The following is a 66,718-nucleotide window of genomic DNA, read 5'->3' as shown; positions in this document are numbered from 1 at the left end:
GGCCGCAGCCCGGCGCCCGGGGTCACTCGCGTTGCTGTCATCGCCGCGCTCGTCGCCCCGCGCTTCTGGGTCTCCGCGGCACTTTGGGGCCAGCCCATTATAACGCCGGCGAGAGGCGGAGCCGCGACGGGCATCCGAAAGGCGGGTGGGTGGRGAAGCAAGGTAGCAAAGGTGGGTACGCGCTAATGAGCCCTATCGGAGCCATAATTAGCCGCGGTGACAGCGCGATCTTGTTGGAAAGTTGTTTTACGAAACCTGTTTGTATTTTCTCCCGCCAGGTCCCTCCCCCGACGGGGCCCTTGGCGTGAGGCGGCAGCGCGGCGCGGCGCGGCCCGCCTCCCAGGTGTAAAACGCAGCGGGACTCGTAGGTGGCGGCGCAGAACCTGCTGCGCGCCGTGATTTATTTTAGGAGCGCCGTGTATAGCAACAAGTTGTAATGTGACAGCTCAACAACCTGCTGGAAAACAACGCACCGCTTCGCGCTCGTGAATTCCTGATGATTTATGTAGCCTGGCGGAGTCGTTTCGGCCCTGGCCCCTCTTCCCGTCTGTCGTAACCACAGACGTGTGCAGGGGCAAGGTGTTAGCGGGGAGGCAGAAGAGCCAGTGAGGACTTTGGCTTTCGTTTTCAAGAGCCTTAGTGTGAATACAGGAGCACGCTGCTCTCCYCCAGAAGACGTGTTTGTTTCTCTCTATTTCAGCTGTTGCTCTGCAAATAAAATATTTCAGTGTGTGGCTTTGCTTTAGCATCGCTTACTATCAGTGAGATAAAAAAAAAAAATCAGTTAAACTAGTCAAAAATATTCAGTGATTTACTTTCACACCTCTCTAGGAAAAAAATATATTTTATGTTGGTTGTTTTTGGCTTGAGAGTCGTCAGGATCTTTCCCACTTTCAGATCAGAAGTCCTGTCTCCCGCAGTAGTGTGCTGTGCAGAACACCACAAATAAGACAACAAGAAACCAGTAGCTTCTCCAACCTCCCCCCATTCAGTCCTATCCCTCTCACTMTTCAAAGTTTATTGCAAAACTCAGTTAGACTTCACACGGCGGCAGTGCTAGCATTTGCAAAACAAGAACAAAACAAAAACATCAGCAGAAACCTAGTGCTTATATTTTATTTCTTCTATGTACACTTTGAATTTTGGGTCCTGGAGTAAGAGCTGGATTGCACCATGTTTGCCAAAAGCAGTCTTTCTAAATCGGACAGCCTTTTAGAATGAGGACTTAAAAAGTGTAGTCACTGTAGTTAGGTCTATGCTATTTGCAGTCTGGCTATTAGGGAGTGTTGGAGAGGAATATGAAAGAAAGCAGATTTTAAAGAGCAATGCAAGAAACAAACAGCACTACTTTCTTTCTCAGTCTCTCTCTTGAATAGAAACAGATTCTCACACACACCTGCAAAATGTTTCAAAGCTTTGCCTTTTTTTTTTTTTTTTTTTTTTTTTTTTTTAAGTCTGCAACATTTTTAAGTGATGATACCGATGAATGAGAGGTTCCCTTTGGCTCTACTCTTGTTAACTTTTTAGTAATAGTTATTTTCCTGTTCTTACTAAAGCTCACGAAGGTGGGTAATGCAGAAAGGCAAAAATAAGAGGAGGGAGACCTCTCTTGGTTTCTTGTTGTTGTTGTCTCCATGTAATGTAAACTAAGATCTTTCAGTAAAGCTTCGCACTAGCTTGTAGGTGCCAATGTTTGTGTTTAAGGGTATGGGAAAAAGCTATCATTCCTTCCCAAACTTGTTATTTTCTAAGATGATGCCAATGGTGAAGGTAGTTTTTTTCCTCTTCCTGCTTTTGTTGTAAATAGCAGTGAAGTAGTGATGATTTGCTAGCTTACCTTTGATGTTTATTTTATTACCGTTCCACTATTTGTGGGGAAAATGTACACATTGTCTCTTATCTTTATTCAAAGAACTTAAAAAGTCATTCAAATGCTGTAGGTAAACAGTGAGACATAACAGAAGATGTTTTTTAAAGCCATACTTCAAGACTAGGAGTGGATGGCGCAGCTGGTTTTTCAAGATTTAAAAGGGGACTGGAGCTTGGCCTTGCAATAATACAAAATCAAAGATGGTTATTCAAGGCTGGGAGCAGGTACCTTTCTAAGAGATTGGAGCTGATCAGTCAAGGCACTRAGGCTGCCTGCAAGCCTATCAGCGTAACTTGGCTGCTCAAATCTCTAATGGATGTTGCCCAAGAAGATGTACGGAGGTGCCTACGGCTGGGGAAACTGCACAGTTTGAGCAGAGCCCAAGTCCTGGCACAGGTCAAAGCAGCATCAGGCCCATGGTCATTGCCACCCACCCAACAAACGGCAGAGCTGGGTGCACTGGGGGAACAGCACGGCTGCTGGTGTCTCTCCCCACTGAGAGTATATGTAACCTCAAGCCCTTTCCTGCCATAGTTTTGTAAAAGGCACAGTATCGCCTTCAGGTTTATAAAGATTAACACAATCATCGGAAAAACTGATTCTGTTAAGTAAACTTCACATCAAAAGCACTTTGATGTGCTGTATTATAGCAAAGCCAAACATTCCACCCCCATCATCCCAAGGAAAAAAAATGCCAAAAAAACCTGTAGTGAAGCAAATGTAAAAAAAAAAAAAAAGAAGTTTCTTTGTTCTAAAATGAAGTAACTCTTCCTTTTTAGAGCACCAGAGCAGAGCTTTTCTTTTTCCTTTTTTTTTTTTTTTTTGAGGTAAGGCCTGCTTTTTTACTACCTTTACTATTTTTCACTACAGAACCGATTCAAAGACAAAGGAAAGAAATGCCCATGGTTATTTGCAAATCATGCACTCCGTTTCTCATTTTCTCTAGCATTCTAGCCCATTGCTTCACAAATGCTAAAAGCACACCAGTACCGACTTGGAGGCAGGTCAGTGCAGTTGTCTGCAGTTTGCTCAAGATTAGAGTTCTAAAAATATTCCTTGCTAATTGCAGCAGAACACTACACACTCTGATGGTCGCGAGTTTGGTTTACATTGATCCAGTTTCATTGCCTTTATTGCCCCTTAATTAATGATTTGGCTTCACACATCAGCAAATGTTGTTCAAAAGTTTGTGGCTCCATGGTCTTGCTTTTTGCTTCTTTAAATCTTTCACCCCATTCCCCTCACACTGTCTGTTTTGACCCCTTCTCCTCTAAACTACTAACTGGATTAGAGAAGATTTGCAGATATATTKCCCAGATACAGACTCTTAGCTAGACTCTGGTGACTGAGGAAGTCCTGTAGCTGGTGGTAGGCAAGCTTATTTGTRGATCTGAGATGTCCGGCACAGCAGCTGGACAAAGTGCTTCATCATCTCTTTTCCTTCCACTGTAGCTAGCTGCAGGAGCTCGGGGACTTGCCAGGAATGATGAAACTGGACAATGAAACGCAGGAGTAACAACAGACCAGTTCAAAGAGTTCCCTTTGGATGGGCTCCTCAGCAGGAGATGTGCCTAGCATGCATAAATGAACTACAGAGTCATTTATGCAATTGCGAACRTTGGCTAACTGCGCTATATATATTTATATAGTCCTAAATTGTAGGGAAGGAGACTAGTGGAAATTAAACTGGACATCAAGAGGCAGAATTTGATCACTCAACTAGAATGCCTGTCTGTGTGAGTTTCCACACTGTGAAGTCTACGGATCTGCACTTTTCAGCAGAACAGCTGTCCCTTTTGTGTAGAGATTTTAACGTATCTTTGAATTTGTTAAGAGATGAATTTACAGCGGGGACTGCCATGTCAACTTTGTCTTATATAACATAAATTTCCTGGGAGCAGTTGCCCAGCATGAGATTTTCCCATGCCCAAAGGCTTAGCACACCCTCTGCCCTGTCCCATAAAATAAGTTAGCATATCAGCCATATTTTTCACCTATGTACTGTCTTGTGACAGAGTGGAAAATAATATTTTTTTTTCTGTGAAGAGGATGGCGTTATTGCTGCTGGAAGTGATGAGAAGTGATGAGAAGTAGCAGAGAAATAATTCCTGGTTCTCACACAGTCCTTCCCGCTCCGAGAGCTGAGAGCTCTCCCATTTTACRGGCAAACAGAAGTGAAGGTGTTTTGCTGGAATTCATCTAGCAGGTCAACAACAGTCCTGAACATAGACCTGAGCTCCTGAGGTCCTTATCCTGAGCTGTGTCCACTGATGTATCCACCATGAGGCCTAAGCAGAAGTGTTGTGACATTTATTAGCAAGGAGCCGTCAAAGCTGAAGCTGTTTCATCCTGAGTCTCAGATAATTCATAGCTAATTCCCTCTTTTAGCTAGAGCTACGTTAAGCCTCAAGGGCTCGAACAGAGCTCCGCAAGATCAACCTATGCAGAGTATATTGCAGATTTGCAGTTGGAGAAGGTACATGACATAAAAAGTAGAGGGTGAGGAGGGAGGTTAAGTCAACACAGTATTTACAACATATTTTGTTATGACTTTATTTAGTAGCAGTCCCCATAGACGTTTCTCATACCTGATTTCACACATCTCCACCAAGAGGGGAGATACAAATGGTGAGGATCTCTCTACGGAGCTATTCCTACTGAAGAAAATACACTTGCATTGGAAGGCAGCAGAGTTATTGATAAGTCTGGACGTAATCGTAAGGAGGGAGTTGCTTGCTGAGACATGGACTCCACAGCAATTAGAAGATATGTTGTGTTATGCTTGCTGTGAAGTTGTGATGCAGAAGCCATTTGGTGGCTCTCTGCCAGGAATGGTGAATATTTTTTGCTACTGGTGCCAAACAAGCTTTAAAGGAAACCATCATAGCTTGTTATTACTGGTGCCAGACCAAATATCTGTTGGCGCCTAACTTGGTATTGATGCCAGAGGCTTGCTATCACTGGCCCACGATATGAGGAAACACCGAYGGAGCTGTTGCAGTAGCCTCTTCTTGCCTTCAAGTCTGTGAGTGGATGGAGCAGAGTTAGCAACACGGCAAGAGAAGCACAACAAAATTAAAAGAGTTGAGAACTGAAGGGCTTTGGATGTGTTTTGGAAAGTCACTGAGCGTTTCTAGTCCTTCCTGAAATACATCTAAGCCAAGAAAATAAAAAACACATATTTTACATCGGCTAATAAGAAGCTAGAGATAATGAAAGATATGCTTCCTTTCAATTTAGTTACAGTACTATTTATAGCACTGTGGCTTAACAAATGAATCAGCGTGCCAATAATATTCCAGCCGAATAGCAGTAAGTCTTTACACTCTCACTTCTGCGATTTTTTTTTCTTTATTTTGTTGTTTGTTTTCAAAAAGCTATTTCTAAATGGAAAYCTGTGTTTTATATAAGTCTTGGCCAAATATGTAAATAAACAATAATTAAAAAAGAAAAGTTTGTTCTTTTTTTTTTCTTTAAAACCAAGTGAATTGCATTAAAATGGAGCTATTCAGGATCAGGTTTTACACTGGCCAGGCCTTGCTATAGTATATAGAATTCAGCAGTAATGCCCCTCTTTCATGCATATTCTATCCTTCATTTTCCRTTTTCAACAAACATCTGAATTGTGATATCTGGAGTCATTTGAATCTAATTCTCTCACAACTCCAAAAGAGCAGTGGTATATTTGAAAATCTGGTCTGTATGGCTGCTTCCTGACTCCTTGGGTAGTCTGTATAATTGCACCTATTATAATAGCTAAGGATTGGGGTGGAAGAGGATTGTAATCTCCAAACCAAGTTCCAGAAATCGTGTGTGTTTTCACCACTTTCCAGGCAACAGAGAAATACAATAAAAGCTTGAGGAGCTGGTTCTTCAGCTGCTGCAGATCCGCACAGCTCTGACAAAATCATTAGTTTTGTTGAGTTGCATGACTTGAGTATCTGATATCAAGTTCCTAGATGAGTTCTCAAGGGATTAGCTGAGTTTCAGTCTCTTGAAGGTGAAAATACACTGTTGCCTCACACAGGAGAGATTTCTTCCCTAAAGATGTCAAAGTGCTTTGTTCAGAGGGTGTTGCTGTTTTTGTTTTGCAAGTAAAGGTTGACAGAATTCAAGTGTCTTGGCCAAACTTACACGATCTAAGCAGGGAATAGGACACAGGTTTCCTAATTCCTGAACTATCACTCTACCTACTAACCCCATTGTTTCCCTGAACCTTTGCATATAGTTCAGTAGATTAATAATTAACCTCCAAGCGGGGCACTTTGAAGCAAATGTAAAATGAAACCAAACACTTGTCTTGGTTTTTAGTCATACCAGATTTGCAAGTAGGGTGTGTTTAAATGATGCAGGTAGATAAAGTCTTGTTAATTTAGATTAGAGTAAAAGTCAGTACCTTATCAAAGCAAATGACTAATTAGGAAAACTATTACCTTTTGGAAAAGAAATAGTCAAACTATCACTCAAAATTATTTTAACTAATTGAATAGTACTAATACTTGCCTTGAATTAAAAGGTCATGTAACTGCAGGGGAGAGGAGGAAGACTGAGAAATTTGCTCAGGAATTGCCAGTGTTTCTGTTTCTTGATCGTTTTGCTTTTAGAAACTTCACAATACTTGTCATCAGTGTGCAAACATGTGGAAGGGAGGAGAGTCTTGTGAGTCACCAGGGAACCAAACTCACAAAATTTAAGCAGAGAGCTGCAGTTTTTGTGTTAAATACCCTCTCTCCAGTAGGAAGCAGTCTCTTCACTTTATCAAGCTGACAGGACAGTGAAGTGTTCATGAAYGGTCTGAAAAGACCCAGTGTATCTAAGTTCTGTAATAATTATGATCATGCATTTGAGAGCAAGGGTGGAAACACTGGAGCAAATTCATGGTGTGAAAAGAAAGATTACGATCAGACTGTATTTATGTTCAGACAGATACATGCAATTGTGAGGAATCATTAAATAACTGTTAACCACACCTGCACAGAGCCTCTGGCAATGCTGGCTTATACAGAATCTCAAGAACTGCCATGTGCYTGACATCATACTTTTGCTAAGAAAGAAAAGTCCTGGGTGTTAGCCCAAGATCGGTAAGTAAAATATATTCCAGAGAGAAGAGCCAGCTGAATGTCTGCTAGTGATTTTCTGGCCTGTCACACCCAGTATCTTCTCCCTTGTAAATCTGTCAGTAGTGCTGATTTGTTTGGTTAAGACCAGGTCTTACTAAACACCTCTGAATCTACTTTTAATGTGGTGGCTATTTACCTGGAAGTCAGCTAGGGTTAGGAGGAGGGAATCCATTSGTGTGTACTTGGGTACTGCAGCACAAATATTTTCGTGACTTGTCTGGGGCTTGTGATTGCTGTTGTAATATGGAGTTGCTTGCTTGAGTTTCTTTTCACAAAAAKCAGTTCCTCTTTACAAATGATTTTTTTTTTTTTAATTTGGCATTTTGCATATAGGAAATCCATATCTGAACACTATTTTTTTACTGTAGGAAAGATGAAACAGAAGTGAGTGTGAAAGGGGAACAGGGTAAAGGGAACAGAACGAAAGGATAAGGAGACGGGAGTAGAGCTGAGTCGAAGAGACGGAGAGGTGGAGAGTTGGAGTAACTAGCTCTAACCAAGGGTGACTCCTCTCCAGTTGTAGAAAATTCTCAGAATGCTCAAAGATCTCTGATCTAGCTGATCTAGCTGGCTAAATATTTTGGACTGTTCACCTCTATAGTTTTCCTCAGGCTAGGGAGTTCTTTGGGTTTTCATTTTGCATGGTGTGTTTTGAAGCAAGTCTTTCATCTGCGTTTTCTCTTTTAGGGTATGATTTTCCTGTCTTTCATGGAGGATTTTTTTTGTTTTGTTTTTCATTGAATCACAAGTCTTTCATGGCCAATGGTGATTGAAGATTTCTCTTTAATTGAAGCTGAAGTCAACAAATGCAAAAGTGAAGTTTGAACATCAGTGTGTATTTCTTCAAAGGGCCTGCTATTTATCAGGTCTAATTGCCTTGTTTTCTTCTGCTAGTGAAAATTTCCAGATCCTGTGCAGAATAGGAAGTTCTAAATTGTGAATTGAGTAAGATATATGTATGGAGGAGTTTGAAGCCAAGTGGAACAATATTTTAAAAGTCTGCAAACTTCCATGTTCATTTCAGAGAGGGGTAAGCTCTAGCAGCTGAGAGGTCAGACTGTGGAGGCATTTACTCATCATCAAAGAGATTTTATTGATTGCTTGATTTATTCATCCCAGTACCATAATGGGTTTGAAATACAGTCTATTTTGACTTTCTCCTGTCAAGACAGAGTCAAGTCCAAGAAACTTAGCAGCWCCCAAGATACATTAAAACCTATAAGAGACATCAAAATATTGTAGGACATGCCTTCCCACGATGCTACTTTGAAATGCCCATCAATTCACTGTAAATAGACCTTGGTGACTTGGACCGTGTTTGTTCTCTAGTGAAGTAATGTGAAGTAATACACCCTCTACCTCTACTTTGGCCTTTAAATGCACTATTATTAAAGTTTGGTCCACTGAAGAAGTTAGGTGGAGTCAAGTGCAGAGACAAACTTAATAGGTGGGACTTTCACTCCAGTGGGCCCAAATTCAAACTTTCAAAACTTTGGTCCAACTCATGATTATTCACAGTTAAGAATTCACAGTTAAGACTTTAATTAAATGGTGTTGGATATGAGAGTTAAATGTGGAAASTCTCTATTCTATTATACCAGCTCATGCTGCCGAAAGAAATAGAGCCTGTTTGATTGAAGAGACAGAGGTAAGTGAATAATTCGCAACAAATAATTAATCTAAATGTTTCTAAATGATTCTTACAGAATCTGATTATGATTGAGAAAGATCCCTATTTATTAATACTATGGGACTCCCTTTCACAAGGGGAAAGTTTATTTATATAAGATTAATGGGTTGAGGTATAGACTTGCAAGTTCTTCTTGAGTCATCAGCCCCAGAAAACATGTATTTTATATTAAGGTTAACGCAGTCTTCCAAGCAAAAGCATTTATGACTGTGCTTTAACTGATGGSTATATGATGACTGATGTTCCAAAACTTACTCTGTGAACACCTACGCTGGCATTCTTTTATGCACAGGAGTAATCCTAATTAATTTGAGAAAATTACCCTTGTGTATGAATGTATTCATTAGTATTTGAAACATCATGGTTTTAGAATGGTGAATCTTGTAGATATRATCTTGATCGTAGATTTATAAGATACTCACAATGTCCCATCTGGTCTTATGGCTACCTTATAGCTACCTTAGTATTCAAAACCAGCCAGTGCCCAGTCTTTAAACCTGAGGGCTTGTGCCCAYGTCTACACTCTCTTCCTTCCGAAGAGGTGGCCTCACCTGTGCCACGTAGAGAGAGAAATCCTTTGTCCACACTAAATCCTTAACCATGSCTGTGAGTTGTATGAGAAAGTACAGTGTGACACAAGAAATCCCATGTCAGGCACCTTRTTTCTTGTTAAATCACAAGTCAACTCTTGAATCCATGTTTGCAAGTACAAGATTTAACTTACAGGAATACTTGTGTTCAGTTCGTGCTGTGAAGCTTTGATAAGATGTTATTGTTCTCATATGTCCTTTACAGGAAACAGGAGTAGAGTTTTAGGAAAGTTATACCATTAAGCAGAGTGTATTTATTTATTTATTTATTTATTTTGGAATAGAGGTGAAGGTAGAGAAACCCATAAACAAAAAGAAACTAAAACTTGTGAGCTAAAGGCACGATAAGGAGTTTGAACCTTTCTTTCTTTGACCATTAGTAAATATGTTTGCTTTACAGAAAGTGAATTCTCAGAACTGCTGGCTGAAATTGCAAATGGTTGCATATGTTGTCACAGCTGGGACTTATCATCATCTCATTGCAAAGCAGATGTCTGCAGTACATTATGTGATTTGCACCTTGCAGTGCCCAAAAAGAAGCCTAAGGTGTCACCTGGGATGTATTACAGGGCTCTAAATGTGTTTGAGGTGAATTCAAGGGTGCTTGGCTCCTCTTAGGAAGTACCTAAAATGGGCATATCCTAGTTATTTGCTTAAGATAACAGATTGTGAAAAGCAAACCTGTTTTCTTTATAATCAAGCTTAATTCTGCAGTTGAGATCCAGTTGAGCAGAGGGAGTTAAGCTGCAGTCCCGTGGAAGGTGAGAGAGAGAGAGAGAGAGAGAGAGATTCTTAGTTGAGCATTATTATTATTATTATTATTATTATTATTATTTTAAGCTAGCGTTGTGTTTCATTCCAAGCATTACTGTTATTCTCTTCTTTTGCCTGGCTGCTACTTGTTTTTTGATGTGATACATGCAGGCAGGCATGTTACATTGGACTGTTTTGCAAGATCTTTCTGTGAAATACTAGAACATGGGTGCTTGCTCCAGGAAAAGGCGTGCTAATGTCTATTTGTATATGCCTTGATGGTTGTCTTGCTTAATCAATGGCAGCAGGAATGTCTTTATTACTGCTGAAAGCTGTCTGAAAGTTGTTTCTGCTGTTACTGATCTGTTGCTTTACAGAGCTCCCTTAAGCTTGCTGTACTGCACTTGCATTCCTTGCATTGCATCGTTACCTCTTTCTGTTAACCTCCTATCTAAAACTTATTTAGGTTATGAATAGTAGGCCGTGTTATCAGATGATATAGTCCTCTTAACTTCAGTGAAGTGTTGTGTGATGAACTAGCTAAACATCTGGAGAATAATTTACACATTCCTCAAATYTCACTATCTCTGAGCATTTTGGATGAAAAGAACTGACAGCAGATGTGATAGTAACTCTATTGCTAGAGGTGTGTCGGTTTATACTGGTGAAATACTTGACTGCTGAATATAATGACATGGTAATTACTGATTATAAGTACAATGAGGATCAGACTATTTTCCACATACTTTTATTTTGCTGGAAGCATATATCTCCTGTCTCTTAAAATAAAGATGCCRAGCAAGAGTACAGCATTTCATATTTGGAAACCAAAGTAAAAAATTCAAAACAATTATTTGCAGGATTAATTCATTAGGTCTTAGTTGCCCATTAGCTATGAACAGAATTATCAAGTTTTCTTTTATATCAAATATTCATGAGTCATTTGGGCAAAAAAAAAAAAAATAAAACCTCTTATAATGTTTGCATTAAGTATGATTCTTTCTTATATAAGAAGAGTGTTATGATTTGCCTTTCTCAGTAGATAATTTATGGAATAAATTAATTCAACACCTATGTGAATGATAGAGCAAATGGCAAATACACCAATGATAACTAGATTTAAGCTTTTTTTTTGTTATATGCTTAAGGTCTTGTCTTATTATTATAAAGGAAATAAAACTTGCATTTATTTGCTTTGCTTGCTGTGGCAAGTTTTGCCACAGAAGTCAAACAAGTAATTCCCAAAAGCTCTCAAATTGAAGTTAGCTTTTGAAATTGAATGTTAGTCTGACATTTTCCTGCTCTATTCCTTTCATATTTCTTATTGAAAGGTGTATATGGTATGACACAATATGTTGTGACTCCATGGCGAAGTGTTGCAATGCACCCTGGTCAAAGTATGTAGTGTTTCAGAGCTAGRCATAATTTGTGATTGCAACAGTCACAAATAGGATGTGAGCAGTGGGAGCACATGAAATGTGCTCAGTGTTTCCATCTCATTCATAATATTGACTCAGCAGTTCCAGATGATTATTAATAGTTTCCCCAACAAGCTTGGATTGACCAAGTGTAATCACCTTCTGTATTCAAGTAGATTCACAAATTCTTTAACTTTTAAGCTGCATTCGCACAATAATCCAACTCCTTGTGAGGCTGTGTATTACATCCATCAATAAAATGAGAGAGAAACACAGCAATAAAAATATTATTTAAATTGGAAGCGAGGCAGAACTCATTATAAAGAGAATTTGYACCATATTCACTATAGGATTTGCTAATTCTCCTAAGTTCTTCCAATCTAATTTAATTTATGCAAATCATTATTTATGAACAGCTATTATCAACAATACTAATAAGCTCAGTACTATTAATAACAGAGAACTGTGCTAATTTACTGTTCAGAATTGAATTATGTAATATTTGCAAATTTGCTTGGCTTTATAGACATTGAAAAAAAAATCTCATTGGCCAATACAAAGTGCTGCTTCACAGAACAGAGTTCTGGGTTAGCAGGGAAGATGTAAACTGGAACTTGAATAKGGCTGGGTAAGGGCACTGCCTGTGTTGATTTATGAAGGGATGTGAAGTCCTGGATGGCCTAAAGAGAGTGAACAGGCAAATGAAATAGTGCCTGAAAGTTAGATCCAGATCTTCATAGAGAACTACATGAGTAAATACTATTTTGCCTTTACTAAGTTTATTTTATTTTGTTTTGTTTTRTTCTATGCAAGTCTTCAGGAAGCTGGTCCTTTTCCAGTTTAGGATCCAGGTTGTGGATTTAGAGCTGGATTGCTGGATTTTTGATACTTGATATTTATTTAAAAGCTGTAACTCCTGGATTCTCATCATAGCATAAAAATGCTCTTCATTAAGAAAGATGTAGGTTATAGGCCTGTAGCAATCCTCACTTTTCAATTTGGTAGGCTGGTTTCATTGAAATAACAATATTTTGTGATAATAAATCAACTTTTAGCCATCTCCTCCCCCCACCAACAAAAGAAATAAAGGAATAAATTCAAAATATTTAGCATTCTTTTCCTCGGTCTATGACATCAATACATTTTGATTGAGGCTTGCTTGAGATTTCTCTATTAAAATTGCATGCTTCTGGTGATTCAAAATGGTTTGGGAGRATGATATATTCTTATGTTGGTTCTACCCTCTTTTTTAGGTTRGAAAATAAAACAATTTTATGATTTATAGGCAGGATTGGTTTTGCTGCTTTAGGATTCAGGTGGGAGGGGAATGAAAACAGCTTGTATATAAACTAAAAGTAGAAGACAAGTTCACAGAAGTGGGGAAAAGAGGATCTCCTGGTTTTTAAAATACTGTCATCCTTAAAGCATTTTGAATAGATCATTTTAAGTTAGTCTGCAGTTTCCATGGGACCTTGTTCTATCTGTTTGGGCAGTTATGTACCATACACATAGGCCCTATGTAAGACATAAAAATAAGTATGAATGATAGCAATGTAGATAATACTGCTTCTTATAAATAATAATTAATGCTAATTGCTGTTGACTGTGTATGTTGTGGCTTGGATGAAACTGTCAGGAACTGGCAGACATGTTGATATGAAATCTCCACCTACAAAGATCTGCTGAAAGAGCAGTATCTGGTGTAAGGGCATCTGTCCTTGGAAGAGCAAAGAATATTATTTTTTATTAACTTTCTTTTTCACAGAGAAATCAGATTTATAGCTTTAAAGTCCTTTAAAGTCTCTCTGTGTGCACCAGTTCCAAAGGATTCCAGGCATGGAACAAATGTGAGATCAGATCGTGATCAGATTTATATACTTATGCAAGCATATAAAACATTTAATGTTAACCGAAAATAACATATGCAGCATAATGTTCTATAATATCAGGCCCACCTGCATGTGAACGTGTAGATGCCAACACGTGTTGAGGGTGGGCAGTTCCCTAAGTGGGGTGGGGAGCAGCTGAGCTAGGCTGCTGTGGCTGTCTGGAATGATGCAGGAATGCATGCTATACACACTGGTGCCTACTGACAGTCCTTGGAAAATCCATATCTGCATGTGTGTACACACACATTCATGCTGCTTTTCCACTGCCACTTCCCACACGTTTGGAGTTTCTTCACTTTCTGCACTGCCCTCAAGCCAGGCAGTCAGAACTATCATTTCTTTCTCCCCAGTCATGTTTTTCCGTGTTTCCTCCTCTACTTGTTACTTTCCATCCCCCCAGTGGAGGGGAGCAGGATTGTTTGTCTGATTTAATATTTTCTTGGAAAGAAGTGGTTTAGGCTTTCAAAAATACGGTGTTGATTTTTGCCTTCAGATAAAATGTGTATTTGCGTGGGGGATTCTCTTTCTTGAAGGAGGAGATTTTCATTGCTGGGGAGAGAATTTCAATGACAAACCAGTTTTATTTGAGTTCCATTGAGAGAAGAGACTGGGGAGTCTGTGTGAAGTGGATGTTATGTGGGATCTGGGGCTTAGTGACCAGTTGTGATTGCAAAATACATGAATTACCTAGACAGCATGATATTGCATATGGCCCTGCAAACAGAGGAAAAAGGAAGCAACTAGTTAAGTTAGTGACTTTGCTGGAATAATTATAGGGTCCCTGAATTCTTCTCTTGTCTGCATTAGCAGTGAACACCCTTGGTGAAAACTGTAGACCAGGCCATTCATTACATCAGCTCCATGACTTCATCAACAGATTTGCTTGGGGTACACCCTGGAGAAAAACTTGATATATGCATAGCTGGCACCTCAAGGTAAGATATTCTGTATTCCTGATTGTTTCCTGCCAGTGGATCAGTTTGRCATTGAGATGATTTGACATCATACATGCCTCTTTCACAAAAACATTGACTCAACATTTGGGCAACCATGTTTTGTTGTATAGAGTTTATTCCAATATTTGTTGTAGGTTGATGATCCTCTTGTGATAATCAAAAAGCATTATATATACATATATGAATATATATACAAGAGATTGTTTTATAATGGCTTTGCCAAAATAGAAGTAATAAATACTAGTCAATGTGTTAACTAATAAACAGTTAACAAAGAATATTTTCCACAATTAGTGAAAACAGCATAGGTAATGATTTCTTTGAATGTATTTGAAGACCCATCATTTTGCCTTTGCATTGATGAAGCCGAACATGGAATATCATATTTGCTTTTTATGATGCTAGAGTTCAAATCCACTAGTATAGAATTAGCATTCATCATGGAACATACCAAAGGATACCCAAATAAAGCAGGTTGACTTAAAACATACTTAGTTCACCTACTGAACTAGAACAGCATAATTGAATCAGTGGGATAGCATAGCTAGATTTTTATCTCTTTCTTAAACTGAGAAAGCTCTTAGGGAAAGTGGGAAGGGAACAGGGAGGTGACACAGATTCTGGCAGCTTAGTGGAAAGTTTATTAGTTTATTTGTGGAAATACTCATAGATCAACCTAGGACTCTTCTTTTTTTTTCCCTTCCCTCTTCCTTTTTAGCATTTTTGTTAATGATTGAGGTATAAAAAGCTGAAAACAGGTGACACAAAACTAGGAGGCATTGTCAACCTGTGGATGTGCAGTTTTTCCTGCAAGGGGATTATAAAGACAAGAATGATGGAAATAAGCTAAAGATGTAATAGTTAAATGTTTCTGTCTTTAGTGGAAATTGTTGATCCCTGCACGCTAGTACCTCATAAAGGGGGGAAAAAAATCCTAGGGAGGGGAAAGATTTAAATTTGTTCATTGAATACAGAATAACTGTGAGCTTCTAGTGCAATGTGAGAAAAGCCAAATGGAAACAGAGTGCTCATTAATGGATTAGGTTTGTAATTAGGAGGCTTCTAAAAATGAGATTTCTGTAATAACCTTCACAACTGGAGTAGGAAGAAGAGAAAATCTATTTGGAGCTTGATAACTGATGAGCAGGACTCTTGATATAGGAGCTAACAGTATCTGGAGATAGTCTAATGGCACAAGGCTAATCCAGATCTTATTTCCAGTGAAAGAGGCATGTGGTTTATTTAGCTATATGGTGCATATGCAAAGGGAAATTGCTGTAGGCATTGCTGATTAAAATTCTTAAGTCCAATAAATAAATTTAATATTGAATGATTATGGTATACCATTTTATTCTTCTTAATTTTCATTAATTTCTTCATGTATGACATTCTAGACTTAATGGAACTCATTATTTATAATTGGTCTTGTGTCAACAAGCAGCAAAGATCAGRCTGTCTACTATTAGCGACAGTTGGCTTAATTTAGTAATGGTACTTAGCAGTTATGTAGTGCATTTTCAAATCCCTGTTCAAATATTAGTTAATTAGTCATAGTGCCAATTACTCTAAATACTATCGGGCCTTCTATGGAGATGGGTAAAGAGCTGTTGTTATCCATGTTTTAGAGATGAAGAAAGTGAGAGGCAGATGAGCAAGTTCTGTTTCTGTGCATCTTTATATATAGGTATTTTAAAGAAAGCTATCCTTCAAGAGTAATGTCCACTGAGGCCATTGGAAATAATTCCAATGACTTTAAAAGGTCCCCTTAGTGCCTAATTGGATTAGCCTGCAAGAACCAGCTTCCTAATGTTATCTAGCTAGTATAGTACATGGAGATCAGTGATGAGAAGTGCATTTGCCCTGAAGTGCATTTGCCCCTGTAGTCCTATTGTTGTGAACAAACAGAAGCACTTAGAAATGAGGAGTKTGCTCAGTCACCCAGGGAGCAAGTATCAGCAGTGAGAATGGAAGTTTCTTGCKGTTGAGTGCTGTCCTTTCCAAGTAAAGTTTAGGTGCTTGAACCTATTGGTTGGTAATGAGATTTTCAGACATTCATAGGTAAGTATTACCTGCTAATTTTTTCAAAGAAGTAGCTAGGTACTCCTGTCTTCTGCTTAATGATAATGGATAGTATGGATTTCTGAGTCCTTTCAGAAACCTCAGTAACATGTAAAACTTGGCCCTATGCTTCCGTGGTATGCGAGAGCTAAAACTCAGATAAGATGCTCAAGTGATTTGTCTAAAAAGACTCTGAGAGTTAGCAACACATGTTGCATTGCTTTTAAATCTGAAATTTTGTAGAGAAAAAAAGGAGAGTGAAGAAATCTCAGCTTCATGTTTAGTGTTGAAGATTCCTCACAATCCTGTATCTGTGAAGTGACAGGAAGCTTTGCAGTTTCAATTAAAGATGACAAACCTAGTCAAAATATGGTCTGTTATGTGTTCTGCCTCAGTTGTGTTTTTTTGAGCGGTGCAACTAACCCTGCTTAGATTCCAATATATGTTGTCATGCTCAGACTTTTAATTCTTTGAGCATTTACTATGATTTGCTGAAAAACTATTTGTTTCAGCAAGTGCTGTTTGTGCTTAAACTCGGCTGGGATTTGTGACAGAAGAGCATTAAATAGGTAAAAGAGCCTATGGAAAATGGATGTATGGATGAATATGCAAAGTTTCCTTTTTCATGTTAACATTTGTTTCACCCTGTTAGTCCCCAACTTTTGAAAGGTGGACTCAGATGTAGGAAAGCAGCGCATACAACATTTCCATCATTCTTTTTGTCTTACTCAATGAAACATATGTCTTCCCAGTCAGGCTCTCTAGAGTAACTGGGATGTTGGGAAACATTCCAGGAACAAGAATATACAGAACAATTTTCCCTTCAGATCCATCCTGTGCTTTGCCTGTAAAAAACATCTGTAAACTTGTTACCTGTTTCCTTAGCAGCAGTTATGTCAAGACAGGTGTTGCAAGGTAGACACCTCCATGGGCTCTAGAACAATGATGAGAAAAGACAGAAAAGTGTTCATCCATATTCTTCAAGATGCCAGTTATTGGGTCACTGCAGTCCAACTAATTTGTTTACAGCAGAACAAAGATGTGAAATAGGCCACAGAGCCAAAGGCTGTTGAATCTAACTTTTTCTAACTATGAGCACATTACTGTTACACAGTGTCATATGTTTTAAGACATGATAATAGGTGATAAGTACTAATGCAATAACAAATGGCAGTTGTTTCAGTGAGTCTGCTTTCAGTGATACTTCTGCATATGAGAGGTAGTTTCCTCTTAAGATGTGTAAATCTTTAAGAAATGTGCTTCTGATGAACTAATGTTTCAAAAAGTGCAGTCAGAATTGGATCCAAGATCTGTGTTGCTCTTGGCACTAGTCTAGTATGGGAGCAGAACAAGGCCTGGGTCTTGTCACCAGGAATGCTGCTGGTGTTTCTGAGCAGCAATGTCTTCTGAACCTTCCTTTACTTCCAGATTTTTGCATTCAGTATAGAAATTCTTCCAGATACAGTTACATGAGAACTTAAAGGTATTTTAGAGTAGCTAGGAATGAACTACATAGAAGCTTCAATTCCTCACTCTTGGTTAGCCTGCTTTTTTGAATCCTTTCCTGCCCCACCCTTCCTCCCCTGTATGCTTTCTTCATTTGCAATATTGCTTTATTTTTTGACTTCAAAGCTTATTTTAGACTTTCCATGGTATCATGCTGTTATAATTTAGGTTTCAATCCACAGCATGCTTTATTCACTGCCCCCCCTCCCCTTTCATGTGGCTGCTCTGTGACAAAAGTTAGTCTGGATGAGATACTAGAAAACAGTTGTAGTGGAATGACTCTTAAAWTCAGAAATATGATGGACTAAGTGAGGGAAAAGCATAGTTTCAATGCAGGACCACATCACAAGAACTTCCATTTTTGTTCAGCGCCCTTTGTACCCAGTGCCTAGGCCTAAGCCCATAATTGAACTCTATGACCCAGTTTTCCAACTTGAGGATAATAAGGATTCACCTGCTTCATGCAGTGGTGAAAATTCTTTAGAATGAAAGAGTAGTAGATGGTCCGTTTTTCAATGAAGACGGGTCCTAATTTGACCCTTCTTCTGTCAAGTTTTAAGCTATTGAAATAAGAATCCTTTCTAAAATGAGATTAAAGATAGGTCCTACATTGTAGGAAAGATGTGCAAAAAGTAAGGGAATCTCCTGTTCTGGACTGTAAAAAGGTTATAATCCGTAGGCTTGATTGAAATGAAGCTTGCTAAGGGCAATCTTATATTGTTTTCTGTAATCAAGCAAATTTCTTATTAGGAAAATGMATATGAATTTATGGAAATTATTGAAGTCATCACTTATTTCTTTTCTAGTAGTCCTTCAATTCCTCTCTCTGCAGTGCCTGAAGTCATACTTAGGTTTCGCAAATGCACACATCCACAAAGAGAAATGGGATTATCATTATATGAGAGATCACTATATCCTTAAAAAACAGGAAAAATATATACATGCTCTATACAGACTATACAAACATATATATACTGTGATGCATATACACATGGAGAGGAAAAAATGACAACCTACTGTAAATTATTGCAGTTTAATAGAAATCAGTCAAATTGCTAATTTGAATTAGTCAAGCTATACTAATTTACACCAGCAGTTGAGATTTTTGGTCCTTACTGCTTTTATTTTATACTAATCTGTTTATAGTTTTCAAATATATGGAGCCAGTTGATTGCTAAATTGTTTATGGGGTGTGGTTCCAGGATTACAACAGTAATTATTTTACTGAAGCCCTTTATTTTCAAAAATGCATGTTTCAGATTTACATAATAGGACTAGACAGTGACTAAGGGGCAAATTATACCAAGATTATTGCATGCACTTACGCATGTGTTATGTTTTTATGACTCAGAATGGAGCTTGTTTGTGCTCTACCTTTTGGACAGAGGTGTCTTTTTGGGGGGATGGGGGTGGAGGGGAAACATTGTAGAGCACAAGAATTACAAAAGAGTCTCAACCTGTACAATTCTGTGCCAAGCCATGATGCTAGACGATAAAATATTACTTAAGTGTGAAGGTGGGGGACTGGGTTATGAAATGCCAAATGGTTTTCGACAACTCTGCTGCTTCAATCTGGTGTTTATCCTAGCCTGGGAACTAAGGGATTTAGTACAGATCCCATCTTAGAAACATCTCTCCTCTTTGCTGCATGTTTCCAAGTGCTGGCATGAGAGGATTCAGAATTCAAAATGGTATTGTGGGTGGTGTTTGCATGGAATTACCTGTGCTTAGTGCCTTTCCTTGCACCAAAGGATGATGTTGATAGGGATGGTGGCACAGGGCTTTTAACAAGCTTTGAAAACATGGTTTTTCTTCCTTTTCTTGTGGTGCTTTGTGGAATTGTTTGCATCCATCTGATACACAGGAAGGTTGCTAGAAGTTTTCTGTCTGCAGAAGAGGCCTACTGGGAAGTGCACTTCTGCAGAGGTGCTTGTGTTGCGRCTGGCACAGCCTGCTGCACCTCCTAGGATGGTTACTCAGGTCTTAGTCCTCCAGTTCTCTGTGGAGACTGGCACTCAGTATGCCAATTAYTAATGAGTTTGATAGATACCCATGGCGGTGTGGATGCTTTTGTGTAGGCTAGGAATTCAAATGAACCAGTTCAGTGTGGTAGGATCTAAGGTCTGGCGGTGAAAGGCTTCAGACTTATCTCCTGAGCTGTGCAGCTTCCCTCATGGCTCCTTCATGTTTATAATAATTACCTTAAAACAGGCCCGTAATCTGCTTGSTGTCATCAACTGTGCAAAATGACTTGTTATTCCAAGGCTGACTGAGACTTTGGGACCGCGAGATTTGCTTTCTTGAAACCAAAAAAGAAATCGGTGAAAATGTTGCTCCAATGCTCACCAACTCTGACCTCTTCAGTACATCTTCAAAACTAAATACACACAATGAATTATGTGCATTTTGTAAACAGAGCTAAGTAAAAAGCTTCAGCACATTTCAGGATCATCAATTTTGACAGCACCTTCTTAAAAAAAAAAAAGTCTGTGAAACAACTTACTGTAACTCTAATTTTGTAAAATGACCTCAATCTTCATAACTGCTTGTTAAAGGATTTTCTAAAAAGAGCAGTAACACCTGGAGACTCATATATCACTGTCTCTGCCTACTGGCGATCCCACCTACACACTGAAGAATGACTGCTAACATAGTATTTATGCAATAAACCGGCAGAAATGTGTAAAAAGAAAAACCTTTTGTAGGGATGGTGAAGATTAAAGAAGTATTTGAAGTTATTGGTAACTTTGCTGCTTGATAAACAGAGAGGATTATTTTGGTTTCATAACACAATTCTCTTGAAGAGAAATCGTTTTGGTATYCATTCTAACACAGAAAGCCTATCTGAGATCAAATAAGTTCTCCTGTTATGAAAATTTTCTCTCTCTCTTTTTTTTTTTCTTCCTTTCTTCCATCTTCATACTTTCAAGCTATACTGTGTTTTTCTTCAACCCTTCAATGCAAACCTATGGAGCAGGGCCATTYTGAAAATCTGAGGCTCCCTCTGGAGCCTCCTTAATGATGGCTTTCCCCTTGCCAAAGTCAGCCTGTTAGTTCCTGGAACCCTTAAACTTCTCCTCTAACTGAAAAATGGGACAAAGACTGCACCTAAGACTCAGGAGTTTAAAGGGTGCAAGTAATCGAGGTATGAAGCTTATAGAGGAAAGAGCCACGGGCAGAATTAGAACTTTGGAGGTGCATTACTAAGTATAGACTCGGGCTAAAATGCAGTGTAGTGACCTTATATTAACTTCAGTCAGTCCAGTAGCTTTAGATATGAGTGAGAATTGGTGCTGTAGAACTTCTAAAACTCTCAGTGAGGAATAGCTTGCTCTTTCCCTAAGCTTCTAGCTCTCTTGTGCATCATAATTCAGAAACGTCCTTGGTAACCAATGCTTTATCTTGGACCTTYAGGTCATCAGGCCAAAGTAATCTTGGAGAAGAGAGTCCATTAGTGGTGATGCACACATACAACAGCTACATTGGTTAGTGTATAAATAAAAGGATTATTGCTTCCGATATTGGTCAACCTACATAAAAAAGGGCTATCTCTTCAGATCTAAGAAGCTTATATCACTGGACTATCATTTTAAAACCATATATGCTAATTTGGTTGGGTCATATGTTCACGTACAGTGTACTTAACTGGATTGTATGCAGGAGATGCAATTTGTCTATAGATGGTCAGCAGGAAGTGGCTTCAGTGGAGCAAAGGGAACAGAGTCCCCCAAGATGAGCTAAGGGACACTGATCCCATAATAATGTTAGTGACTGATGGTTCAGCTACTATGTGAATGTATTGTGGTTAACAAGAACTTTTACTAAATGGTGTGATCTGTCCTTAGCATGTATCATCTTATCTACAGTTTGTTTTTAAAACAGTAAAACAAACAAAAAGCACAGAGCAACTGTGGCATACTGCTGCATGGAAGATATGTCAGATCCGCCAAACCTCTGTGACAAGACTTTGATTGGGAACTTTTTGCTCTTTAGTTGTTCCTTTAGTATTATCTGTTAGTGAATAACAAAGTCATCTGTTCAGATGACTAAGAGGAAGGGAAAAATGTCTTCAGAAAAAAGCCTTGTAGGTTGTTTTGGATCACAAGTGTGAACATGAGTTGGGAATGCTGATTTTTTTTTTTTTTTTAGCCTAGGACATAAATAGGAATAAAGCTGACAAGACGCATGAAGTAATTCAGCTTCACTCAGTGCTGATAAGGCATCAGCTGGAGCACTAGGTCTCATTTAGGGCTGTGCATTTCTGATAGGATGTTAGCTCATTGGAGAGAATCCAAAGTGAACAAGAGAATGATGAAAAGTMTGAACAAACTCATGGTAAGGAAAGATTGTAGAAATTGGGTTATCTGGCCTGAAGAATGGAGGATTTAGGGAAGAGAGAATATGCTAAGAGTCTACATGCACACATACATCTATATGTGAAAATATCTAGCCTATATCTGGGATAGGGTAATCCTAATATAAATAGTATAATCATATGAGGTTGTTTTTTCATATCTGAACTGGTTCCAGTTGTGTTACATTAGACAACAGATTGGATATTCAGGAGTACTTTCTAATGATAAWGTTAGTGATTGACTGGAGAAGTAGTAGAGTTTATGTGAGTGAAAGTCTTTAAGAAAAGATGGAGAAGCATCTCTGAAGAATGATGTAGTAACAGATGATTCTGTCTTGAAGCGTCAAAATGAATGATTAGGTCCCTCTTAGTGGGTGTTTTTTGTATTTCAGAGTGAGGTGGTAACAACAAAGAAGGTAGCAAAACAGGTGAAAACAAACTGCCTTGTGTGAATTTTAAGGCCCAGTTCTCTTTCACTATGTATAGAGCTTCATCTTATAGCAAGTGTGCATAGACCTGTTTGTGATCTACCTAGATCTTCTGATAAAAGAAGCAGGTAAAAGAAGAGTGTCAGGATTGTATCTGCAGAACACAGAAGAGGTGTTAGGGATATTTGATCTCAAGATGCTGCAGTTTAGCTCATTTTGTCTGTCACAGAATGTGAAAACATTCTAGAAAAAACAAACTAGAAAACATCTAGTTCAACCCCCCCTGCTCAAGTCGGGGCACCCAGAGCACGGGGCACAGGGTGGCAACCAGGTCAGTTTTGAAGACCTCCAGAGAAGGAGACTCCACAGCCTCCCTGGGCAGCCTGTGCCAGGCCTCTGCCACCCTCACAGGAAAAGTTCCTCCTCACATGGAGATGGAACTTCCTGTGTTGCAGTTTGTACCTATTACCCCTTGTCCTATCACTGGTCACCACTGAGAAGAGCTTGGCCCCTTCCTCTTTACATTCACCTTTCAGGTATTTATATATATTAATTAGATACCCTCTCAACCTTCTCTAGGCTAAACAGGCCCACTCRCTTAGTCTCTCCTCATAAGACAGATGCTTCAATCCCTTAGGTATCTTTGTTGCTCTGTGCTGGATCCTCTTGAAGTTCCCTGTCCCTCTTGTCCTGGGGAGTCCAGAATTGCACACAATATTACAGGTGTGACCTCACCAGGGCTGAGCAGAGGGGGAGGATGACCTAAAAGTCTAGAGCATCTCCATGTGATATAGCTCATGGATTTTTTTTTTCTTTCCTTGTGAAAATATTAGATGAGAATGTATTTAAAATTGGGAGAGGAGGGCAGTTAGATACTTGCGGTACGCTACTCCTAAGAAGCTACTTGCAAATACTACTGGGAGCTTGTGTTAAGTGTAGAGAAGCCATCAATCTAATGTTTAATGTCATCAGATAAGAAGGTTAAAGTAGAATCTGAAACTAAGCGAGTCTTCTTGGCAGCTGGTGTTTACTTCAAACTATTGGTTGGAAACTTACCCTCACTGCTTTTTTTTTCTGGGAGGAAATGGGGAGAAGGAAGATAGCAAAAGTGTTTGATCAAATCAAAATCAGATGGAAAACTACTTCTCCTTATTTTGTATTRATAAATACAAAATACCAGAAACCTGTAAGAGTTTTAGTTTTCCGAAAATAACTGCAAGCTGACTGCACACTGAAAGTGCACTCGCTTTCCCACGCACATGCATGATATCTCTGCAATTGTAAGTACCTTGCGCTTCCTAYTCTACTTGTGAGATGAGGTTCCTGTCCAGCCTGCCCCTCTGATGAATCACTAATGACTTCTCAGGAGGAGAGATCATCTTGTGTTACAAGAAAGGAAGACTGGCCAATCAGACTGTTCAGAAAGGGGAAATACAYGAAAGTACATGAAGCTCTATGGGGATATTTTAAAATCTTCAGCCTTCAGGCACAGTTTGGACTTTCATTTTAAAGGTGATATTTCTTATGGGGAAAGTGATTCTCTGGACACCTTTGCTTGGCAGGAGAGAGTGCAAATGGCAAGCTGGTGCTGTTGGTTTGTAGGACAAAGGACTTCTGCATCTTTTTGATCAGTTCTAGTTCTGCTCAGGAGGCAGTAAAATCTGTAAATCAACCCACAACAGTTATCAACTGACATTTTGTTTATCTTAAAAAGCATCCAGAGATGAGTGAGCTGTCTGATTTTCAGCTTAATCATTCCGTACCATGCATTGCTGCCAGTGGGAAATGACTGTGTATCGTCTTGAGATCTCTGCTTTACTGTGGTAAGGATGTGTATTAGCTTAACAGAAAATGTCAGGTGGGTCCCACATATTACACAGGATCTTGAGAAGAATACTAATCCTGTGTCTCCTTGTGGTTCCTTGCATTGTTTATGAGCCTACACATCCGTTGCTTGATACTGTATGTCTACCTCTAGTTTTATCTCATTTTTGGGATGTGGGAGGAAGGCCTGAAGATTCTCACTAAGATGTAAAAAATGCAAATACAGGAAGCTGTGAATGTGGTGAAATGACAGAGACAAAATAACTGCTTCAGGCTTGCGTTTCCTGATTGTTTATTTAAAGACCTAAAAATTGGAAATGCTCCAAACTTCTTTAAAGATTATTAGAGCTTATGTACTTTTTTTTTTTGAAAAAAGCCTTTGACATTAAGTGATCCTGAATATTCAAGGATCTCTTCCCCATAGCTCAAGAGTACAAAGTCAAGAAAAAGGGGCCAGAGACTTGCTTGTATGAACAAGGTGCTTCTGACAAATGTTATACAGGAGGAGGAAGTGTTTAGAAGCTAACAGAAGGTACAGGCAACTTGGGAGAAATATAGGGGTGTATAGGCCTGCTGCCGGATGGAGTGGGTGCCCTAGTTGTGAAAGATGCAGAGAAGAAGGAGATAATGAATGACTTTTTTGCTCCAGCCTTTACTGTTAAGACTAGTCCTCAGGAATCCCAGACTCTAGAGACCAGGCAGAAAGTCTGGGAAAAGGAGGACTTTTCCTTGGTGGAAAAAGATGAAGTTAGAGATTATTTGGGTAAACTGGATGTCCATGAGTCCATGGACCCTGATGGGATGCACCCATAAATGCTGAAGGAGCTGGAAGATGTAATTGCCAGGTGACTCTCAGTCTTGAGAGAAATGGAGAATAGGAGAGGAACCTGAAGACTGGAAGAAAGCACATGTGACTCCTGTCTTCAAACAGGACAAGAGAAAGGACCCAGGGAACTATAGGACAGTCGACCTCACCTTGATCCTTGGAAATCTCATAGTGGATCTCTAATCAGTCTTAACCAATCTGATAGCCTTCTATCATGGGATGACCATCTGGATAGATAAAGGGAGAGCAATGGATGTTGTCTACCTTGACTCAGTAAAACTTTTGACACCTGCTCACATAACATCCTCATAGACAAGCTTAGGAAATGTGGGATAGACGAACAGACAGTGATGTAGATAGAGAAGTGTCCAAAAGGCAGAGCTCTGAGTGTTGTGGTCAGTGGTGCAGAGTCTAATTGAAGGCCTGAGGATAGCTATATCTCACAGGGGTCAGTACTGAATCTAGTATTTTTCAGCTTATTCATTAGTTCATCAAAATATTGCAAAAATTAACAGAAGCCATCCTCTCTCTCTTTTCTTTTTTTCTTTTTCCCCACAAGACATCTTTAGATGTAATATTATAGCATTTCAAATTACACTTTTTCTTTCAATTTTCCTCTTAATCTTTCCATAATGGAACAGGATTTCCTTCTCTCCAGTGTTTTGGAAAATCAAAAAAGTCATCGTAGAGGATGATTTCCTCTATGATTGTCAATAGAACAGTTACAGAAGTGGGGGGAAAATTAGGCTCCTGATGCTCAGGGAATCAGCTTGGGCATTCATAGTCTCAGGTTCAGAACCCTGCTCTGCCACAAGTTTTGTCTGAACTATACCGGGGAATTTAATCTTGTTATGCCTCATTGTTCCATCTGTAGAATAGGGTCAACAGCTTTTTCCTGCCTCACAACATTTCCTTACATCACAGTCATTACCTGAATGGTTTCATGGGGGTATTAGATAACAAATCCTACTTGTTCTTCTGAAACTGCAATGTTGCACACAGGTACATAAAGAGCTATAAAATTAAAAGTTGATGCTCACCTGTGACAAAATGGGAACCTTCTTTTACAGTAGCTTTAGTTTGATGATTGGGCTGTCTTTTTATTGCATGATTTGCAATTATAATAACAATGGGTATTTTCAGACCATTATTTCTGATGATAGTATAAGTGGGAATATAATTTTGATCTCATAGTGAATGATGACAGATCTACATAAATACATAGTAACACAATAAATTCCCACAGAAATGGAAGTCAAGTGTCATCCAGAAGAGACCAGGAGACTGAATTGCCATGTTATTACAGGCAAACCTGGTAATGACACAGACAATTAAGACTGACTAATATTTTTTTGTTATAAGACTTTTGTTGCAGTTGCTGATAACATTGACAAACTTAACCTGGGCTCAGTTTTTCCATCCTAGATATTTGATTCAGGTAGATTTTTCTGTTGTTATTTTTGAGGATCATTTACTCAAAAATTGTTCAAATATTTCTGAGATTGAATTAAAGAAGAAAATACATGGCTTTAGCTATGAGAGCTTTTCATAATCTTGTGCTTTTGGACATTGGCTTGAAACTTGGCTTGGAAAATTGACCTCATATGAGATATATGCCTTTGTCACTCCTTGTGACAATCAACTCAAATTTTTCCAAGCTATAATCCCCTCAAAAATGCAAGCAAAGAAAACAAAATCTTGCAGATTGTGCATTCTCCAATGTGAAAGCTATTAGAATTCAGTATCTACATTTTTGGGGACTTTCATTTCCACCAGGCACATTCTTTCTATGGCTATTGTATAAAACTTTCCTTCCAAGTCCTTTTTTTTCTTCTAGAGAGGGACTGGGAAGTTAAAATTGAGAGAAAAATGATGTACCAGGAGAAAGGGAGCACTGGATGTTATATATTTTACAGTTATAACACTGGAAAGTTAGAATGTTAGTTTGTTGTCCTCACAGCAACTGCAAACAAATAACTGTGGTGAGCACAGAGGTGAAAGACACAGTCAGAGAATGGGGTAAAGAAAAGTTCTAGTTGATCACTGAGGCTTGAGGGGCAAAAGAGAGAAAAACAGAAATAAAGTGTTTTTTTTATTTATTTATTTGAAGCTCTCCAAAGCTTCCAAAACCTGGAGCAGAACTTAGGACATTTTGTTACTATTCCTAATCTTCTGTTATCCTTCAGTAGCTGCATAATAAGCAATCAAAGTGATGCCTTGGTCTCTTTTGTCTAGTGCACCCTGAGGTTAACAACCTGCTATCAGCCATATTTCTGTTAAATGTAAAGGACTGTGCTGCAGATTTCAGAACTGCAGAAGAGAAATAGGAGAGCTCTGTGTGGTGTAAGTACATAAATTCATATTTATGTATACACAGGCACAGCCTGTATACTTTGAAAAATTTACCAACAAAAACTGTTAAAAGTATGAAAAGCTCAAAAGTCACGTGTCAAGAAGCTAGAATATGCCTGATTAAGGGTTTTCAGTGCAATTGTACAGCAGCACCCTCGTGCATGAGTATTCAAAAGTCATCTTTAACTATGTGATTGCATACTGTTCTTTTATCTTAGGTGTCCATTGTACTGAGAACAGAGATTGATAATAAGGAGAGATGTCTAGAGCTCCATGCATTTCGGTGCTGCTCCAGAGCATTGGATTTAATTACTGTCTAGGCCTAAGATGGGGATATGGGGAGGTGCTTGTAAAGAGCTAGTAAGCAGGGGGAAAAACAAAACAAACAAACAAAAACAAAAAAAAMCCCAAAACCTCTATTGTGAAAAACAGATCCTACAGGAGGTAGGGGAGAATAAATGTAGAAGGGTAGTAAGGGGAAAAACAGCATGAGAAAAAGGAGTGTTCCATCTAAGTCTTCAAAGACTTCCATTTATTGATGAAGATAAGTTTCTGGAAGTGATAGAGGTAGATCATGTCAGCTTATCTTATTTTGAAGGCTTCCATTTATGTAGAAATATGTTGTTTTTTTTTTTGTCATGCCTTCTTTAATCGACCCACATCTGCATAAAAATACAGGATTAAGTTCCAAAAATAGGGTCTTTTGTAGTCAAACAAGTTTTGCAGACACAAATATTACTTAGAAGCTTGCAAAACCTGGAGCTGTGAAAGGTTTATATGTTTCAAGATACTTTTCTGCAGCATCCCCTTTGTTTTCTGAATGCAGCTTCTCATCCTCTGCATAGTTTTCTTGTGATTACTCTGGAGGTAGAAAGGGTACTTCTTCATCACTTGAAATAGTTACTCAGAAAAGTTTGGTCACTGCCTGCTCTGTCATCTCTGAAAAATTTGCAAGTTTTAGTTGTTTTAATGAGTGTTAACTTCAGCAGTCAGCAGTGAACTGCAGACCTTTTCCATTATCCATGATTAATCTTTTATTGTTCCTGTTCTTGGATGGCCATCCACATCTTCTTGGTTATTAGGCACCCAGCATTCATCAGTATTGAGTTGATTAATTTTCTACACATTTCTGAGCTGCTGAGTACTGACATGCTAGCTTGTCTTCAGGAGGACAGACATGTCACTCATGACTTGTACATATATGGAACTAAGTTGACTTTGTTCCCACAGAAATCAATGGCCAACCTCCAGTGGACTTTCATGTGCCGAGGTGTGCATGTGATCAAGTTTGCCCCGATTCAATTTTATGCCCCATATACTGACTAGAACGAAGACAGCATGATAGCTGCTGCAAAAGAATCCTTGCACCACCACTTCCTTTTATAGAAATACTCCTAAGAGGTAGGACAAGGGGTGTCAAACTCCTGTGTTTCAGTCAAGTATGTGAGCCTAGGCTCCAAAGGATACAGTTTAGGTCATGTGTGGATTGGTAGATCACTGGACTTCATCAACTCTTTTGCTTTCTTGAAGCTATTTCTCACTGACCTTTATTCATTTTTGCAAGCATCTTTGCCTTTGGGATGCCCTTGGGATCCCTGCCAACTCTGTGCAGAACCTATTGACTTTCAGAGCATTGCAAAAATTGCAAAAAGTGGCTATAGGAGGAAAGTCAAAGCAAAAAYTTGTGCTCCTCTCTGAAGATAAAATAGATGCGTGTATGTGTGGACAGCACATTTTCAATAAAATTATAACTTTAWTAAAAAAGTCATAATTAAAATTGTTTAAGATTAACAGAAAATAAAATGTAAAGCGGAGAGCATGTTTATGTGTAATTTGTCTTTGTCCTTTTAAATTGTTCTTGGGTGTAGAGGAAGGAAGTTTTAGATGCCCATCTTTAGTATGATTTTTAAAATTATATTGTACAAAGCAAATAGGTTACACTGTTGTACTTATGATGGCACACATAACCRGAATGTTTTACTGAATAAGTAAGTGTTCATAAGAGTAGTTATAGGTAACAGGAAAGTTAAAGAGCTGGGAACACAGCTAAATAGAAGGATATAAAGAGGAATATTGTGTGAAGACACAAGATAGAAGAGGCAGAGGAATGAAGTTGTCCAGCTACTGTAGTGATCTCATGTTTTCTTTAATAACACATTTAATGCGTCTCAGTGATGACATATCTGAGGAGGAAGCCAAAAAAGAGCATAAATGCATTATCCATCAACAGGGTTGGAAGATGTTTTTCACTCACCATATTTGCACAATGTGTCTTTGCATACAGCTTGTCTGGTAGGAACATGGGGAATGGAAAATGCTGAATCTAATTCACCCCAAGTGTAAATCTGGTTGACATTAAGGGTTTTATAGCATGGGTGTATTTGATTCAGTGTGAAAGGAAATTATTTGTTTAATTTAGACTGCTACATAAATGCAGTGGCTTGATCCTGCATAAAAGTATTATTCTCTGCCCATGTAAATCAAAACATTATTTTTTTAGAGGCAGAAACTCCTTAGTAACTTGCATTTGTTCATTGACTTTTTTTTCTCAAAGACAAGCTTTTTTTTTCTTGTTTTTTTTTCTCTCCTCTCTCTCCTGAGAAAGAAATGTTATCTGCTTTCCTCCTTCCAGCACGCTCTGCTACTTCTCTAAGCAGTTCTTGAAGGTCAAACACTTGATCTTGGGCTGCTACATCAATAGACAATGGATTTTCAACTCTGTGTGTTTTTTGGTGAGTGTGTTTGTGTAGTTCTTCGAAGTAAGAAGATAGGCAGATATATAGTGTTTAACTAAACCAGCAAAGGATAAAAGTTTCACTTAGTCACAAAGGTATGCTATTTCTTTTAGAGGGAAGTGTAAGTTGCTTATGTACAACTTCATGAGATTTATTAATATCCATGACTGAAGAATAGGTTTAAAGATGTTCACTTTTGTCGACTAAGATGATAGGAACTTGTTCAATATAAGCTGATGTGAGAACATTTGATATCCAATGCTTATCAATAATATTTTCTTATTTTTCTTTTTTTCCCTATTTATATTAAATAGCATAATAGGTTATTGTGTATATAGTTTTCCCTTCATTGTTTTCAGTGGTATAAAGAACACTTCTAGGAGCTCATACCACCTGAAGGGGAAAATAAAATGCAATCAAACTGGTGTGAGCACTATGAAAAGTCAGATTGTGCAGCTTGGTTTTGCCACCTTCRGTTTTAAGTTCTTCCTCAAAAAGTACCTTAGCTCAAATAATCAAGGTTTTTGTCTAACCCATAGAGTGTCATCTGAATTAATTAGCTTTAAATTTACACCTCACTCTTGAAAATCCATTTATCTGTGTAGCTGGTTTCCTGGAACATCGTGTTGATTGGCTATCAATATACCAATGAATACCAATGAATAGGTTGTATTCAGGTCAACCACTTAATATATCTGTGCGACTAGTATGAGGAACCAAGCTCAGTAGTTTGGAGTTATGGATAAAAACTAATTTTTTGGAGGGGGATTATAGAAGAAAGTCAAAATATTTTCCTACTTGGCCCATAGACCAGTCTACAGTTTGCCATCTACTTCTGAGGAAAAAGTCAAATACTTTCAAGTGAGAATACTGTTATAAGTTATTTGTTTGCTTTCTCCAACAACCCCACCATTAAGACTTGTGAATTCACTGGTTCTGTCCACAGGTCTGTGGAAAAACAGAAGGAAAACCATAGTCTTTCAAGGCGCTTCACAAGGCCTTTGGAGTTCGCTTAAACCATATTACCACACTAAATCTTTGGAGGTGAAGTAAGGTGAACCTCAGAGACCGAGAACTTGCATGCACAATTACCAGAAAGTGTTTGCATCCAAAAATGAAGGGTGTCGTCTGTGGCGACTAGCACAATATACCAATCTACATGCAGAGTCAGTTTTGGAGATGAACAACCAGAATAACTGCAGAAGGCCCTGAAACCTGGGGCCATCCCATCAGGCTGAGTTAAGAAATTACAAGTCATCTAATGTGGGAATGCAAAGAAGGATGTCTTGCTAGCTTRGCCTCTGCCTAGAGCCTCAGTGAGTAAATGGCTCTGCATAAATGTCTGGATCAGTTAAATTGCTTAACAATAACTATTGTGGCATTCTGCTTCTGTTAGACTGGAGACAGTTGTTACAGTAATGAGCATCGCATACAGTTTTAAGTCCTGACATTGTAAATTCCCTCTGGTAGTGCCCTCAGGCTTTGTCCAAAGTGGGACTTTGATGCTGCAATACCGAGTGTTATATTGCTTAGCTTTTATGTGGCTGGCCCAAGGTAACTAGACACCTCTGTTAAGTGCCTTGGCCCCAAATAAGTATGTGGGAAGAGTTAGGTACATCATAGCTGGATAGTCAGCTTTCTATTAGGAAACGCTGAGGATACTGTGGAATCTTCATCAGCACGTAGCCACCTGTTACACTCTTTATTCAAAAACAGAGCTCAGCTCTCTTTTCTTCTAAAACACAGCAGAACAGTAGGTGGGGGTGGCCTTTTGAACAGGAGCCTAGTGATTAAAGCACTCCCCCAGGCTGTGGGAAATCTAGTTCAGTTATAGCTTTTGCCTGAGGGAACACAAACTCACCTCCCAGGGAGTTCTCTAASTGAATGTCTACTCTCTGTAGCACAAGTGCTGTCCCTGCTGTAGGATTAAAGAGAACTGAAGATGAGCTAGGCTAGGGATCAAGAATGAGACAGAATTTCCAAGGAGCACTGGGGACTTATGTTCCCCTACCTGCTCAGAAGGCTGTTTTATGTAAAATGTCTTTGCAGCGCAGGGTAGGAACTGCTTGTCAAGATTCTCTCTGCTGAGGGCTTTGCCTATGAGGTTGTAGAGATGTGCTTTCTATTTCCCTCCTTCTGGTCCTGATCAGCATGAATTCTGTTCTGACTCATGAAACCCTTTCAGCGAGAGAAAAACTATTTATTGTTTATATAACAGAATGGGAGTTTGAAACCTCTCAGGTTGTGTTGTGATGTGGTGGTGGGAGACAGTCCTAAGCTTCTTGTATACTAGCAGAGTGCTCTGGCAACTAGACCGAGATGGTCACTAGTGAGAATACTGAGGAACCTGTCGGATGCAGGTATGCTTGGCACTACCTAGCAGCTTCATGAGGATTAGTAAATTCATAGTCTTGGATTTTGGTGGAATTTGGGCATCTAGGTTCTTTATGGATCTATCTTTTTCTTCTGTAGCTGATCATTAATGTTAGTTATCTCTGCCACTGTGTAAGCAAAATGATTCTGACATGAGTGAACTTATAGCAGTATCTAATGACCAGTGCAGTGTAAGCTGTCATTTACTTGCGATGTATTTCTACAGAAACTCTGGATTTCTGCTACCAGCAGTTGTTGACAGATGTAAATGCAAACAAAGCCTCAGTTTTTTGATGGATGTGCCTTTGGCCAGCATTGGCAAGATGGTTGTGTTTATCATAGTTACCAATTCAGTTTGTTCAGTAACTTTTAATTTAGAGGCCACTTACTGGTACTTAACTGGTGCTATGAGTTAAGATGTTCATCACCTGCTGTGTTAAGAAGTTCTTCTTTCAAAATGGAACATTAAAGCAACAGAAGTGAAGACAATTCTTCAAAAGAATTGACTATCTGCTATATTTAAGGGTGTTATATGTGGAACTAAAGAGGAAAGTCTAAACACACACCTTTGGCGTTGTATCTAAAACTTGCACAAGTTTTTGATAAAAACATTTTTTATTTAGCCAGTTGAAAGAAGATTAATTTAGCACAGTTTTGTCCAAGTATGTTTGCATTGTAGGGACAAACAGAGTAGGTGTGATAACAGGGATAATGCACTTGAAACTAGTGCACTTGCACTTTCACCTAAATTTATTTTTAATAGTATATTTATGCTTGTAGCTGATAAATTTAGAGAGAAGTTTGACACACACACAAAAAAGTTATATTTAGAACTTACAATGTATTTGAAATTCCTATGGGGCTTTTGTCCTGAAGTCAAGACAAAAGGAAAGGAAAGCTTCAAGATCCTGTCCACAATCTAATTCTTTTTGTTTCCTTTCTTATCCCCTACCTTTCTATTTCAATGAGTGCCATCTAYGTAGTTATGTCTTAGTGTTATCCCACTGCATTTGCCAGTATATTGAGATCCTGGCAAGTAGAAAGACTTTTATCACATTCCAAATATCAGTGTTATCTGAGAGAAATATTTCCTGATTTACAACAGCTAGAATGTTGTGTTGCTTTATAAAGAGAAGCCCTTAAAGGGTCTTTTAAGCATGGCTGTCTGAACAATTCATTACAGAAATAAGGTCTGAGCAAAAAGTTTATCTCATTAAGAAAATTTGTATTTAGCCTGAAGTACTACACGATATTAAATATTCACAAGTTCTTAAGAAGCAAAAAGATCTGGTAAATTATAGTTCAAGGATTTAGATTGATGATACAATACTACATTTTCCTCAAGTCCTGAAATAGCACAAGGAAATTGTAGCTCAGGACTTCTGTCTGGGTTCATCTGACCAAATCAGATCAGGGTCAGATGTAGACCTCTCCACCTGAATAAGTCATTGAAGTCTCCCTTTTTAGTCACTGGAGAGAAAGAGGCATTACTAGAATGATATTCATCTCATGCTAAAGCAAACGTTTAAATAGGTCAGATGAATCATGCATTGGAAGTGTAGATGTCTACACTTAATCTGAGATGAATCCTACCTCTTATATATTTCACTCTTGTCTCATTGCCAGCAAGTATCTACCCTGTGATGTAGGTGCAGTTAGGGGGCTATGTTTCCCTAATGGAAATTAGAGATGAGATGGCTAAAGAATAGGGTCATCTCTTCTTAGCAAAACCATCTCTTTTTTATTTATTTTATTTACTTTTTTATTCTCTCTTCCAACCAGCTCACTGAACTGGTTTTCAGACCATTAAGGAAGTTTATGTTCAAATATTGCTCTTTTGATTCTCTGGTGGGTCACATTTTTTTCTGCCATCTTGATACTGAACCTTTTCTTGTTTTGTTGTTATACAGAATAATGCTAAATAGCAAAAGATACAGTACTGGCAGGAATTTTCTGAGAAACTGTCATTCATGACAAAATTCATAAAGCTAAAATTATATTTACAAATACTTGGCAGTTGCCCCAATATTCTTAGGGGGTAAAAAAAAATTATGTGATCTCACAAAACACTAATGAGCTGAAGGCAGCACTCTTCTCAAAATATATGTGGATTTTTTTATTACTGTTTTTTAAAATATTTAAACCACAGAGCTTTGCATCAGCTTGTGGTAAAGGCTCAGACTCCCTTCTTCCTATTGATTCTTACATTTTCATCTTAGTGAAGAGCTGCCAGGAGCATGTGTGCATGTTTTCATGAGTCTTTGATAACTGCAGTAAACAAATGTATCTGAGATGAAATGTAACTTCATAAGAAGGCAACCTGATAGTTCTGTTAGCATYTCTTATCCAAGAATTATTTTCGAAAATGGAGTAATCTTTTATACAATATTGAGTTCATAGTTAGATGGGAATGTATGCTGGACAGTTGAAGATTATGCTTTACATCCTTGTAATAGTGTCTTTCTCTTTGAGTCAAGATCTTGGTTTAGAAACAAATTTTTAAATGCCTGGCACCCTGATAGTGTACAGGCATTTACAGTGATCCTTATTTCTCAGGCTATATAGTGAAGAATACTCGGGTACAAAGTTYAAATTTTACAGTGGAGAGACTGTAATGCCTCCTGGCATTGCATACATGTAGGCAAAAATTGTCCCGTGTGTGGCTCAAGTTAGCCAGGACCAGATGTAGAGTCTAGACTGGCTCTGATTCAGTGGCATTATTGCTATTTATTAATAAGTACATTTTTTTATAGAATGCTTATACATGAAAGCCTCTGGGCAAAATACAATCAAATACAAAATTTCTTTTCTATAAAAAGCACAACATACCCCCATGAAATTAGAAACTGGCAAGAGAGCAAAAAATACCTTCTAAACACCTCACAAAGCACAAAAGATAGGGCAACCACCCACAATTCATTAGATTTCTACACAAGCCAAACCCTTCCAGCCATACTGAAATAAGAGGGAGATTTTTCATGACATCAGTCTGGAGCACAGGAAGTTCCGTCTCCAGGTGAGGAGGAACTTCTTTACTGTTAGGGTGACAGAGCMSTGGMACAGGCTGCCCAGGGRGGTTGTGGAGTCTCCTTCTCTGGAGGTCTTCAAAACCCGCCTGGATGCCAYCCTGTGCCACATGCTGTAGGTGTGCCTGCTTGAGCAGGAAGGTTGGACTAGATGATCTCTAGAGGTCCCTTCCAACCTTAAATATTCTGTGATTCTGTGAAAGTTCAAGCTTCAAGTGAATTGCAGCATRGATCTCTATGACAAAAAATATGGAGAGCAGAGTTGTACTCAAGCACTCTGCATAGAAAGTTGCATTTGAAGCCAGCAGTAACTAGATTAATAATATAGCTACTTCTTAGAATGTAAACTTCCTTTAAGTGGCAGAAGATGATCAGATGTCTGTGCTGACACTTAGACCTAAACTGAAGATGGAGATTTGTATTTGAAAAGTCTTGTGGCATTAAGGAATTCTGTGCCACCTCCTTATGGCTTTCCTTGACCCTTTTTCTCTTGTGCATGCTATAGCAGACTCTATCTCAGCTAATCCTCTTTAATTCTTAGGTAGATTTTTCAAATTTATAAACCTGAAAAAGAATGCTGTTTCCATTTACATAAAAAGCGCTTGGCATGCTAGAGGTGTATCTACTTTGCCTGGTTGAGTTGAAATGGAGTTAAATTGTTCAAAAAAAACCCATGCTCATGTTAGAATGTCAGCAATTTTTCTGTAGGCTTGTAATGCCTCAGGCATGTAAATGCTGATTCTCCCTCAGCTTTTTTGGGTAGGGATATGGTCTATATAATCATGTTATCAAAAAACAAAAACGCCCTCTCTTCCCACCTTTCCCYCTCTCCCCCCAACTAGCTTTCACTTCCCACAGTCATAAACTGCATATCTTTTACTATTTTAATAAAGAATATTTTCACCAAATTGCAAACTGGAGCAGATCAAAGGTTAATAAATCTGTGCTACAGAAAGAAAAGGAACAGGTATCACAAAGCCTGCATTTGTTCGATGGAGGAAGAGAGAATAAAGATTCCAAAAGAATTGGAGAATAAAAGCACTATCATTAAGAAGGTGGCCTTTGGTGTGGTCACCTCTGCTGAGATTCAGTCTAACAGAAGGTAGTTGTTGTCTCTACTTGTTCTGTAATGCCCCACCCTACTCATTTGTGTGGAAGAATGGATCAAAGCTTGAAGATAGGCAAAGTTTATAAAAACAGAAAACTCATTTTCTCATCTGTTCTCTGATGCCTGAGGCAGAGGTATTGATTGTAAGGCAACCGAAACAAGCTAAGCTATTCTTGCTTTCTATATGTTTGAACACTTGTAATTGTGCAATAGGCAGTGAAACAACCCAGGATGACGCATAGAGTACAGTACAAATGAGAGACAAAAGGAGCTCAATTGTTTAAATAAGGCAAGGTTGTGAGATTGAGGTTCAGATGGAATTTCATCCTGTAGATGCTTCACAGAAAGGGAAAAAAAAAATCATTAACTTACTGAGTAGCTTTGTCTAAACTGCCAGTTCACATGGCAACTAGATACAGCATAAATAAATATTTTCTTTCCCTCAAGTGAGGAGTCGGTAAGCTTTGCCCAGGGCCCATTAACTTGCTTGTTACAAAACTGGCTTGTGCTGGAGGAGCATGTCAAGAAGAAAATGCAAATGGTCATTTGCAATAGAGTTTATTACTCTTGACCCTGCTTGAGCCAGTGACAGTCATCTTGTGATGACAGCTATCTTGTGATGACTGTGCCTCTCTGGCAAGACTCCGAGGGCCCAAAGAAGGACTTTAGTGAGGCATGAACCCTAACTGAAAAGTTTCTCTGTAGAGTCTAATTCTGTTACCTATGAGAAGGTGTAATTCAAGATTGTCCACAGCTATAAGCACTTAAAAATTATAGGGGTTGTCCCTTATGTATGCGTTGCCTAGTTCTAATGGATTTTTATAGCTTTACTCTGTTCACCAGTACATCATCTCAACTGTAGCAGCACGTTATCTTCTCCTGCTCATCTCTTGTCCGCAGGACTGGTTCATGGGTAGCCAGTCAGGCATGTCTGACAGTCCGCTAACCTCTTTTATATGTCTGGGCATGCTCAGCTCTACTCATTTCAGCTGTGTCAGCACCTCTGCATACAGGTTTGCTGCCTGTACGGTCATGAAGCTGTTTTTGAAGATGGCTTTGAGGTTGCCCTCTGTGGGGTGCATAGTATATACAGGATGGACAGATCGGTCCAGAGATGAAAGTGCTTTTCCTGGGATGTCTTGTTCTATTTGAGGGAGTGGAATAAGTTCTGTTGGCATGAGACACCTTCATGCTGGTATAACTGTGTCCTTGTTAGGACTGATCCTTTAATCCTGACCAGTGCAGTTTTACCACCATCGTTTTTCCAGTACAGAGCAACTGTAAAACTACTTTGCATTGCTATGACAGTGTAGAGGAACATAAATGAGGAAATAAATGGTATTTAAATCCATTTGAAGGTTTCTATTAAATTCTAATGCAGTGGAGAGCAGTCAGAAACCAAGGAGAAACTAAGATCCCAACTTCTACAAGAAAGGTTCATTTGTAAACCTCGCCAGCCACTCGCTTGGATTCACCTGGCCTTGTGCTTCTTCACTCAGATAAATTGTGCACATCTTCCAATGTGCTGACTTTGGGATAAGGGGAAAAACAGTCAAATCAAATACTTTTTTTTTTTTTTTTTTAAAGAGTAATTAAATCATCTGAATTTGAAGGTGGTGACAACTCGGCTTCAGGCTTGTCTTGTTCATCCCATGCTCTGGGAAATATTCCAGTCTGATTTTGCACTTTGCTCATAGCACAAAGCTTATATTGGTTTCATAGCCCTATAATAAATTATGAATTCTGTCATCAACTCTAATGGTATAATGTAATTTCAGCAATTACACAACGTGCAATGTTCTTGTCTTCTAAGGTCCACAGTTGACTGGGCAGCTCCTACTTGAGAAGGTGAGAGCTCCATGCAGCATGGAAACTTTTCCTTTGGATGAGAGTGGATTTGCTGTTAGTGAGAAATCACCCTATGCCTCAAGGGCCTCTGCTCTGCTCTTTGTTTTCTCTAGCAACATGAGATTTGCCACGTCAACTCAGATCATTAAGATCTCAAACCTGGTATCCTGCCTCTAGCTAAATTTAAGGCAGTGTGTTTCATAGACAAATGAAGTCTCGTAAGTAGAGTTCAATCTTCTACTTAGGCTGTAGTTAACTTGGTCAGTGCTGCTGTTCTCTCCTTTCTTGTCCCTGAATGTTCAGGGAATACTGGTTCAATTGTTGTGGGATAAAAAGAGAAGAATACATATCATAACTACTGATGGCTGACTGCATGAGGCTTCCCAGGCTTCTTTTGGATTTACTTTACACTCTAGTAGAAGAAAAATAAATTCTTCTCCCTTCAGGTACCATCTATTCAGTGATTACTCCCTTTCCTAAATCTATGAATAACACATATCTTTACATCCACTCTTGTTATCATCATCCTAACAGACTTGTGTGTAAGTTAAGTATTTAATTTTAATGTTATTTTTCTGACTTAGGTTGACTGACTGAATGAATCTTATTGTGCTGTTTAATGCAAGGTCTGATCAGTGCTTGATGCTTTAACTAGGGATTGTTAAGAGCATGAGGCACTACTCTCAGTTCTAATTTTGTCACCTTGTGGCACTGTGAAACATATAGTTGGCTATGGAGAAATGATTCCTGCACAGATGTATGTAGGTGAACATTAAATCTATGTGGCACAACTTGGGAGGTAGAGAGAAGAAAAAGGATCACAACCTTTATGCTCTAGTTGTGCTCAGCTGCTGAAGATGTAACTTTATCAGTTAAGTGACTTCATTTTGTGGTAGGAGTTGAGCTAGTTCCTGGCCAGCTGAAAGTTATCCTTGTGTTGTGTCTTCTTAAAGTGGTCTCTGCATTTGTTTGTTGTCATTTAATGAAATCTCTTTGGTCTTGTGGAGGCCACATAGCCAAGTCTGTATTACTGTTTATTAGGACAACAAACACATAATACTGATAACTGATGGATAAAAGCTCCAAGCTATAGTGAACTACATGCTTGAAAATATTATTTTTATTTCAGCCTCCAGAAATTCTACCCAAGAACATGGTCACCACGGATAAGGTCACCAGGTCWACGTCTGTCAATGTAAGAACAAGGTTCTTTGTCCCCATAAAGATTCATGAGTGCAACAGCAACGTCCTTAATCCAACCAACTGAAGGAGCAGCTCTTACTCAGATGGAGTTGATCATATGCTTTTGTTGTCTCAGTGTGCATCCACTTTGTCTCCTCCTGCTCTGATGTATATGTGACATGTACTAGAAAAGTACCTAGAAGCAAAAAATAGGGCTCAGGAATATATTGTATGGGTGCGAAATAAATAAACAAAGAGGTATCTTYTGCCTAAAAAGCTTAAGATATCTTTCTGCTACAGATAGATTTCTAGAATTCTGGTTTGTCACCTTCCACTTTTATAATTTCTCTAGGACACATTCTAGAAAGATGTTTAAACATTTCATTAAGGATATCAGATCTCTGGAGCTCATGATGTGAGGTRCAAATCCTGTTGGCTCCAGCCGAATTTGTCGGTGCAGAGCACCTGCTCCAATTAAATCTCTGTTGACTAGTCTTCTCCATTTCTTTCTTTGTGACCTGGAATGTGCTGTGTGTGATGTTCAATCAGAAAAAAAAAGTGCATTTTTTTTTTCTCAGAGGGAATAGCATTTGGCAATGAGCTGGCAACAAGAAACCTTTGTTGCCAGAAATCATGTTTTCTGTGGGAGTGGCTCAGATGGCACCGAGTTAAATACTTTTTACTTTTAAGTCTCCAAGTTATGTTCATTTTTATTGATGGTGAGTAGCTAACCTCACCTCCAGGGCAATCAACCATACTACCTTTAAAGACAGAAAAATGGATTTCTCTAAATTGTCCTTTAATTTTGTTTTTACAAAGACATCTGCCTATATCTGCAATAATCCTTCTTTAGCTTAGTTTCTGTTCCTTAGAATTAAGGCTTTATAGCTGAAAACAAGTATGTGCCTTTCCATATGTATAACTTTTGAATCCCTTAGTCAAACTATGTAGGGAATAGAGTCATAGGATAACAGGTAAAAAGATATCAAACGCCTAGAGATTTAACAACTGCAGCTAGCCAGAAAAAAGGGACTCCTATTAATGCTCAAGTAAGGAAATGGCATAAATGGTCACTCTCCTTTTTTTTTTTTTTTTTTTGCCTGAGACCACAGTCAACACATGTAGCTCGATATCAGGCCAAAATATACGTGCATGAGGAATACCATGATTACAGGGGAAATTGGTTCATATTGGGAGATGTAATTGGGGGATCTGTAGATTCATCACTTGTGTTGTTCATGAAACAGGTCATTGACCTTATGCATATTAGCTCCTAAATCTCCACCCATTCTTTGATCACTAGAAGAACAATAGGCAGAATATCAACCTAATGAATCACTTAACTCTGTCATCCACATTTTCCTTATTTGGACAGCCGTTTTTTGCTCAGGTATGCTGAGCACCCGTAAGTAGCTTGGCATAAAGCTCTCAGACACTCAGAAAGGTGTCTCAAAAGACATACCGGAGCCTTCCTCCAATGTTCATCAACTGAGCATTTTAAGTCTAAAGAATTTAGATGTAGGCCTTGGGACTCAACTCACTTAGAATTCTTTACTCTCTAAAGATGAGATATTCAAATTATTTTGACCAAATTAGGGTAATTAGATTCCTTCATCTTCCCCCTGCAGCATCTCTATTATACCAGTCTAATGAGTATACTATTCARCCATGTCAGGGATCTTTGTTAATTTAGTGGGAATAAAGAATTAATCATCAGTATCTCTTCTAAGAAGCTTGTGTTTACCATCAACATGCCCAGTAGATGTGCAGATGTTAGCTTGATGTGAAATTATAGTTACACATCATCTTGCACTTGGCCAGTTCATTCACCTATGTCTTTATAGGCCTTTGGAATTGCATTTGGCACCATGTTAGAGATTTCAAGATGTGCTGTTGTTTGTTTACTGAATGTGGTTGGGATATCATACCAAAGTGAGAGAAACACTTTGCTTCATGCTACAATTTCCGTGTGCTTCTGTAGCTTTGAGGTGATCTTTAGGCAAAATTATTCTTTGCTGTAGCGTGAAAATGCACCTCATTGAAATATTTGGGAGAAAATCCTGTGGCAAGAGAGGCAGCATTGTCAGAGAGCTCTCCCAGTTGAAGTACTGGGTAAGCTTGTAACTTTTCTACTGCATCTTTACCTTTTGATTTACCTAGCAGCCATGAAAGCTTTAAAAACAGCAGTTTTTGCTGGGATGTCATTTTTGGTTGGTCACAGCACAAAATTTGCAGAAGTCAAAGGACTACTTGATTTTCATTTTTTTTTTTTTGCCATTTTTTCTTACATCTCATACCCACAGAGTGGGAAGACATAGGCAAATGCCAAATCAGACAAAGCAGTTTCAGTAAATGTGTGTGTGTGTGCATGTGTGTGTGTCTGAATTTGTTATACTGTCTATATATAYATACACAGACACACACACGCACAGAGGAACTGCATGCTTCATGCTCATCTTTGGGAAACTGTATACCTAAGTAATATCGTGGACTTTTTACTCAGTTCTTTTTCACTAACATGTATTTGAAAGGATTTTTGGAAGAGAAGCTCTGTTTTCTTTCAGTATACGTTTTTCTCCTGTTGATCTTTTAGTGACAGTATCTCCTCTGGATTCAAAATGGCAGGAGTTCCATGATGGGCTGAATCTAAGGAAATCTTGAAACTATTAGCAGTGTTTGATAGTGCTTTCAACACTGTTTTCAACTGAAAAAAATCAAATAAGATTATCTACACCATGGTTTGTGGAAAAAAAAAAGTAGTTTGCAACTGTTCTTTGTGTACAGTACCCCTTTGAGGGGAAAAGACACAGGCTAACCTAACCCCTGCCTCAGCTGCTCATCTGTAAATATTTGACCAAGAGAATATTATGAAATATAGACATGCTATATRGATGGTTTTTCCCCCCAAAAAGATAGTTTTGTTTATTCTATCCATGATTTATTCTGTAGTTATTTAGGATTATTGAAGCAGTATCTTGGAATAGCATCACCTAGAGGTATTCCATGAGATTAACAAAAAGGATAAGGCTGTAGAACCCCTCTTTAACRTGTCATCTGTGAAGTTACTGGCGATTGTGCCCCTAGTTATTATTTGGGCTTTAGACCAGCTTCTTCATGTGCACTAGAAASACCCAAACCTTGGCAGTCTTGGGTGATCCACCACACCTCTTACACTTGCCTTATGTGAGAGAAATCCACTAATGCCAGGAGGGTTACCATGAAGTGAAGTGAATGGGTCTGAGAGCTGATTCAGGCCGGAGATGTTAACAGCGGAGTTCAGCTACAAATAACATCAWTGAATTACTGATGCTGTGTGAGTTCTTGCACTTAAATCTTGCACATATTTTTTGGATCTTTTTCTACATCTATATTTTGGTTTCTTTTTCCCTATGTTCTTGTTTTGTTTTGAAAATTGAACAGCTTTTTTTTTTTTTTCTTTTTTTTTTTTGCAACTTCCCTATTGACCATTCCTTAATGACAGATTGTTAAGTTTATGTTAGGTCAATTTGTTCCTGGTGTAACCCCACTGGGCACAATGTGGTTACATTAGGAAGAGATGCGGGACATTTTTACTGTACTCAGTCAGACGGGTAGTTTGAGGTAGAGAGCCTTCCCACGCAGAGCATTTGCACAACGCTTTCCTGGAATTTTAGGGTGAAACACATCCGAGCCTGCTATGCTCCAGGCATTCCTTCACTGAGACAGAGCCCTGCTTGCTTGATCGCATTATCTGGATTAGATCAGCAGTGACAGTCCTCCAGCTGGATCACCGAATCTGCTTGATCTTCTGCTTGTTGACCATCATCGAAGACATGTGCTACACAGACCTTTGCTTCACCCAGATGAACTATTTTTACTTGTTTTTTAATGCCTCGATACGTTTTTGAGCAGAGTATTTGTGAGTGTGCTGGGAAAACTGATTTGGAGGTGTGTGAAAAGGAATCTGACGAATGATTCTGAAGCACAGCTTCTGCCAATAATTGGTGGTGACACTGCTTGATCAGCCTTCATTTGACCTGCTAGGCCAAATGCGAGTAAATGGATTACTTCCTAGCAGTGTCACTCAAGCTTCCTTTTACCTTTCATTGCTACCCTTGGGTCAGATTGGGTTGCACAGCCAAGTGTTCTGCTTTTGTTCTTAATGGGTAGGATGCTCAGGGCAGCTTAGAAATCAAGGGGCTCATCCTCTTCTCTCTYCATGGTGTATTCAGTTGGTGGTTTTGGAGAAGCCTAATTTGGAAGATCCCTAGGGGTTTTGCTTGTTTACAGTAGGAGGCCACATGGGAACAAACCAATTGCTGGTTATCAGTTGCTGAAATCAGGGCTGATCCCCCAACATAAACAAGGATGTAGGCTCTTGAACCTCCCAGGAAGCCTGCTATTTCTTTAATATGTTATTAATCCATAGTTTGAAAGGTGTCATTGATTTATAATATTTTTTCTTTACACCAATCCCAACCTCTGGGCAGGCACACTCTGGGGAATTTATTTTCTATTTAGTTCTCTTCCTGAATGTTTTAAACACATTTCTTCATTACAAATAATCTTGTAAGGGGAATTTCAGCTTCCTTGTTCCTCCTCAAATCAAATCCCACCTTTATCCTTTCGTAAACAGATGCCCAAATGAAATATAGACAAAGTTCTGGGGAAAAGTTTGGAGTGAGATACAACTASGGGAACTATGTGTCCAAAATTTCTTAAACAGTAAAAAAGTTTTAACAGTGAGGGTGACAGAGCACTGCAACAGGCTGCCAAAAGAGGTTATGGAATCTCCTTCTCTGGAGWTCTTCAAAACCCACTTGGACGCAGCCCTGTGCCACGTGCTCTGGGTGACCCTGTGTGTGCAGGCAGGTTGGACTAGATGATCTCTAAAGGTCCCTTCCCACCTTAAGCATTCTGTAATTCAAAAAAAAAAAAAAAACAAAAAAAAACCCCATGAATCTAGAACAGACACTACACTCTTACTATGTTTCAATTTTCTTAATGTAAAACACACTATGTGAGAGAAACACAATGGAAATGACAAGTGATGAGGTGTTTATTTCTCCTGATTTATTTATTTACTTGCATAGTCTTGTGGGGATATATCATGGTGATAAATCAACCAAAACTTCCTCAGCTATCTTCCTTGGTCAGTATCCAGTGCATTCTGCTGTAACAAAATTTCCTTGTTGTCATGGGTAAAGTTGGTGTTTTTTTCTTTTTTTTTTTTAATTTGTTTTGTTTTTCTCTACACTATGGGTAGTTGAAAAACAGCATATCTTACTACCTTTCAGTGTTTTTGGTTAAAAGTCCATGGATCCTATATGTCAGAACTCTAGTCTTGCTAAAGAGTGTAGTTGGATTTCTTCAAATCGGTTTTTGTAAGAGAGAGCCACTTACCCTTTCTGTAAGCTATGCCTAATGGAGTATCATTTTAACTTACATAACGCCTGAAATCACACAGTTTRTACTGGGCTTCATACTTCATTTCCTAGAATCCTCTTCTGTTTTCTTCCTAGTGATTTTGTTTGTTACTTGTTTAGTTAGGCTTCAGAACTGTGAAAATTAAAAGATCCTCTGCTTATGCAAACCTATCTTTGTGTTTGCTTTCAGTTTCAGGAAAAAAATGCAGGTGTAAATACACAATATAGTCTGCTAAAAGCAGGAATAGCCCTGCCATCCCAAGATTAACACCTGCTCTTCTTCTTTCCTCTGCTGCTTTGAATTGTTCCAATGTCCCCAGTTGATCTGTCAAATACATCATTTGATATGGCAAGGTTTAATTGGATTTGCTTGTTGCGATATGTGGCCAATCTTTAAACAATCTCATGAAAAAAGAGGTATGTATTAACATTGCTTTGCATTTCTTAAGAGCTTAATTGTTGACTTTTCTTGCTGAAAAACCTAGGGAATTACAGCAAGAAACTGGTTTGTGTTTTGAAATAAAAACAAGAAATAGAAATCCCATAATATGACGTTGGACTGATACTCATAYGGGGCTAATTTCAGGTAACTCTTTAGCATTGGAACCCACATTCATTCTTGCCTCCTGCTGTGCTGCATTGGTGTCCTGTGTCTTCTCTCTCCATCACTACTTGGTTTCCTGTTCTAGTCTCTGAGTTATCTGCTCTTCCTCACTTCTCTTTAGCTGTAGTAAATAGGAAATAACTTTGTGGTAACTTGATTCTGATTCACAGGCTTCTTGTTTGCTTGTTTGGACGAAATGGCTTCCAGCTCTATTTTACTTTTCTACACAGTCCCAATGTCTCTTCCTTTCACCCATTCTGATATTTATTCCCTTCCTCTCTAGTTTGTCTTTTCTATTTCTTTCCTCTTTTTCAGTTGGGCTTTTGCCTTTTCTGTGTTCTTGTCCAAAAGCTTTCTCCTCCATATTGCTTTGGTATGAGTAAGTAAGCAACTGCTAACATAGGTGATGAGGCGGCCTAGTCTGTTGCAATGCCCAGCCCTAGTCCACAGCAATTAAGAGTTTCTCCATAAGCCCTCAGTCTCTTGGCAGAGAAAAAAATGTATTTTTTTCCTTGTGCATAGGCTGTAGCATAAACAATTTTCCTTTGGAGAAAGGCTGAATGGAGTAGGACTGTGTGGAGTTGGAATATACTCAATGAAACTATATTAGGGATAATGTTATTCAGTGTGCTCAGCTTGTAGCTTCATTGAAAGTACCAGAAAGAAGACAAAATTCTTTATGTAAAATATAGTAAATCTTATCTCACWTAACACCTCCGTAGCCTATATAAGGCTCCCTCTTCAGGATTCAGCATAGGCTTATTGTAGAGCTTAATGGCCAAGTTACCAAATCATAATGAGCCACTGTGTGCATAAGCTGAGTACGCTAAAGCTCTCATAATGTGTCTACAATGCAAGATATTTAATTCTGACATGAATGCTGCAGGGTTTGGAAGAAGGGAATAGCACAYTTCCACACCAGCACATGGTGGGTGGTTATGCCATTGGTGGAATAAAACTCTTCACGAGTGATGACAAATTTCTCACTTAGTACTAAATATAATATCTCAAAAACCTAGCATGTATTTGTTTGACTTTATAAAAGTGCTACTTACTCGTTTAATTAAAAARCATGTTACATATTTGTAAAATATTATCTGTTTAATTCTTTGCCTTTTCATGGGGTCTCTGAGTGAAGGTGGTAGTTATTAGAATTAGAAGTCACACACTGTGAACTTACAATGTGAGTCAATTTTTCAGAGAAGTACATAAGCACCTGCTTAACTGTGTTGTAGAGCAGCTCATCTGATTTCAGTTGTGTGAGATCAGACTTGACTTCAGAATTATTCAGCTATCTCACCTTGATTTTTTTTCCTATTCATATTTGTATGGATTCTATTTTCACAAGGTGCTTTCTAGTTCTCTGTCATCATAAAGAACACTGGGCCRCACCACTGTAGACACTACCTTTTCTCTTACTTTTTCTATTCTCTTSTTTTTCTTCTGGATGTCATGCTATTTGTCTATCTGGAGATAGGATAATAGCAGGAAATACAGTATGGAAGCAGAGAATCCCTGGGGCTGGGACCCCTTTGCCAGCCTAGAATAAAACTTGTTGCTGACTGGTTGTACTTATAAATGGTTTTATTTTGTGCTCATCAGTCTAATACTCCTGTGTATCGGCAATCTGGAGAAACAGGGAGTCAAATAGGATGCTCAGGAGTGAAAAACTGACTTAGCTTCCCAAGTTGCATGGTTCTGATGAATCAATTGGTTTGTTTAGACTGAGGCTTCACAAAGCAGGAACAAAAGGGTGGGAAGAGGGAACGCCAACTTGTTTCCTGTCTAGATACAGTTATTAGCAACATAGCCAATGGGACTTCCATCTCTTTTCTCTTTGTGCATCCATTTGTCTTCTCTCCCAATTCTCTCTTTGCCATCTGTAAATTCTCCACTTTGGAGAAGGACACAAATATAATCTAATCTTGGTCTTCTGAGCCCGTCTAGCTAGTTCAGGCCTCTCTTCATGGATTCTGGTGTTTCTTTGCCTTCTAAGCTACACATAATATCTATATATTTGTAATGGTTCTGTTTCTTTGTTCTACAATATATAGTGTACCCTGAGGCCAGATACAAATGAAATGGTGGTTGAGGGAGAAGGGGTTGCTCTGCTGGTCACATAGCATGGAATATGTACTAGTTCATATGAATAAATAGTCCTAAGCAGTGCTAGGTTTGTATTACTATATGTAAATCCCAACCCATTACCAATCCCATGGTAAATTTAATCCCACATTCATGAACTTAGTGCGGTTTACATGTGAGGCATATGTGCTCCTTTGGGGGAGAAAGGAAAAATCCRTACTTTCTGATAAAACAGTACAAAACAGTCTTGTCAGGTAGATTTCCTAAGTGTATTGGGACTCCTATCATGCGCTAATAGCTGAAAGACTGGCTATAACTTWGCACTCAATGGAAAAACATATTGTAGAACTTAATGAAATTTCATCATGCACATTTAATTGATTTCAGCTAAGGGAGGCCTTTTCCAAGCAAATATAGTTATTAATCTAATTAGTGCTTCAGCTAATATACTGAAATTATATTTGTATATCAATATATCAGACAAATATTTGTATGAGATAAGCATTTCAATGACTACCTAGCTGAAATGAACAAATTAACTTATTTGATTAGGATGGCCTTGTTTCCTATAGCTCTATTTTACAATTAAGATTTTTTTACAATTAAGATCTACAGTCTAGCTTTTGTGAGAGCCTCACTGTCTAATTGAAGTCACTGTTTCCTTGCAAAGCAGGGCAAGAACTTCTTGGAATGGAGCATTTGCTGGCTTTGTACTACTACCCTTTCTGGATAAGCTGAAACTGAGTGGTGGGTGCTCAGTAGGACACACTCTGGTGTTTTGATCCTCTGTATTATCTCTGAGCCYACTTTCTTTTACCCTGATGTAACCAAGATGGTGTTGGGTGGGTGATATCATCCTGARTGGGGTGAGGGCAAAGCTGAGGCTGGGACCTGGATGCTCAGAAGCATACCAGGGTTTGCTGCTGTACATGTAGTACGTACTTGTACTTACTCAGCTTCACTGATATTCAATTTAATTTGACTTTCTGCCCATTCAGTGGAGTGCAGGATAGGTCTCAGTGGAGTGTAGGATAAGCATATTTGTCTGGATTCAAGGGAGGACCTAAATTCATCATCTGCCTGTCCAAAACCACTTTGAGTGCAATCCCCATTTTTGGTGTCTGGAACTTTAGCATCCCTGTACAATAGGTAAGGAGAGTTAGGCATCTCAGAAAGGGATCTGAAACAGACAGCAGGCTTGTGAAGTGCCAAGTACCAGCTAAAAGAAATACTGAAAACAACAATGYATCTGAAGCCTTTCTACTCTCTGGCTGGGGCACCAGACTTAATATTCCGATCAAATGAGATTCCATGCGCTCACCCAATATCCTAAAGTCCCTCCTGCTCTATATATCCACAGTTTTGGTTCCCAAAGTGACCCAAATAAGACTTACTACTTTCTTAAAATTTGGTGAAAAGAACTGTGTTACCTGAGTTTATATAACAACTTAGTGACTGCAGCTTATCCCAAATGTGGCAGATTCAAGTTCAGGGCTCCATGTTCCTGGGAGTGTTTCTACCATTGTTTCTGACATCTCATAGGGAAGTGTGAAAACACTGTTCACTGTTCTTGTTAAAACACAATTTAAAACATTTTCACTAGTCAAGCAGTAACAAGAGAGCCCTAGGGGCGTGTGAAGAAGTCTGTGTGTGGAATCTCATGGTTAGGAAACTCAACCAAGGAGGAGAAATCCAGGATTTTGAACTCTGTTCATATATTTTGCTGATGTAAAGATGAGGGGAACAAAGGCCACATCTCAGGGCTCCTCTTGGGTCTCGTATAATTAAGTTCCAGCCCCTTGTGATACCCACATCTTTTATCAGATCTCTGACAATTTGGAATTCAAAGATTTTCACAAGACTGGATCTTCACTGCATCTCTGCTAGTGTACCTCCTGGAAGTGAATGTGTTCCACCTTTGGATAGAAAGCTTACTTACATATTTTCACCCAACTTTCAACCTTCATTTCAAATTTTCCTTAGAGTTCTGTGTGAAGTCATCCTACCTTAGAGGGAATTAACTGTTATGTTGAACTTTAGTGTAGTTATGGCAGTTCTCATGGATCCTGTATTATGACTCATAGTATCATGTTCTTTCTTATATGTCTGGTAAGTAGTTGCCAAATTCTCCCCAGCTATGGCATTAAAAGAACTTAAACACTGTACTTAAACTAGGCAGAATTTAAGAACCCATCTGTTTGTGACTGAGGTTACTGCCATCGCAACATRCACTGGGTGGGACTGTGTAAAGGGGAATACCCGAAGAAAATGTCAAATAGAGATAAAAAGGAACAAAAAGGAGAATGCAAAGTGAAAATATCTCTACAGATTCCTAGAAGAAACTATCAATGTYGGGAGTTCATTCCACTTGCATTGTTCTGGGTTAAGTGTTCTTTCTGCATTAAAAAAAAAATTAGGAGTGATCAAAATACAAGAATTCCTCTGTGTAGYAGGAATCTTGCAGTGACATTACAGGTAGTAGCTGTTTTGAATTGTCAGTCTGAAAACTCATCGCTGTGATGGAGGTTATACAAAGGACAGACTGCAGTTAAGAAAACGCATATTAACTTTTTTTTTGCAGTTCCAATACCACAGATTACTAAAAATGAAAAAGAGAAAAGAACATCAAATTATATTTCTGTCTATTTTTTTTTCCTCATTTCATCTTGAAGAGCAAAAGTAAATATCCATATAAACTTCTGCTGGGAGTTGGTATATAATTAATGTCCTACAGCTGAGACCAGATGCAGCTCTAAGGATGTAGATGCTTGAGAGACTCATTTTGTTTCTTAAGAAAATATTTCATCAGAGTTGGATAAAAATGATGGTAATGCTATTTTAGTCTTATATTTGCAGGTTTCATAAAAGCCTACATTTTGACTTGAGGATATGGACCTTTAAGTGGAATAAACTACTGTCATTATTAAAAAAACACCTTACTGGAAAGAATTCAGAGATGTTCAAGACTTTTTTTTTTATTTTATTTTATTTATTTATTTTTTTATTGTTATTATTTTCCTCCCCTGGCACAGTACTCTAATTAATTCTGTGCCATTTCTTGAGCAATGTTTTTAAGGTCACCAGCTTGGTTGGGTATTTGGAAATAAAAAATTACACCCCACATCTGCAATAGGACCACTAATTYAAAATAGCCATTTGATTCAAACTGACCTGTTTGCCAGCATAACTAATGAAGTGCTGCTTTAATATTTAAAGCAGTGTTCTTTCAAGGTAATTGCTATTTACTGGTAATTCTTCTTCATTTGATGGTTTGTTAGGTACCTATAGGAATTTAGATTGGGCAACTGAAAAAAAAATGTAATTGTCTAACTAGCRTAATACTTCGCTATAAATATGTCTAGGCATCTGGTGTGAAGGAAGTTTTGCTTCTGTTTTTCAAATGTGAAGGAATGGGGAAGGCTGATTCGGGAAAGCGATTTTTACCTATTAATAAGATATTAGGAAAGAGCCATAAAGGGGGCTGTCATCCTAAGGAATGCAGGGACGTGTTTTGGCTAATTCTGCACCCACCCACATGGGTGTGAACATTCCACTCGAGCACTGTAGGGATTGGCCTCTCCTTGTGGAGGGACTGAGAAAACAGATGAGGGCCAGGGAGAAGCCCAGAAAAAATTAAACTGAAAAGTATTTGCAGAAAAAGGCATGAAAGGGACATCCTCCTAGCATACAGTGGAGAAGAAAGGAAATTTATACTGGGAAAAAAAATAGCTGTTTTTTTTTCCTATTCTGCCACATCTTTTGTTCTCTGTGCATCATAAAGCTTTATTTTTCACAACAAAGTGTARCTATTTAACCTTCTTACCAAAGAAACTTTGAGCTTTGAGATGTCCTCCACAAACTGGTATGAACGCATGTAAAAAGACCAGCTTCAAAGGAAATAGGTATCTGAGAAATTCCTGCTCACTTTTGTTGATATTTGCGCCTTACTAAAAGGACTTTCTAAGCAAGTATTTAGGATTGTTTTGGGGACCCTTGTTTTTTTGTTGTTAGCCTTTAGCAGTAATAATTGTTGATCACTGTTTAGATTACATGATCCTAAAAGCAAGAGCTCTAGTATTTACTTGCAAAAGAATACATGAGCTCTTCAATCATTAGTGAACTTAATCATTTTCATAACTGTGAGATATAGGGAAATATCATCCCCTTCCTCAGATGGAGACCTAAAAAGCAAAACAGACTTTTTGTTTCCCTAGCTTACACAGGATTTATTTACAAAGTGGGACTCTGTTACCTCAAATTACGAGATGATTAGTTTACACCATCTTCATTTTAGAAGGAAAAAAAAATGAGGAGGAAGCAGATCCTGGCATGAAAATTTCAGCCCAAATAGTTGAAGTTCAGCCAATTCATAATCAACTGAAAATGAAATCTTTAGAATGGTAAATGTTGGACAAACCCAAATTTTGGAGCTCTACCAGTACCTTTTTTTTTTTTTTAATACTTAAAAAAGGTATTTTTTTAAATACCRCCCCCCCACTCGTACTTAAAACTAAGACAATAAGTCCTACAGCAAGCTGGGTCTGATTTGTTTCCTCAAGCTGAGGCAATGGGGATCACTAGAGTATATGAGCCTTAGAACTGTCTGCATCCGAATTCCAGTCCAATGGTGTATCCAGCGGGTGGTGTGGATATGCCATGTCATTTGCTCCTATGTGCATCATCCAGTGGAGATTTGCCAGATGACTTCATCATCCCACTCAATCTTGCCACTGTATTTTATATTTCTGCAGCTGAGAAACAACACAATATCCTGGCAATTCGTGTGTGCGTTAATGAAATGTCTGCCCACATTTCTTAACGTAAAGTTACTAGCAGGGATTGCTAACATAATGCACTATTTAAATGGCCTGTATTGTCTATTGTAGCTATATACATGCATGAACCACAAATTATTTTGTCATGGTTGCTATACTTAGTGCAAATATTTAATGAAAAGCACTGTTGCAATGCACAGATTGCCAACTTATTTGTTTGGTTTTTCTGTGACTGAAGAATTTAATTCTTAACAGCTGTGTTGATAATGTATTGTTCCACCTGAAAGGTGAAAGAGTTAATAGGGTCATATCTTAATCTATGACAGACCCAGTAGAGCACCTAGACACAGCACCTCTTGTGGTTAGAGTTGGGAGAGGATTGAACCTGGATTCAAATTTGTGGCTTAGGCGCATTATTGGGTTACATCCATTACTTGAAAACCAATTCAGAAGTGGATGTTCTTATTATAAATTGCTCTTCTCTGACTCCCCTGGAAAGAGTCACTGCCTTTGTGTGTGTGCGTGTGTGCACATGCATTACTTTTGTGATGTAATGTATGAAGATTCATGGCAAAGGCATTTGCACTTTCTTCCAGTGTAGAAATTTTATTATATGCTTGTAGAAAACTCAGTGTGAAGGAGTAGAGGATTTCATTTGCTTTCTTGGAGTGTTTTTCCTCTTTTTCCCCATTCTTCTATATGATAAATATGTCATTCTTCTAGATTCCCTTTTTGAGAATGAGGGAAATATAAATGTCAAATGCACTTTTATGAACATAACTCATAACATCCCAAATCTTTAAGTTATTTGTGAGGTTTTTTTTCACGTTTTCTTCATGTGTGTGCTTTGAGATACCATTCTGAGCAAGTGAGGTTCACTTTCTTCATTGGTACAACTCCATTTATGTCCAGGGTCAATGGGAGACCATACAAAGACTTATATAAACATATGCATTCAAACCAAACTTAAGAAGAGTCAAGTTTCTCATTATCTCATCTTGTTTCAGTCAAAATGCTTATATGAGGCAATCTAGTTGTACCACAGTAAGCAATATTGTATACATAAGTATTAATATTCTGCTTCATCTGCACTTCTATGTTTGATTATCAAGTCCAAGATGAATAAGGAACTTCTCTGCCTCAAATATGTGTTGCGACTTGGAGCACTGAATAGTCGCCATTGCTTTCATGTAGGTAGTTTTATCACTTGTGAAATATGGGGGATGGTGCTGATAGATGTCACTCCTGTCCATCCTCAACTGACAGTATGCTTATGTTCATTGAAACAGAAGTTGAGGGATAGTCAGCAGGGTGACTAATACTTCCATTGTGGGCTKTTGGAAGATAGTTCCCAGGAGTGTATTCTTCTCATGCTGAATGGGGTGGAGGGAGTTTATCTTTTGTCTCCTTTTAGACACTTGTTTTTTTGTCCCATTACCTAATGGCTTCCTTTGTGTAGTCTCATGTGTCAGAGGTAAACAGGGTTCCTGCCATCTTCTCACACATAATGCTGAGGACTGGTGCAGCTGCATTCCTGCAACATTTAGTTTCTCATCAGAGAAAAGCCATCTGAGATGTGGAATCAATGGGGATTTGCAGATCATAGACATGTTTTAGTAGGCATGATGGTGATGGGTTTATGGTTTGACTTCATTTTRAAGGTCTTTTCCAATCATAAGGATTCTGTGATTCTATGAAGAAATCAATAGCTTTCCTGGCAGTAGTGTCCATCAAGGCTTTTCGGGAAGGAGAGAGGACATGCTTGGTGCTTGCTGTGTGTTTGGTGTTGGACATGCTCCTGAGAAGCACCTCTGGTCTTTCTAACTGCCCCCTGGGGCAGGACTTCTCAATTCTGTTGCAGAGGGAATAGAAGATGCTATGTGTCTGTAAACTGCTGCCTAGTTTAATTCCCTTCTATCTAAACATTTTGTCCTTTTTTGTTTGTTTGTTTCTTTGGTTTTGTTTTGTTTTTATTTTGTTTTTCCATAGGAATTCACTTTGATTCTTTCACCATTCCTCGCAGCTATAAGAGGTGATTGAATGACCCAGTGGCTCAGTATGTCTTTGGGTTCCACCAGCAACTTACCCTGTAATCTTGCTAGCAAAAGTGTGCCTTTTATGTCAATTCTAGTTCCCTACATTCAATATCAAATTGAAACAACTTGAAAAGATTTTTTAATTACTTCTTTCGGCTTCTACACAAGACACCATCTCCCAAACCCTGTCACGCAGACAAGTTTCCATTGCTGCATTTGCTCATAGTAGGAGCATGTGAAAAGAGTGTTTGAGAATAACTAAACATCAAAGTGGTTGCACATGAACTCTCCTTTGAAGCAGAACACTTATCCTGGAAGATGGCAGAAGTGTTTATGTTATGTTAATGGACAGAGGTTTCCATTCAAATTTAGGAACCTCTGTACCACTGCTAATACAAACACGGAGGAGAAACCATTCTTATGCAGAGCTAAATTTGCTGTTCTTTCTGCTCACGTATAAAAAAAAAAAGTGGTCAGGGGTCTCTGTGACCATCTTCCTCTGTCTAGTTACACTCTATCAGCTCCTCTCAAAGAAGTGCATTTATGCAACTCAAAAGGGAAAAKGCTTTTTTTACTATGGGCTTGCCTAGGAAGATACTCATCTTTAATATGAAGCTTTGAAGCATTATTATGGTAATTTAAGGTAACTGCTCTTCAACATAGATTGACAGCTAGCTATTAAATAAGGGTTGGGAAGAATGTAACATCTGTGTAGAGAGTGATGCATGTGGTTTTTTTAAAAATGATTTTTTTTATAAACAGAGACACAGCAATTGCAGATTTTCTTTGCTTTTTTGATTTAACAGCATTTTACAGTCTTATGCCAAGCCACAAATATGAGAATCACAGAATCATTRAGGTTGGAAGGGACCTCTAGAGATCATCTAGTTCAACMCCCCTGCTCCAGCAGGGACACCTAGAGCACATGGTACAGGGTGACATCCAGGTGGGTTTGGAAGACTGCCAGAGAAGGAGACTCCACAGCCTCCCTGGGCAGCCTGTGCCAGGGCTCTGTCACCCTCACAGTGAAGAAGTTCTTCCTCACATGCAGGTGGAACTGCCTGTGTTTCAACTTGTACCCATTGCCCCTTGTCCTATCCCTGGCCACCCTTCCTCCCTACATTCACCCTTCAGGTATTTATACATATTAATCAGATCCCCTCTTAACCTTCTCCAGAGAAAATAGGCTCAACTCACTCTGTCTTTCCTCATGCGATAGATGCTCCACTCCCTTAATCATCTTTGTTGCCCTCCACTGGACCCTCTCTAGAAGCTCTATCCCTTTTGTACTGGGGAGTCCAGAACTGCACACAAAAAGAAAAAAAAAAAGATCAAACTGTTGTCTTAAAATATTTTCCCCCATCCTGATTTAGGCACAAAGGATTTAATTTTTAATCAATTATAAAATGGGCCACTGGGAAATAGTATCTTCTGCATTGTTCATTTGAGCCTCTGCTATAAAAAAGCAGAAATATACTGGCTATTAAAATCACTCAATTTCTGACTAGTTTCAGCTAAAATTTATATTGGCAAGTAGCTGACAGCTCTAATGGATTCATCTCCACCAACAAGCTAAGCTCTGAACTGCTACTAGTTGGCACTGGGAGAGACACCAAGATGAGTTCACAGAGTAGTACATAYGTTTCTGCCAAGCTAAACAAAATAGCCAGTAGGAAAAACAACATTTTCCTCCATGCCACGGGCTTTTGGACTAGCATCTTCCCTCTTGCTTAGTTATTTTTTCTTTTCTTTCATGTAGCAAAGGGTATGGTCAGGATGAGGAATCACCTCTCATTTAAGCAGTTGCAGCTTTAGCAAAAAAACACTGAAAAAGACATTATGTGACCTGTATCATATCTAGACTTGGTAGTGTGACAGTCATTCCCTACGACTCTTTCCTTTCGTTCCAGAAGATTACTGTGAGGTGTTCATTTGTCACTTGTATAGACTGGCTCCATACTCAGGACAAGCCATCTAGGCAGAGGAGTGTAAGTTATATTTTCTTTGCTATTTGCATAAGAAAATGAGGAACTCTTGAAACTTTTATCCTAGAATTTTAGCTGAACTTGACCTAAACATAAATGCTGAAAATAGATTAAGCTTGTGCTCCCTGACTACCTGTTTTTGGAGCTTTTGATCAGYCTGTTGGGCTGGTGGGAATGTGCATTGGTCTCCCAAACATTTCCTTAGGGTAAAATTTGAAGTGGGTTTAGCGAACATGGTATAATTTCCATTACATACTACTGAGAGTTGTTTGTTGAGTTTTCCTCGTTGGCAAGATCTTCAACATAGCATCTAAAGCCAACTTTCAACTCTGTGCTTAAGTCTTAGCACTTGAAGTTCCACCACTTTAAAGACTATCTTGCTTTTTAGAATGAGATTAAGTTAGAGTATGGGAGTCTAATTAAGTACCACTGTATATGTCATTGCTGAATCTAACCCTGGAGAATGCCTACTGAGAAATCTCAGGACCTTTGCCATTAAGAGGCTATCTCTTTTCACATGTTTCTTTACATCATCAACAGGCAATGCCATAATCACTTACAAAGAATTACAGATCCAGGGGACCACATCAAGAATGATGATGAATAATGCATCAGGACAACAACTTTACTTTTATTCTCTCAAAGAAGATAAAATTGGCCATATTTAAAAATCACTATGAAGAGGTCAATGAACAATCCTTTACCATATGCACTGGGAAAAGATAAAGAGAATTTGATATTATTAGCAACAAAACTGATTGACATCGACTGTTAGAGGACAGGGTCTCCTGAGAAATGTGTAAGCACTGCAACAGACTTCTTATACAGACAGTGGACCCTCTCTTTTGTGAGAGTATTTAAAGAACAGATTAGATAGACTTATGCTGCAAATTGCCTTGAGATACTTGTTTCTGTTTCCTGAAACGTTTCAGTTTTCTTTTAGTCTTATATTCTGGTGGGCTTTAACTCTTGAACTTCTGTAACAGAATCTCCAACACATGGTAGAAAATTGTCCGCATAGATACCATGCACAACAGAGCATCTATAAAGACCTCCCATGAATTCTAAGCCTCCTATGGTGAAAAGMATATCAGTGTGTACCAACAATGCTTAGAATGCCCATAAAGTTTATTGGAAAACAGAACAGTGATGGTATCTGATCTGTTAACCCTACTAGGGAAGTCTATTCCTTTGCTTCGAATTGCGGACATACCATGAAGTGCTGAGATTGGCATGAATAGTGCACATTTTTATTTGAGGGGAACATAAATCCTAAGTATCTTGTTTATGTATAATTATTCTTGCCCTGAGGTTGCAGCATCTTGTGCACACAGCTGCATTGTGAACATTTTTCCAAGTTTATTTAGCACTGAGTGCAAGTACTTTACATGTCAGAGCTGGGAACGCTCCTGTTTCAGCTGACTCCACTCCTTTGGGGTGTTGTACACTGCTTCGGTGACTAAGCGAGAGCCAATTGCACAAGCCTGGAGAGACAGAGAGCTTATTTAATCACATTAGAGAAAGGAAGGGTAGGCGCCCAGAAGCAGGCAAACTAATCTTTGAAGAGAGAGAGCAAGCAAGTATGTCTTATGGAAAGGATTTGGAGGTCAATGGATTGCAGGGTCATTGCACCTTTAACAAAAGATTTCTAGGTGCTTTGCTAACACATGTATGCCTGCATTTAAGAAGCTAAATAAGGGCCCCAAATCTTGTAAAAACAGAGCAGCCAATGGCTCCTGATCCAAAATTGTCTTCCAAGGGGAGAAGTTTTTGGTTTTGCTTCTCACCCACCTCAAGTTTTAAGATTGGTGAGTGTATAGGGTGGTAGTGGCCTGAGATTTGATTAACYAATGCAATGGTCATTTCCTGTCCTCCTTTAAACTGCCTTATTTGCACTTGTTAAATTGTAAAGAGGGCAAAGTGAGCCTGCTGCGCCGCAAAGATACCACCCTGAAACAGAGATCCCAGCAGAAACCTGGAAATTCTGCAGGGTTTCTAACCCCAGTTTTACTGTAAGGATACAGTGTACAGGTTGAGGGGCATGGTGAATGSTGAAAAGATGTGATCCATGATAAAATGCCATTAAGAGTATATCTGAAATGCATGTATTGTAAATGGATCTTTGTACTCGCCTATTATGACCTTTCCAGTCCAACTTACATTTTTATACTTCTTGGGGTTATATATATATATGTATATTATATATATTTTGTGGAAACTGATAAAAGATTAATTTTGTTCTTGAGACAGATCTTTTATAATATGTTATTAACAGAAGTACCTCATATGGCAGATCCAGATAAATTCATAGAATCATAGAATCATAGAATCATAGAATGYCGAAGGTTGGAAGGGACCTCAGAGGTCATCGAGTCCAACCCSCCTGCTCACGCAGGGTCACCTAGAGCACGTGGCACAGGGCTGCATCCAAGTGGGTTTTAAAGATCTCCAAAGAAGGAGACTCCACAACCTCTCTGGGCAGCCTGTTCCAGTGCTTTGTCACCCTCACAGTGAAGAAATGCTTCCTTAAGTTCCTGTGGAACTTCCGATGCTTCAGTTTGAAGCCATTTCCTCTAGTCCTATCACTGTCCACCACTGAAAAGAGGCCACCCCCCTCCTTCTCACTGCCTCCCTTGAGGTATTTATACACGCTGATCAGGTCCCCCCTCAGCCTCCTCTTCTCCAGGCTGAASAGACCCAGCTCTCTCAGCCTTTGCTCATAGGGCAGATGTTCCAGGCCCCTGATCATCCTGGTAGCCCTGCGCTGGACTCTCTCCAGCAGCTCCACATCCCTCTTGTMCTGGGGAGCCCAGAACTGGACGCAGTCTCCAGATGTGGCCTCACCAGGGCTGAGTAGAGGGGGATGATCACTTCATCAAATTTCAAAATTCATAGCTTTTAATGTCCATTGCAGGTAAAGATGACAAATTCATGGTTCCGAGAGGACTGAACAAGGAATAAACATCTGTAATACATGTGTATTAAGGGATGATTAAGAGATGATTAAGGGAATGGAACATCTCTTGTATGAGGAGAGGCTGAGTGAGCTGGGCCTGTTTTCTCTGGAGAAGAGAAGGCTCAGAGGGGATATGATTAATGTGTATAAGTTCAGGAAGGGAGAATGAAGGGAGGAAGGGGACAGGCTGTTCTCACTGGTGGCCAGCGATAGGACGAGGGGTAATGGCCATAGCTGGAGCACAGGAAGTCCCGTCTCCAGGTGARGAGCAACTTCTTTACTATGAGGATGACAGAGCCCTGGCACAGGCTGCCCAGGGAGGTTGTGGAGTCTCCTTCTCTGGAGGTCTTCAAAACCCGCCTGGATGCTGCCCTGTGCCACATGCTSTAGGTGTGCCTGCTTGAGCAGGAAGGTTGGACTAGATGATCTCTAGAGGTCCCTTCCAACCTTGAATATTCTGTGATTCTGTATCCTTAGCAGTGCTCCTTGTTATGATGCAGAGTTATTCTTTAAAATTGTTTTCAGATTCAGAGGTGGAAAATTAACTATGAAGTAGCTCCAGATTTTCAACCTCTTTTCAGTACAGAACACATAAATATTTATTTTTGACCTTGATTCTGTAGACCATGCAGGCATACTGATTTGGTGTGGGAAAGATTTTGATCATCATATGATCCTATGAGGTGACTGATATCTTGAATGACATCTGTGTGTTGTAGGACCAGCCACATGAGCATGATATCAGCTTCTAAAATGGTTTTGGGAATGGAAGGGAGGTTAGACCTATGTTGGAAAAAATGCCATTAGAGCAGGTTCAAAATGAACTTATGTGGAGAATTCAAAGAGCTGGAATTCAGAATTTGAGGAGTTGTGTGAATTCAGGAGTTTTGTCTCCTTTCAGCTTGGTGACAGTTCCCAGTAAAATAGAAACAGTAATGGCTATGATAATCTCAGTAGTAATATACAGCTCTTTAAAAGTCTTGACACATTTTTATCCAGGTAACAATATTAGAAAATCTACTTCTGTCCATTTTCTTTGCCCTAACCCATGGTGACAGAATAAGTGAGGAGACAGCTGTGTAAAACAATTGTCACAAACATTCAGACTAGACAAATCTCCATTTCAGGTTTTATTGCAGCCTTGCAAATTGGGCTAGGTTCTCTGAACTTTACTAACCTTGGCAGATCTACAGGGAAAGCCTGCAAAATCTTTGAGCTCAAAGCAGGCAAAATATATGACACCTTTTGAAAGTTTGGCTTTGACTGTTGAGTTTATTTGAACTTASGGTAACCAAAGCCAATAAAAAAATGGTTTGCATGAGCTCCTGCAAGGTGAAAWTCCAGCAGGAGAGAATGAGAGTAGGCAACCTGTTTTACAACCRCAGTTATTTTTATTTGTGTTAAAGGGAGAAAATTGATAGAACTTGAGTACTTTTATGTTTGATTTAAATTAGAAATAYGGAAGATTATAGCTTAACAGTATTATGTAAGCAATAATATCCCTCTGTGAAGACCTCCTGAGCATTAGCCTGTATCTTAGGTCATAATGTAAAAGAAAGCCTTTTTGGGGCACAGTTTACATTTCATTGTGCTAATATCCATAAATATGAAGGCAGAGACTAAGGCAGGAGGTAGAGGTCAAAATATGAATAATTAATCATCACCTCTTTGAAAAAGAAATACATGAAACTGAAAAAAATCTGGCCAAAATAAATTTCATTTTGCAAGTGGCAGAATCAGTCTATGGAGTGCATATGTAGTTTGCATCTGAAGGTATGAGATTGACTTCTTCCCTTTCATCATAGTTAAAGTCTGGGTTAGCATCAGGCTTAAATGAGGGKCTAAGGCCGTACTCGGCAAGAAGTGATCCTGCATAGCCAAGATCCAAGGATAGAGAGCCATTCTACAAATATGGAATTAAGGATGAGTATATGAGGAAGAGAGGGTGATTTCCATTCTTTTCGCTAAAAATTCTGAAAATGAATAGAAGATGAGGAGGGGTTCTGAGGCACAACAGGGAAGTCTGCAAAAAGAATGATGGTGATAACAAAGGTTTCAGGTTGGATAACATACAACCTGAGGGAAGTGCTTCTCCGAAACTAATCAGACATTGCATATTGCTGGATGGAGCTTCTAGAAAATAGTAGGGCATTTATGTGAATGTCTAAGGAAGTAACAGAGGAGATTAGGGTGTCAGGGCGATTTAGCAGATATTTATTGATCTGGAAACAGTTACTGAGGGAAAATAGCAACTACGATGGTAGTGGAGCATACCTAATTTGTGAAAGATATGTAGAGGTAAATGGTGTTAYGTTTTTGTAAGCCTTTAATGAGATAAAATAAGAAGAGATAATATGAATTAAATAACTAGCGTAACAGAACCAGAGTCACTCTGTTGAAGTATGATTGCTGAGACAGAGTAATATATAATATCCCTTGCCAATGGCCTGGAGACTTGGTATTAGTAGATACAGATCTTGTTGTTAGAGATCTGTCATTATGGGAGACTTAGACTTTCCAGATTATACAGGGGAACAAATAGCTAAGTTCAGACATTTCTGAATGCAATAACCAATGGAGTTTCTTCCTTGTCAGTAAAAACAACCAGTAGCAAAGCTGTTTAGGTCTAGTGCTTAAGTGTAGAGCAATGGAGAAAATAACCTTTGTTTGAGTGATTTCAGTTTCAATTAACATGAAGGATAAACAAGTGCAATTCTGTTGCTAAGATTCTCAGTTCCAGATGGATGGCATCTGATATGTTAGGGAGCTAGCTACAGCCTGAAGAGATCAAGGAGGATGGATTGTAAAAAGAGATTGGCACTTCTTTGAGTCAATGGTACAAAACTGTGTGGAACTGACATTTCTTGCAAAGTGAAAAATATGGAATAAAAGTTATTAGACCTGACTGAATAAGGAAGAGAAAAAAGAACAGGTCAGCAAAGAAAGCCACAAGTGAGAGGTCAGGAAATATATGGGAAAATGAGGATTGGCAGAAGTCAAGCTGAGTTTGCCTCTGCAGAGGAAATTAAAACAAATAGCAAAAGGTCCTTCAGCCATATAAATGAAAGACAAAGAGGGAAGAAGTTGGGCATGGCTCAAAAATGTATCAGCTACGTTGCTTCTGAGTCTATTAAGATGAAGATTCTGAATATGCAGACACAGCAGGTTTTTAGTGGCAACAGTGTCCTGGAAATCAGAATAGCTTCAGCTGAAGTGGAACAAAAATCAAGGAGTTTAATGTGAGAGGAAGGCTGGATCATTGTCATTTCAGAATTTATAAAGATGTGGTACATGCGACAGCAAATTGAAGAACAATGTTTGCAGTGGTACCTAAATGAAGTAAGACACCACTCAGCTGCAGAATGTAGTTCTGCCTTTGAAGAATAGTCCTTAGAATAGCCCTTATTAGAGTGCATGCTGTTCATAGCAACTATTTTGAAGAATGGATAAGACATACAGCAATGGAAAAATCAGATAAAACACAAGTGAGTTTGCCAAAGGTAGGTCTAGGCTGATCTAGGCAAATGTACTCAAAACACTGATACTTTGTGCCATGGAAATGCAGTCCCGCTCAGTTAACACCCCTCTCACTTGTATAATGTGACATGGAAAACTGAGAAAAGCTGAATAATGGAAGAAAAGTTGTGGATGAGGGACTGGTTAATGGGCAGATGAAAGTGAGACTGGAAAATGGAGGTTTACCAATCAAGAATAGCTGAAGAGAAGGAAAACGCTGTTTTAATGGATACATGATGACTGCAAATCATCAGCATGATGTATCTGTGAAACAGGCCTTCAGGTCCTAGAGTGAGTCACAAGCAAGGTAAAGGAGGGACAGCATTAGTACCACTTCACATGTATAAATGCTCTTGTGTTCAATTACACAGTCTGACTTCTAGGGTGGGATACCCACAGAGGGTTTTCCTTAGTGACTGGCATTTCTGATTTATGTTCAAATATGGGTAGTCATCAACACACATTACTCATTCTGCTCTTTCTCCTTTGATGTTGAGCTTGGGATTTAGAAGAAGCCAGAGCTGTCCAATGTTTCTTAAGCCAAGGTTTTGTTTTGACTGTTTTTGGCAAGTTGTACTTGTAAGAATCCTGCTTTGAAATGTCAAATCTCATCCTGATTGAAATCTTACCTGCCATGAGATTTGTCAAGCTGATTCACTCGGGTGGTCCTGGCATCAGAAGATGTACCACTGTTGCTTAGGAATGAAAATGTGAGGAATCCCTTGGGCTCCAGCTAGGGTTAGATGAGGATTGACCAATTTGAATATAGTTGACTCTTCTGTCATTTATCTCCATCCCAATTACTATGCCTTTCCTCTTCTCTGCTCTCCTGTCTTCCTCTTCTCTCTAGAAAATAGGCATTTTTTTTTCCCACTGTAATATTTCCCAAGATAATATATGAGGTTTATGATATCTAGAGTTTATCCTTTAGTATTTTATCATATTTTGAAATATTGGAAGATAAATTGTCTCTGCTTCCATCTTTCTCTTGTATGGGTGGCATAATCTCTTTGGACTAAGTGCCTTGTATCTGTTGATTTATGACTTAGGTTGTAAAAAATAGATTCACAGGTTGTAAAAAATGTTCCAGAATGTAACAACATTCTGGAAGTTTGTCTCAATTTCCCCTTATCTTTCTCTTGTATGAAGATCATGTGCATCATGATTAATCTGCTTAAGGCTCGACAAAAGTCTATGTTGCTGGTTTTGATTTGGCCTTAAGATAAAAGATTGGTTCTGGCTACCACAAACATATTTTGTGTGTCAGCAAGAGCGGTTTCTTGAAGAGGAAGATTCAAGTGATCAAGACTGGCTTATGATGTTGTATACCTCCGTGACATGCAGGCTGTTAAAGTTTCCTGGAATGGGAGAATTTGGACCAATTTTTTGATCCTCTTGTGCTTTGGAAAAGAAAGAATATTTTCTGCTCTGGCTGAGATGGCACCTGGAAATCTTTACGACCTGTGTTTAGCAGCAGCACTCTTCTTCCAGTCTGATCTGCAACTGCTCCATGCAAAGTTGAGAGGAATGCGAAGGATTTCAGTTGTTTGAGAAGAGGTGGGTGGGGGCCTTTAGAGTCCATGAATTCATTAATTCTGTGTTGTGTTGCAGGGTAAACGCGTGGGCCTTAATATGCAGGGCTCCAACAGGTAAATACTCGAATCTTGGATACAAGACGAAGCGAGTTTTTACCTGTCCTTCCTCCAGAATGCTCATCAAGCACTTCACACCCACCCAGTGCACGRTGCTCACTGCTACCTCAATATAATGCTAACCGATAGATGCAAGCACAGGTTAGGGTCAGCAATTCACCTTTAGATGGGAATCTGCCATAAGTGTGCGCATGTATTTACACTTCAGAAAATTCATTCTCAATTTTGAAGAAATCAGGCATTCTTTATTTTTCTCTTCTCTTTGAGTCTGCTTCGTTTTGCTGACAGCATTCAGTTGCACCGTGGATTGTATAAACCACTCAGTACCTGGAGCAGCCTTCACAAGGTCTGATCGTCACAAAGCATCCACCAGACAATTAGTAGCACGAATGAGAAGCACAGAGATTAGGGGCCAAATACTGCCTGCAGGCAGCCTGCCTTGGTGCACTCTCGTTGAACTCTGTGAGGTAATTTGGCCCTTTTCAGGCACAGGCTGTTCATATGCTGGAATTCTCTCACAGTGAAGCAGGTAATTTCGCTCAGAGCAATTTCACCACAGACGCTGCCGTCACACTGCCAAGGGCAAAGCTCCTCGCAATGGACTAGGGTAACTGCAGCTCTTTCCAACTGGCCCAGATATTCTCACAGTCCAGATGCAACAGAATAATTTGGAATTGAATTTGCTCTTGTCAGGGCTTGCAAAAGAGCGAATGGGCAAAAGTGGGTAGTCAACCCATAGCAAGACCAAAAAGGGGCTACGTGTTTGCAGGAGCAGGTGCCTGTCTGCACCTCTGGTGGTTCTCAGAGCTGCACTTGTCCTCACCTTGGAGAGTATTCAGAGCCTTGTCCTTCAGTCAGGGTTCCACTTCTTGAGTTACTTGTTCTTTTCACCAGGCAACTCAGCTGGTGAACCACACAGCTTAGATCTCTTTCTTTTATTTCTCTTTTAAAAAATAAAATAAAAATTTAGAAGGTAGCTGTGGTCACAAGAAAAATACTCTCTACTTTAACAAGGGAATGAAAACATCTGCAAGAAGAGAAAACACTGAAAGAAGAGAGCCGTGTTATTCTTAGGAGAGAATGTTGGGATTAAGGTTTAAAAAAATCTTTTAAAAAAGTTTTAAAGGTTTAAAAAAAATAGGGTTAAAAAAATCTTTTTCAGGCATCCAATTTCTACTAGTTTAAGTTACCTCAGGGATCAGACATTTAAAAGATATTTTCCTCATCTAACTTTTTTTGCAAGGCCTGAGTATTTTGAAAGACCTCCTTCATACACATGCCAGTCAATTGATCTGGTCATTGTTTTAATAAAACTATTATTTAAGTAATCATGAATTAATTTCTTTGGCCTCCTGGGAGCCGGCCACAAATAGTAGCAAGTTATTGTTTAACCTGGCTAAAACTGAGCTCCTTGTCTTCCCAGCTAACTTCTACTATTGAAAAAATAAAAATAGGATTTTGTTCCTAATGTAATAAGAATAATATTCTTTTTTTTTTTCAAGAGCCTGAAACCTTTTTTCCATAAAACTGCCCTTATATATTTGTTTATTTTAATCTTATGTTCAACGATTTAAATAGTTGATCTTTTAAATTGATATCTGTTGTATACAGCAGCTGACACAGAGAAGCAATATGAAAAACTACAGAGCCTTGCCTGTCCTTCGGTGGGAGAAAATAAGAAAACTCACAGAAATTGATTCCTCCTGGTAACCTGCAAAATTGGATTTTTCAAAGAATTTTCCAGGAGAGGAAAATAATTAATCAAAATAAAAAAGTTCTATTTCAGGAGAACAACAAC

The 66,718-nt window shown here is 38.8% G+C and overlaps 1 long non-coding RNA gene across 1 annotated transcript; it reads left to right on the top strand.

Annotated features, from left to right (window-relative positions):
• Nucleotides 1–9,965: 9,965 nt before the first annotated feature.
• Nucleotides 9,966–40,452, top strand: LOC112947643. Its single transcript, XR_003249450.1, has 3 exons — nt 9,966–10,031; nt 14,138–14,265; nt 39,854–40,452. It is a non-coding gene; the product is annotated as an uncharacterized LOC112947643 (long non-coding RNA).
• The last annotated feature ends 26,266 nt before the right edge of the window (nt 40,453–66,718 follow it).

Source organism: Nothoprocta perdicaria, unplaced genomic scaffold, assembly GCF_003342845.1.
Source record: "Nothoprocta perdicaria isolate Ctin4 unplaced genomic scaffold, notPer1 scaffold_24, whole genome shotgun sequence".
Lineage (NCBI taxonomy): Eukaryota > Metazoa > Chordata > Aves > Tinamiformes > Tinamidae > Nothoprocta > Nothoprocta perdicaria.
The sequence above is the reverse complement of the archived record's forward strand: the minus strand, read 5'-3'. Positions and strand labels throughout refer to the sequence as shown.